The sequence below is a fragment of the Triticum aestivum genome, chromosome 4D (assembly GCF_018294505.1).
Source record: "Triticum aestivum cultivar Chinese Spring chromosome 4D, IWGSC CS RefSeq v2.1, whole genome shotgun sequence".
NCBI classification, from domain to species: Eukaryota; Viridiplantae; Streptophyta; class Magnoliopsida; order Poales; family Poaceae; genus Triticum; species Triticum aestivum.
This window is the reverse complement of record NC_057805.1, coordinates 109,107,281-109,179,369: the sequence shown is the minus strand read 5'-3', so window position 1 is coordinate 109,179,369 and position 72,089 is coordinate 109,107,281. Positions and strand designations below refer to the sequence as shown.

Here is a 72,089-nt window from a genome sequence, read left to right as displayed (position 1 = left end):
AGCTTGCTGCATCTATTATTAGACCGTCTATTTACTTGTATGAACCAATTTCAGATCAGTCCATCACTGAACAGACAGCAGTTGTTGTTGTTCCTCAACCCACTGATGGTGATGTCACATGTGTACCACGGCCTTCCGAACTGAACTCAGGTTAGTATAGAACATAATCAGTACTCTCTACTCTTCGGATAGCACTAAACTGACCCGTTGTGACCACTATCGGTTATTTTTACATCAAGCGGGCAGCCCGGCAACCTCATCAACGTTTGTGTCTCTCAGTTGTCTCACTGACGAGTTAGCCGCAACCGTAGCACAAAGTGTAAATGGTATTACAAGATTCGTGTTTCGTTGTGAACCGTATCTATCTTATAGAGGTTGTGTTGCAGATGTTCATTAACATACTAAGTACATTATCATTTTGGTTTGGTTTTGTTCCAGAGGCTCTAGATTTGACTCATATGTATGGAGGAAATCACGTAAACATCAATGCAACTCCTCAAGTTTACCACAATCCGGTTCAACATCCAAGCACATGACTACAGGATCTGTCGTGCGTGTCTGCAAACCATCTAAGAAAGTTATCTTGTCTGATAAAAAAGGGAGCAGATAAACGCCAAGAGGCGAGCTGCTTATCGGAGGAAAAAAGAGGAGGAAGCATAAAAAGTACAGCATGGAAGTCAACCTGACCTTTCAATATCTGGTATGATTGTTTGATTTTAAATCAAAACAACGTACATTCCTGCATTCACTACTCTCACACCTTCATGCATCTATTACTAGATGACAAGAAAGAGCTAATAAATGTGCGGAGGCGGGCAACGTATCTTAAGAACAAGGAAAATGCTGACATTAACAAGGAACAGATGAAAGCTCCGTTGGTAGATGGTTATCGAAGAAAATATGATGACGCCGCCGGCAAGCATCTCCATCAAAATATGCCTGCCGTTGACATGTCGGGTACGACTATTTCTATATTACAGGCCAAACGTCTATTGAATATACTCCCTTTATTCATAACAGTATGATTATTATCTGAGAATCCGTGAGTATGACACCTGCAACCATATTGCAGGTATGCAAAATGTTCCACGGAGCGCTCTCGGTGATATCACTAATGGGGTACAAGCTCACCCTATGCTCCTTGACGACAAAAATAGCCAGATCAAGGCTCAAGGGCGAGCTACCGTGAAGCACAAAGATGATAACCTTCCTGCCCTTACAATATCAGGTTAGAATGCTTTTTGATTCAGCTGCCTCTTGATAGTATATATATTCCTAATGTTTCTGGATACAAGTGTTTAATAAGTTATCTTGGAAAACAAGCTTATCAAACTCATTTTTTTATCGTCCTCTCGTTTGACTTTTGATTAGACATTAATACCTTGTGAAAATGGACGGAAGGAGTCAGCTGATATGACCTGCATAATATGCTGGTACCTTTTGTATCAATGATCAATTAATGCAGTACTGATTAGCGTTTTACACTGTTGTATAACCACCCGACCCAAATAGGTCCAGCTATACGTCATTGTCACAAGATGAGGCGGTATTGCCTCATACCAATACAATCAGTATAGCTGTCATTCATGATAACCAACTACCTAGGAAGCAGCGTGGTAAGCAACGCAGAACTTGCTTAACTCCTGATCAAATGGAGCAAACAAACGCACGGAGGCGAGCAACATATCAGAAACATCTAGAGCACGGAACTATCGATCTTGAAGAAAAAATACCACGCTGCGAGAATGGAGGGCATGCAGCAAAGAGAAAGGGGGGTTAAGTGCAAAAAGAAAGGCAACTTATGCGGCAAAGAAGCACACCCCATGCAAAGAATCCCTCGCACTCCCACGTCCAGACCTAGCAAACTTATCCCGCGCAACACCCCTCTCTCGGGCCGCCGAAGGTGATTCATCTGATGGCGACCCGACGACAATCATGACGAATTTCATTGTTGGTACCAATGGTATGATAATTCTATTGTCACCTTGTTGTGCTCATTCTCACCAACCCTCATCTGACATGACGTTGTCTATTGTCACATTCGCCATGGAGATAATGCAGACGAAATCGATGGGTTCCGAGACTGCATCACTGGCGATGAGACGACACCATCCGACTTTATGGATGAGGAGTACTACATGTTTCGCGACGAAGGTATGGTCAACTATAATCTATGAATTTGTGGGGCTTTATCATAATTATAGTTAGTAGTTAATAATGTTTTGAACATCATGTTTCAACAAATGCACGTAGGATACGATAATGACACCTTGGAGGATGAAGAGGAAGTGATCATGTCGTCTGCTATACCTAGCGAGGTTGATCCATTAGACTTTGTCTACACAAACATCCCAGACACGACTCACATCCTGAAGCTCGACGCAAACTGCAAACACTGCAAAGCAAAAAAAATTGTGTCTGAGACTGACGGCTTCTGCTGTCGCAATGGCCAGATCGAACTTAAACAACCTGAGCCAATCCCAGAGCTGATGAGGCTATGGTCAAGCATGGATGCAGATTCTAGACATTTTCGGGAAAACATACGCTTCTTCAACGGGCATTTCGCCTTCACAACCCTTGGCGTCAGCCTTGATGAGAACTACACAAACATGAAGTCTGGGGTGTACACATTCCGGGCACACGGCACCATCTACCACAATGTGCATTCGTTCGGGCCTAGCTCCCGTCCTGAGCATCTGCAGTTATACTTCTATGATGATGACCCAACCATCACTCATTGTAAGGCGGCCACCAAGCAATTAGACCAAGATGTCGTGAAGAAGTTAGTAGACATACTCAAAGAAAACCCGTACTCCCAGCAATTTAGGAGTTTGGGTGCACACAAGGACAACCTCGATGATTACAGGATAGACCTAAACACCGATAAAAGGCTTGACCAAAGAAGATATAACAGACCGTTGTCATCTGAGGTCGCTGCAATTTGGGTTGAGGGCAACGACCTAGCAAAAAGGTTTGACCGGAGGATAACACTTTGTGGTAATAACAATGAAAGGCACAGTATACGTGTGACCTCCGGAGCATATGACCCTTTGTCTTATCCCCTATTCTATCCAAGGGGAGAACTAGGTTGGCATCCGAAGCTACCTAAACGTAATGTTCCTTTGGAGGTTGTACTAAATCCTCAACTGGCCCATGATGATGATGAGGATGCAGGTATGCCGTCTGCGTCCCATTTTGCTAGAAATAATATTTTGTTTGTCGATTATATCCTCATTGTGATGGTACTCAATCATGTGCAGAGGGCAACAGTAGGTTGTGCGTCTCTGTCAGAGACTACTACTGTTACATGCTGCAGACACGGCCTGCGATCTTTAATCCCATACTGTGTGGAGCACGCCTCTTGCAGCAATGGGCCGTCGACATGTACGTCAAGATTGAAAGTTGTCGGTTAAGGTGGTACAGGAAGAACCAGACGCAGATTTGTGTCGACTTGTATAAAGGAGTTGTTGATGCGATCACACCGGGGGAGACACGAGCAAGCGTTGTTGGGGTAAGAATAGTTCTCCCTGGAACATACCCTGGTGGCGACCGCGACATGAAGAAGAGGCATATGGATGCCATGGCAATTGTACATACATACGGGAAGCCTGACATCTTCTTGACCATGACTTGCAATCCAAAATGGGAAGAGATAACGAATGAGTTGCTGCCTGGTCAGACGGCGCAAGACCGACCTGATATTGTGGCTCGCGTGTTCTTTGGCAAACTAGAGGCTATGAAGGACATGTTGTTCAAGAAGCACATCCTGGGTGTTGTTGTCGCATATGTATATGTTGTCGAGTTTCAAAAAAGGGGCCTCCCACACGCACATTTTCTGTTGATCATGGACTCAACATATAAGCTTATCATCCCCGAGCAGTATGACCGACTCATTTCCGCAGAGCTCCCAGACAAGCATAAGTATCTGGAATTGTATGCAATGGTAGTAAAACATATGATGCACGGACCATGCGGTGCTCTAAACCCGAAGAATGTTTGCATGCAAGAAAACGGATGCAAGTGCAGATACCCGCGGTCGTTCAATGAAAACACAGCACAGGGGAAGGACTCGTACCCAGTTTATCGACGTAGAGACGATGGTAGGCATGCTAAGGTCCGAGGGAAGATGTTGGACAACAGATGGGTTGTGCCTTATAACCCATACCTTCTGCGGATGTTCAATTGCCACATCAACGTTGAGGTCTCCTCGAGCATAAAGGCCGTCAAATATCTTTACAAGTACATTTACAAGGGCCATGATAAGGCTTCTTTCAGCATCGACCAGCCCGACGCCGATGGTAACATTGATGAGATCAAGAGATACGTTGACGCAAGGTGGATCACCCCTCCGGAGGCTATGTGGAGGATATTTGGCTTTCCACTTTGCGCCAACTACCCTCCTGTCTTGCAGTTGCCTCTTCATCTCCCGAATATGCACAGGGTCGCATTCAATGCCCAGGCTGACTTGAAAAATGTTGTCGCCTCAGAAAATATTTCAAAATCCATGTTAACGGAGTATTTCAAGGCTAACCAGGAACACCCTCGGGCTAGAAATATATTGTACAAGGATTTTCCCGGAAGCTTCACGTGGCAGAAGAAAAAGAAGTTTTGGAAGCCGCGGGTCGAGCGTTTTCAAATAGGTCGCATCGTGTCTGCCAATCCTGCCGAGGGGGACCGATACTATATGCGTGTGTTGCTAAACCATGTTACGGGCAAAACATCCTTTGACGACTTGCTCACCGTGGACGGCGTGCTATGTGGGAGCTTTAGAGAGGCTGCTGAAAGGTTGGGACTCATCGAGGCAGACAACACGCTCGATGACTGTCTTACTGAGGCTGAGCAGTGGGCGATGCCATGTTCTCTTAGGAGGCTCTTCGCAACCATCTTGGTGCACTGCGAGCCAGGCGACGTGCGTGGTTTATGGGATAGGCACCTCGAGCCTATGTCAGATGACTATCGTCGATCACGCACGTCCCCTGACGAGGTGGAGCAGATGGTGTTGCTAGACATTAGGGGTATGTTGCAGTCCATGGGTAAAGATATTGTTGATTTCACTCTTCCGAGCATAGATGATGCGTTTGACCCAACCGAGGGCGAGGCAAGAGAGGTCATCGAGGAAACAACCGTTGAGTTTGACATGGATGACACTAAGTTGGTATCTTCGCTGAACTTGGAGCAAAGGGCCGCATACGACGAGATACTAACGGCTGTTGAACGCGGTGATGGGAGTGTATTCTTTGTTGATGGCCCTGGAGGTACATGGAAGACCTTCCTATACAGGGCGATGCTTGCCAAGGTGAGGAGCCAAGGCAAGATTGGTATCGCTACCGCGACGTCGGGCGTCGCCGCTTCTATCATGCCTGGCGGCAGGACTGCCCACTCGAGGTTCAAGATCCCATTGAGTTGCGATGATGGAGCCTCGTGCAGCTTCACCAAGCAGAGTGGGACCGCCAAGCTCCTAAGGATGGCCTCATTGATAATATGGGACGAGGCCAGCATGACGAAGCGACAAGCGGTAGAGGCATTGGACAACAGCATGCGCGACATCATGGGAATACGTGACCGACCCTTTGGAGGAAAGACTGTTGTTTTTGGTGGGGACTTTCGGCAGGTGCTTCCGGTCGTCAGAAGGGGGTCGCGGGGCCAGATAATTGATGCAACCCTCCGAAGTTCTCATCTGTGGAAGTGTATGCGGCAGCTTCGGCTCATAATGACACGTGGTTTGCAGATTACTTGCTAAGGGTCGGCAATGGCACTGAGGATGTAGATGATCAAGGCAACATACTACTCCCTGAAGATATTTGTCTGCCGTCTACAGGCGAGGTTGACGACCTGGATAAACTTATTGACCACGTGTTTCCGAGTCTAGACGACAACATGTCTGATTCCAATTACATGACATCTCGAGCAATCCTTTCCACGACAAACGACAATGTCAACAAGATAAACATCCGCATGATAGACCGTTTTCATGGAGATGAAGTAATCTACCATAGCTTTGACATTGCAGAGGACGACCCATATGGCTACTACGCTCAGGAGTTTCTTAATGGATTGACTCCTAATGGTCTTCCTCCGCATGCACTCAAGCTAAAGTTGAACTGCCCTGTCATACTTCTAAGGAACATTGATCCAGCTAATGGACTGTGTAACGGCACTAGGCTTGTTGTAAGAGGTTTTGAGAGGAACACCATTGATGCAGAAATCGTGATTGGTCAACACGCTGGCAGGAGGGTCTTCCTTCCTCGAATACCTCTTTGCCCATCTGAAAATGACATGTTTCCGTTCAAGTTTAAGAGAAAGCAATTTCCTATAAGGCTTAGCTTTGCTATGACCATTAACAAGGCTCAAGGGCAGACCATACCGATAGTTGGTGTCTACCTACCCAATCCCGTGTTCTCTCATGGTCAGCTCTATGTTGCTTTGTCTCGAGCCACTGCAAAGAGAAACATAAAGATACTCATTCAGAAGGAGAAGCCAAAGGAGAAGGCCAACAAGCTAAAGGACAATCCAAAGAAGCGAAAAAGACCGACTGTGTCCTTACTGACCTCGATGAAGAACATCGTCTACAAGGAAGTCCTTACAGGCTGAAGTTCGGTCTTAATAGACTAGCAGGTTTAGTAATGACAGAGCATTTACTCTTGCGATGGTCAAGATATGCAGAATTTCCTTTCTTTTACATATATTTTTTTATTTGGTATTTTTATATTTGGATGTATACAACATCATCGCTGATATAGATTTTCTACAAGCGTACTTTTTCATGTGTAATATGTGATTCAGATATAGTGATTGGCAGGATAAAGACCTGGAACATCCAATGGAACTATTGTATTACGGCAAATTAACATATTTGTTCTTATTATTTTGGTATTTTGATAGTATGTTTGAATGTAAGTTTATGGACGTCCTTATGATCCTCTACAATCATCTGCTAGGTCAGAACTATAATATTTTGATTGGTCTGAATTATAAGACCAACACACGCAGGAGGGAAGTTTGTGCAGCTTGTGAATATATATTTTGCATATGTACTACAAATAAATAATAAAAAGCTAGCCTGCGTACATGCGAATAAGTTTATATGCCCGTGCGACTTTGAAAAAATGTGACAACTGACATGTCTGATTGCTGAAGTGTACAATATTTGGAAAAAAATTAGAATACTTGATACTTTCACGTATCTAAACTAATTATTTAACAGTTCAGTTCAGGTTACATATTATTTTCTTGCATTGGTTCATTTACCATCATGAATTTACTGTGCATCTGTAATAGTTCAGACCTAAAATATTTGTATGTATACACCATCATCGCTGATATAGATTTTCTACAAGCGTAATTTTTCTAACGAATGATGCCGCTGATGTGTTACTTCTGCTAATGCATAAACAGATAGTGCATGTGTGTAATACCGTTGCTGCTAATGCATACGCATAAATACACAAATTTATGTTGTTTCCTAGCTATGGGAGTGTGTACTTCTACTACTATTTCTCATATGTACGTTTGTATGTTATACAGATTGTTGTGATGAAAAAGAATAATAAATATGATCTTTTGCAATGCTGTGTTGGACTGAATGATTTGTAGTCCAATTATATTTTTTGATATACATAAGGTATTACACATGAAATGCAAGAAAGAGTTGTAAGCTGATCTCAATAGGTTTCTTTTTATTTATTTCCCTAATTCATGTTTATTTTTTGATGTTCTCTTTCCTGTTTGAACAAGGAAATGTAAGTAAATGTTACAGCTGGCACAAACTTGAATGAAGTGTTAATGCATTTGAAGAAAACAGTATTCAACATAGTTTTAAAAAAATCCCGTGTATAAGGAAATTTTAGAAGTGTTTTTGAAAAATGTACAATACGTGCATGTTAACTATTTTATTTGCTTCCTTTTAAAAAAATTCCTAATCGGTTTATCACACATGAAATCTTAAGACAGGTTATCTTTTTTGTCTTGTAATAATATAGTAGGTTCTACTCACCGAATCACAAAATTGATCCCATTAATTAATATTTGATTGTGACCAAATCGGTCGATTTGTTTACCGATTTCGTATTCAGAGCTTCCTAGAAACGCTTATATATAGATCAACCGTTCCAGCGACCTTACCAGACCTCTCCATCCTCCTCTCACATGGCGTCATCCAACAGTTCAATTCACATGCTTCGTTGGCAGGAAGAAGAAAGTGAAGATTTCGGTGAACTAGAAGATCATGACGGCGCTACGCCGATGCGTCCCTTTGGTAAGGGTACCACACCAAAGCCAAAAAGGCTTAGGATGCATAATCACGTTGAGCCTATTAACCTGCCTATTAGTAGTAGATATCCCGTTACGAAAGACGATAGGAAAGAAGGTTTGGGGGACGGTTGGGGTACTAGCAACGATCAAATTCTGCAGGCAACCAAGGAGAGCAACAAGCTGATGCAAACTCTCATAAAGAAGATGAATCAGTTGAAACATATGGTTGTGAAGCACATGCAAACATGCGACAAGAAGACGGAAATGCCTTGAAAGGAGCAATCATGAGGAGTTATACAATATTCTTTACAGCTTTTTATGTTTTATGTTTCAACGCTCCTTAAGAGCATTTTGCATTGTAATCGATTTGGAGTCAGACTATGAAAGTATGAATAAAGAACAGATATTGTTTCATGCTTGCTTTCTTACTCTCTGTTTTTGATCTTCCCTTTGAGCTTTGTCGCCGAACATGCTATTTTTTTCTTTTTCTTATATGAATACGCGGTACAAATGCTGTAATCCTTACTTCCATCGAAATATTCTTTTTATTACAAATGGCATTTACTGCGTTTGTGCTATATTAACTAACTTACGTCACAAAACGCACAGGCTTCTCAATTAAGCATGCTGGTTTTGAAAGTGCGGCTGTTACTACACTGTGCATACAGAATCAAATTAAAAAAGAGACGCTAATTAAAAAACAGATCGAAGTTAGCTTTTCACGCGCATACTCAATTGTGCATGCAACCGCGACCAACGAATCAAGCCATCAAAGACCGGCTGAACAAATTATTACTATTGCTAATAACTTCGATATAATTTTTTGTTACTATTTTAAAATGCCCGTAAAATAGTCGTTGCAAAGTAACACAACGACGTCTCATCACATGTTATAAAATCAAATATGTTGGGATTTAAAAAAACATATAGTATAATAAAAGCTGAGTAAATAATCGATTTTTGAAATTGATTACATGTTGGTAATTAATGGTAATATATTTAATCGACGAAATATTGGCGAATCCATGGTAATATATTAATTGCGTGACTACACTTACCTTAACGCACTATCACCTTAATTATTTTGATATATCCAATTATTGCATTCCTAACTAAAAATCTGAAGTCATCATTATATTCCCGCAGTTTGTTATATTGAATATAGCGGATTCACAGGCGAAAAGGAAACAATGATACTGGTGAGATAATTGACATGATTTCGATCAGATTAAGAATCTGAAATATCTATAAATAATTAATTGATTTAAAAAGTTTTAGCAATAAAATTTTTTGTTGCCAAAGAACTCTCATAACTTACTATTTATAATAGTTTCGATAGTAGAGGTTTTTTTTCGCTAGACAGCCACATGCAAATATTGAAAGAATTTTGATTTTCCCGCCTGTGGGCCCCTTGGACTATATATATAAATGCCACTACCCGTGCCCGTGCGCCCCTCTATCTTTCTTTAACACTTCATCCATTAGCTCCCTGACCATGGTGATACCATACAGCTCGAGGCCCTCGAGGAGGGTGATGGCGAATCCACCGGATCCCATCATGCCTCTGCCTACCATCCCTCCAATGAACAGGCAAGTGTACAGATCTTCATGCACGCTTATCTGACATCACCGTTTGTTTATCCCATCATTTCGTATTATTTTATGTAGGTACCTGAATTTTCAAAGTGTACAGATGGAACATATCTATCAAAGATGTTGGATAATTCGAGCTAAGGTGATGTGGAAGTCCCATATCAGGGTGCATGCAATGGGAAACCCATACTTTCGTTGCATACTTCTGGACCAGGAAGTATGAGATTAGTGATCACTAAATATAGCAACCTTTTTTAATGTATATACACATGTGTTCTAAAGTCTTGTTATCTGAATTTTTAAATATTTCTAGGGAACAAAGATTGAAGCAATTGCCTTCAGCAACCAAGCTTATCGATTCAACGCCATTCTGCAGACCGGGCTAACATATGACTTCAGTAGCGTCGGGATAAACCCCACGGAAATGCTAGATGGTCACTTTTGGTATCTATGCATGGAGTTTGTCATTGAACTAAATGCTATAACCATGGTTAGGACATCGGTGCACAGTATTGCATCGACAATCTGTCCACCATTTTTCCCACAACTTGGTGCCATATCATTGCTACGGGACAAAACCATTACCGGTGCAACATCTTTTAGTTTGTTTTTGCATATTTATCGTTTTAACATTTTGTCTCACCCAGACTTAATTTTTTCCAGATGTTCTTGGTATTCTTGTCTATGCTGGTAGGATACAACATAGGTGGGATTCAGTATATAGACGGCAGGTCCATTTTGTTGAGATAGGCATCATGAATTTTCGGTAAATTCCAATCAGTACTTAAGGTTTTATATGATTATTAATATTTGATAGTTGCCTACCATCAACATATCTTTATCATTCCAGACGGGAGATACTGTTTATACGCCTAAGTCAAGAGCATGTTGGTCGTCACTTGTACCACTTGCAGAGCACTGAAAATTTGTTCGAGAAAATTGCAGTTACGTACATACAGGTAAACCGGAGGGATAAGTGCATGGAGACTATGAGGGAGAGCACATTCTTGTTCTCCCCCAACATTAATGATGATGTTCATCATCTTCAAGGTAAGTTATATAAACTATTTCGATTTTTATGGCTTTTTGTTCTTTTCTGTATTACGATGTTATTAGTACTAACAAATTGTTTTTTCGTAGATATCCACGAAGCCTGCTTAATGACACTTGACGAAACACTATCATACGTCAATGCTGCAGTTGTAGCCAGGAAAAATGGACAGTAGATGACTTTGTTTTTCAACACGGCTCAATAAAAAGCTCGTTTCCCCCGGTCCTTTTATCTACATTTGGAATAATAATGTATTCACACAGAACAATCATTTCTGTTAAAGTGTGTTTTCTTTTTGCTTGTCAACTCTAAGTGTAGGCATTATGGCGGTATGTATTATTTGTACGCGTACTTAATTCGGGATATCTAGTTTTATACAAAGGTTGATTTTTTTTCGATTCGTTGAGATTGAACTGTAAATATGTCATGCCTTAGGAACGAAATATTCAACTATAAAAAAGGAGAAAGATCTGATACGCCCCCGTCACGTTTTTTTATAATTAGAAAGAATCATCTACGTCTTAAAAACGACTTGATATATTTGGCAGGCAATAAAAAGCATTAAAAATATATCCGTTTATATATATGCTGCATCGACATCCTAATTGCCAAGACACCTCAGTGAACGATCACTCACGCGTATCGATCAGCGATGGAGCCCATCATTGGAAACAATGCGCCGGCGATCCCTAGCTTTTGGCAATTGTTTATACACATATTTTAGCCTATTAGACTATTATTTAGATTACAATTGTGCCACACCCCTAGCTTTTGTACCGATGAACAGTTCTCACTGCCTAATTTTGCAATGCAAATTAAAATGCATGATTAGCATGTAGTGCTTTCCTGATCATTTTTTTCAGTGAATTATTTAAGTGAACAAATAAATTCATTAATATTTCATCGTTATTGTGCACGTCGTTAATTTTCTTTTGCTGTAGCTAATCTCGTATCGTATAACTTCATCCATACACGCACTGTTATACGATACGATGTATTCTTTATTCTTCAGAAATAATCACATTCCAGCTATAGAATAGTAAATAAACATATGAAGGTCATACGGCACGTACCTTGCATATATTATTTAATCCTGAAGTTGTCCTTGATCTTCCTCTCTCGCCGTTGCCTTAAATTCCAGCTAGCGAATAAACGCTGATTATTTTTTATCTGTTCGTGAATAGAGTAAAATAAATGATATATGCATGGTTTTTCTTATTGATCAGTACCCTACAGTACACAACTAGAACCACGTTAATAGTAGATATGTTAGTGTGCACGCCGTGAATGTTCTATTTTGATACATGCTAATCAATGATAAGTTCATGAAGCTTATGTGTAAGAACATAAGCATTTTGGAAAAAATGAGTACCACAAAAAAAATTAAGGCATGACAATTGACATCATCATGATCTAAAGTATGGATAGGACATTAAGGACAATCTAATTTTATAGCAAGTTTTGATTTCTGACTTCTTTTCTAATATATTATTAAAAGTTATGCGTTTGATGAAAAAAGGAAAGATATCTGCACCATACATAAGTATATATATGAAAAAAGCAAAGACATGTGCTACCCAGCCTTCCTCTGCATGGCCTACCATTTTATGTTAACATCCTGTAAAATCTGTCAATGCCTAATTTATTAACAGGTGTGATTTTGATGGAAAAAGGAAATAGATGTGCAGGGGACAGGTATATATGGTAGTGCTAGATTAAGCAATGATCTGCTAGCCAGTTGTCCTCCGCATGGCCTACCTATATATGTGAACCTCCTCCCCCTCCTTGCTCTTCTTTCGTCCATCACAACAGCCAGACCTGGAGGAGAAGTTCCCAAGGAGTACTCTGTGTAAGCAAGGAGCATCAAGAAGGCGAGTACCTCTAGGTATGAACAATTCTGGATCTTTATTTTCTCTAAAACTGTAATAGTTGTTATGTTTGCTTGAGGTGTACTATCAAAAGTATGTTTGGTTGAGGTATACTACAAAAATATTGATTGCCATCATAGCCTCATAGGAAAGGAAACTGCTTTTTGATAGAAGTAGCTTCTGATTTAATTCACTTATATTTTAAAAGGTGGACAGATACGTCAAACCTTTCCTATGCTAGCAACCAATATTGCTACTTAAAATTAATACCTCACTATGGTTCAGCTCCTCTGTAGTATTGGCTCGCCTCGTCGTTCTCGTTATGCACAGGTTTTGTTTGCCGAGGTGGCAGCAGCTCCATGGTGGCCTCCTCCGAGCTACTGTGCTCATCGACGCCCAAGAAAAAACCAAAAAAGAATCTGGCTATTTATACATGACGACAACAACAAATAATTATGAGGGTATACAAGACCACAACAGTAATTACCGTAGCATGCCTCTTTCTTGGTAATTAGTTGTTGAGAAGCCAAGTCAATTATGCTGCTCCCATTGCCAGCTTAGAAATAAAACAGCAAATTGCTCAAATATACAATACACTGGCAATGAATACAATACACATTGCACAACACATACTAACATGCAATACACAATACACTGTCAATCAATCAAGCAAGCAGGGTAATAAAACAAATGATATATAGTGCTCGCTGCATGCCGTCACCTACTAACATGCACGGATGCATTAGAAACTGAACTTTGTGCAATGTAGCAATCTACCTCTTCAAGTTGAAACTGATTGTTTACAGTAGATATTTGTATGGTGACAAGTGAAAAGCAAGATAGTTCAAGTGTCAATATGATAGCGTTAATATTTATTACTAGATCACAACCAACAACATAACTATGCACTTTGGAGACTGATATTATTTAGAAAGATATGGACAATAAACAACAGGATGCAGCAACAACCATACCAGTAGTCTTCCTTATGGCTCGGCACTCTTAACTTTGATCTCCATTAGTTTCTCAACAGGCTGTCTGCATATGGGGCATTTATTTGATTGGAACCTTAGAGCTTGTGCGCATTCACTGCACATACACTGTACAAGATAGGACCAATCAGATAACAATATTAAGTAATGTATAAGTGAGACCTGAGAAAACAAAAGTAGAACTACAGGCTACAATTAATTATCTTACCAAATGCCTGCAAGGAAATACAGCAGTGTCCCTTGGTCCTATCTTGCAGATAACACATTCTTTCCCCATGCCATCATCGTCAGCATCAGGAACATCAACGTTGGGGACTTGGTAACGAACTAGCAAATGCCCTGTGCGTTGCACCGGGTGTACAAAATGTAAATATATGCTTACACAGTTGAAAAAAACTACGAACAAAACAACATTGCAATCAGTCAAACAGCCATATTAGAACAAAAAATTCAAACAATTTTGGTTAAAAATATTTGTCAAACATCTAATACCTTTTAAGTTTGTAAATCCCGTACCATTCTTAGGAAACAAACACATGGATATGCTCTTACTTGATTTTCCACATGGCAAGTTGAAACAATTTTTGTTGTATCAAAAGTATTGGGATAAGATTTCCGATCAAAATTGATGAATGATTTCGGTTTAAATAGTTACAAAACAATGCAACTAGATCTCATTGTTGCATGCCTAAGGCTCAAACCCAAGAATAGCCATGCACCCATGGTGAAGAATAACCAGACAAATCATGAGCAAATTCATTCAAAAAGATTGGCTGCATGTACTCCATTTAGAATTCACAACCAAGAGTCAAGTCATGGGCGTAGGTAAGTTTCATAGCTTCATATATATTTCACTTAGCTAGAAAAATAGTAGGAAACTAAAAAATGAAATTAAATTGATGGTCATGGTTGGCTGTCAATTAGTGTCAGTGTTGGGAGACAACGATACAACTAACCAACGAGAAACGAACTTGCTACTTAAATTGCTTCCTGGTTAGAAGAATAGATCCCTTAGAGATTAAACAGAAGCTTTTAGAGAGGAAGACTCATCTTAGCACCGTCGTAGGTCCGGCCGATGACAGCGTTGGGGACTTGGTGACGAACTGGCAAAGCACGCCATGCCGCAGAGTTGGGGAGTCGTCGCTCCTTCCCGTGGCTGTGAGGCCGAGTCACGGCGCCTCGGCTCATCAGGAAAGAGGAACCACATCAAACCATGATCTAAAGGAAGAAGAGGAGGAGGAGAGGGGCGGGATCAAGAAGGGGGGCGACGTACCTGAGCTACTGGCGATGCAGATCGAGGAGGCGAACACCGCCGCGGATGCGAGGGGAACGGGACCGGACCGAGCACCCGCGCCCGTTTCATTGAGCTCGCTGCGTCCGTCCCCGTTGGTCGCGCCGCACACAGCTCGTCGGATCCCCTGGCCGCACAGGTAGGTGGTCGGTGGGCGGAGTCACACGGTCGACGCGCGCAACCATGCAGCGGGGGGAGTGGAGATGGCCGAGCTGCTGGTGGGGTGGAGAGGACCGGTGAGGCCGCCCCAATATCTGCCGCGGCATGGGATTGATCCGGCAGGCGGAGTCGCGCGGGCGCCGGCTCGTCGAGGCACGCGGCCATGCGGCGGGGGGAGGGGAGAGGGCCGAGCTGCTGGTGGGGGTGGAGAGGGCCGGTGAGGCCGCCCCGGGATTTGCCGCGGCATGGGATCCGGCGGTCGGCGAGCGGAGTCGCGCAGGCGCCGGCTCGTCGAGGCACGCGGCGGGGAAGGGGAGAGGGCAAGAGGAAATGAGTGAGTGGAGGGTAGTATGGTGAGTGAGTGGGGTTAGGGTTTGGATGCGGCGGGGGGAGGGGATAAGGCTAGGGTTGCCAGTGAGTGGGGTTATGTTTTGGGCCCAGTGTGGTGAGTGAGTGGGGTTAGGGTTTGGGCCCAGACGCCAGCGTGCCAGGTGGGCCGTCGAGCCGGCCCGTTAGGCAACTTTATAGTGCCTGGGCCATGGAGGCCACCACGCGTTCCTGGCCGGTAAGTGCCGGCCCATTTGTCCAGTTATAATGTAATCCCTCAGAAAAAATATAATGTGGATAAGATAATTTATTTTATAGTTATCTTTTTATGGGGCTAAGTTTGGGTGCAGGTTCCACCGTGCTGGGTAGCTAATTTGGGCCTTGTGTGCAAATTTTGCTCAACGATAGAAATGCTAGACTCGCATGTGTAGGATTTTAAAAGTATACATATCTCATAGAAACAATAAAAGTATATATATATTTATTAAATATGTTCATAAAAATAAATATTTTTTATATTTACCTTTCATATACTAAGGGTACCACAACAAAACTTGGTTGATGTATAAATAAATCTACTTGGTTGAAGAATGTTTGTTTGCATGTTTTTTTTTCTTTTGTTGGACAAATTTCCATGGCCTATATAAATAATTTAAATAATGTTCATATGACTACTCATTATATATGAACATTACAGTTTGTTGTTTTCCCCTAATTTTGTGTTAGTACAATTATTTAAATTATTTAATCAACATATTTTCCTAATAATGTCAATTATGTTTTTTATAGAGAAAATAGTGTGTTATTTTCACTACTATTTTTTCAGATATTATATATGATTATATTATGCAGTAGAAAACATCATTTATATTTCATCATATATATTTATCGTAGATACAAAGTGATTGGTTCCGACATATGCACTGATGTAACGATGACAGACCGCACTGAAACACCACGAGAAGATGTGCATATAGCTAACCTTCCTCTGTATGTATATTATACATGAAAACACGAAAGGTCTATTTTTATATTTTTGTTTTTTCAGAATATAGGAGACATGGATATGGACTTTGGAGATGCACGGAAAGAATCCATTGAGGGTTCAGATGCGATGTTACTGAAAGGGGACGAAAATTCACAACATAAAAATGTCGAAGAGGTTATATCTCATAACAAACCAAAAAAGGATGCTAATTTACATGTTATCCCACAAGGTATTTTTTAATATTACTATCAATCTTATTTTTGTGATATTGCCTTTTGTATTCAACTAATTTTGCTCAGTTTGATTGCTAAATTGGCTCATTTATTTATGAATTCGACAGACTATGTTTGTACCCCTAGGGATATTATAGTCATAGAATCAATCAAGTCTGCCCCCAAGAATACCCAGTTCGTGGACATTGGAGATGCCCTGTTATCAACCGACGATTTGGAATGCCTTATGAAAGATGATATGTTCTTACATGATGGTGTAAGAACAATTGCACAAACTTTATAATTAATAATATGAACAATATTTAATATCATAAAATGTACATATAATCTAAATGTTGGTTACAGGTGATAAATGCTTACATATATTGCATGCTTGCTCACGACCATCTACAAGACAGGGCTGGTGAAAAGGTACACATTGTTAGCACGTTTGTATCTGGCCAGATAAAAGAAGACGGAGAAAGAGACATAGGCCCATCAAAATATCACCGCATTGTGCATCATGTTAATACTTATCTACAGCAAGACATGGTTAGTTTTTGTCTCGTTATCCATGCATATAATTATGGATTGTTTTTTTAATTCATATGTATAATGATTTATTAATATTTATATCTAATTGCGACCGTGACTTGTATGATATTTACACCAGTTATTCATTCCGATTAACATGCCGGGCTACCCTTGGTATCTAGCAGTCGACAATGCCAAAAAACGTGAGATTCAAGTATTGGACTCACTTGGTTCTCGGGTCAAACGCAATGACCTTGCTACTACGGTAACTATCTATTATTTTTATTCATCTTAACATATGTTTTTGTTTGCCTTGATCCCTAATATTTCTTATATATAAAATAGTTACTAGGACTCGAGAAGCGTCTGAAACTTGTAGAGCATAGTCCGGATTTTATCAGAGGTCATAAGTGGCCCGATCTCAATGTTACAAAATGGACGGTAGTAGAGCAGTTTCATGAGGCAATACAAACCGATGGGTAAGCACTTGTTACAATGGTTTGTTCATTTGATTCATCTGTGTGATATTCTAAAGCATTATTTTATAATATTTTAGCGTATCATGTGGACTGTTTATGCTAAATTATAAGGAATACTGGACTTCACATGGACTGTCAGACCAGTTCACCCAGGTATTTCATTTTTATACATTATCTCGTTATTTTATCTCAAAATTTTATATAAATTGTTTTTATATATATTTTGTAGGAGGATATGAAACATTTTCGACAAAAAATAGCTGTCATTTTGCTCGATTCAGAGCTGAATAAGTTAAAAGGAGGTCCCATATACCATAAACCTGACGATGAAGAAACTTTAGCGAATTCTGATCTCGAGATCCTAGAGAATCCATCTGACGTAGTCAAAGACAAACGTCCTGCGCCAATCACTATTATACCCACGGACCAACGTGAATTACTTGCCGGCCTCTGCAACTACGTCATGTCGATCGATGATGCCGGGTGTTTGGAGTAAGTATCATGTATCAATATTTAATGTGCGGATGTATATTATTGTTCTTCTTACCGTCCAATTTTTAGGAAGGTATGGGTCCGGAGCTCGACACCCGAGCCAATGGGCTTAAGTCTTAAGAAACTTCAGTGCATACTTAACATGGAGCAGCCCATGGACAATGATTGCTTCAACACCGCCGTGCGTATGCTGGCATGTGACGAGGGAGTACTATTCACAGACCCTCCTGTACACTACATGGATCTACGATTTTGTGTAAATTATCATAACTCTTCATTCTATGTGTCATTAGTATCAACATGTTGAAACAATATTTCTTTTTTTGCTTAGTCCATGATGCTAGAGTCAACACGAGGTCAGAAGTTTTGCGAGAAAGAAACTATCCAGACGTTGGCAACATTATTTGATAGCTGGCCTGGGATGGACAACGACATCTCATCGTGCAACAAGGTAAGTAAAGTGTTTTGTCCATTGTTATCATGGTTTATTGTTGTTTCTAATAGCCCCACTTGTAGATTTATTTTCCCTATGCATCCATCGGCTGATACATCTTGTACGTCATCGACAAAGAGACACGTCGTCTATATATTATGGATCCTATTCAAACATCACAATCGTTAGAGGAAAAAAAGATGAGGCATGCACTGAAATTAAAAAGTTTTGCAAGGGATTTCAAAGAAGGACTCGAAATAAAGCTGCCTGGTTGGAATTATGATATATCTAAATGGCAACGTTTATTTCCGTTCGGTGTTCCAATGAGTATAGATGGGTAATGAATTCATAACAAAAACATTTACTTTTGTTATCACTATATTCTTTATATTATTACTGAATGATTGATTTCATGGCCTTTAAGGAAGAGATATCCTAGAAGGGGCTCAGTCCTTTTGAGCCAAGAGAAGTAGGTGGGGCATGTGCAAGCTATGAATAGTAGACGAGGAAGTGTTGAAATATATTGTCTTTCATGGTTCCTAAATGATAGGAGGTATGTGTAGTACCCGTATGGTTTCAAGTACCTAATTTCATGTGTAATTGTTTGCCAAAGAATTGCCCAATATCAAATATTGACAAATAATATGAAAAAAAAATGTTTTCATTTTTTTAGGCCCATGGCAACGCACGGCCACTCTACTAGTAATAATGGTTACTCACATCTAGGCCTGATCTCCGTAAGCAGCATACGCATACCCAGAAAAATAAAAAAAACAACGAAAAAACCACCCCCCAAAACCAGAGGAAACCCTCTCGTGTTCCCCCTACCCCCTTCCCCACTCCCCCTCTCCTCGCCGGCGGCAAATTCAAGCTCGGGAGGTCGCAACTCGGGTATTCACCTCTCCCCGCAAACCTCCGACCTGTAATCTGTCACCGCAATCCTCCAAATTCCTGATTACTTTCGAGATCCTTTTCCGATTGTTCTGCGCCCAGATTGTTTGAAGCGTAAATTTCTCTAGGGTTTCGGCGGGTCAGCGAAGGACCGGACCTGACACGGGGTTAGGCGGAATCTTCGTGATGGCGGGCACGAAGGCGGATGCGAAGGCGGAGACCAGCGGCGGCGGCTCTTTCAGCGAGAAGGGGCTTGCCGAGAAGCTAAATAAACTCAACAGCTCGGCGGCGAGCATCCAGAGTATCCTTGTTTCCATTGGTTAATTTCGTGCGCACCTGCATATGATAGCATAGCGTGCTCTTGTTACTTGGATTGATGTGGTATTGGGCAAGTGAAGCCCTAAATTACAATGTGGATGGGTAGGACTGACCCATGAGATCCCATTGGAAAGATTTGGCTTATCCACCTTGTTTCTGCCTCACAGGATGCTTATTGTCAGTAGTTTGCTTGTGACCTGGTTCACACGAGTAGTCTGCTTTTGTGGTTAAGCTAGTGACGCATAGAATATAAATACATAATTGCATTCTGACATACTTTCCGGAGCTTGTGGATTGTTCTCTTGGTTGATATATTTCTCGCACTTCTATGAGGAAAATTAGTGTTGTTTTTGCTGCATTTTAGATGCATAATATGAGTCTGGCAAAGTATTGATTTTGATTTGTTTTGTGCCATATTGACTTTGCATCACAATTTAAGTTTGTAATGTACTTGCGTTCTGACTGTCGATGCTTGGTTTCCTTGCTTTTCTGAGAGTCATAGCACAAAGTTGTTTCCATTATCTTTTGAGGGCATTACCCTTAGGGAATGGCAGATGATATGATGGCAAGAACCGTTAGGACTATGTATTACAGCACAATACTATCTTATCGTTTGTCTGGGCCTCTGGTAGTTGGGATATAATTTTTCTCATGCTCAATTCAGCGAATTTTGAGCATTTTGTTTGGAGGAAGAGTGAGCAGAACAAATTATATCACATCCTCTTTTACAGAACGAAACGAAGACATGTGTTTTTTACTTTTTAACTACGAAATTATTTTCTTCTGACTGTTGCTGTTGGGGTATTTGTATGTCTATACTCATACTCCCTCCGTCCCAAAATTCTTGTCTTAGATTTATCTAGATACGGATGTATCTAATACTAAAACGTGACTTGGTACATCCGTATTTAGACAAATCTAAGACAAGAATTTTGGGACGGAGGGAGTATATTTTTGTGACTTTGTTAGTTTGAATGATCATCGTGGGGTCACTATTCTGATGGTATTTCTTTTATTGATCACCAATGTTGCATTTGCAGAGCAACTTAACTTTCGGACATCGTGACACTATCCTCATATTGAGCATTTAACCAGTTAGTTAGACAATATCACGCACTATCATCCCTTGAATTAACCACAAGTGACAACTACTGCTACAAGGGGAACTTAATGTGTTCTACGAAAGACATAAACATTCATCATGTGGATGCCTTCCTATATTTTACCATGAAAATGGTAGCTTACATGTCTTTCTTGACGTCTTTGTGCTTACATCTTATGGGAGGAAGTGTAGCCCTGAAAATTGTATGATACACTACATCATCTCAAACTTGTAACCAAATCTTGCGGAACTAATAAAACAACTAAGTTTGCTAAGTTATTGTAAATCCCTACTTTTCTGTGTATGTTGCTTTTTTTTTTTTGGGTCTGTGTGGGTGACCGGGTGTGGGTGTGTGTGTGTGTCCTAATTCTGCTTCTAGGTATGTAGTGCTCAAGAACATTAATTATCAAAGTAGAATAAGATGACTGGAAGCGTTAGGCCATTTTCTAATGGGAATCTACATTGGTTGGTCTGTTATCCAGATTAGAATGGGACCTATGTAGTTTGTGACCAGCTAATTACCTACCTGTTCTGGTTTGCTATGTTTTTCATATGTGTACTTCTCCAAAGTATTGTGTTCCATTACTGTTCTGTGCACATCATATGGCGGTTACATTTGATTAATTGAAAGTACACCTCTTTTCGAACCGATATTTTTTTACTGGTAACTGTCATTATTTTCTGGGTGTGGATAATTTTCATTTTATCACGCTCTAATCAGTTTTGTGGTTTATTTAACGTTTGTACTTTTGATCAATCCTGTTTTTCTAGAGTATCAAATATTCAGATGACAGCTATAGATTTAAATTTGAGAATTTCTGCAGCATACCTTTTCCCCTTTCAATCTATATTGCAGTAGCTGTCTTTTGTATTCCTGAACTCTTAAGTAGCACTTTCACATTGGTGTGTTTTTCACCGGAAGAGAGCTAGAAGAATCGTCGACACATGGGAGAAGCAGTTTAATAATGCAACAAAGGATAAGAAAGTGTCATTCCTGTATCTATCAAATGACATCCTGCAAAATAGCAAACGCAAGGGTGGAGAATTTGTGAATGAGTTTTGGAAGGTTCTTCCTGGATCACTTAAAGATGTTCATGATAATGGGGGAGAACATGGAAAGAAAGTGGTCGCAAGATTAGTAAGTTTTCTTTGTTTCATCATCACTCGCGTCGTTCCAAGTTATAAGGCGTATTTTGAGTTAGCACAAGGATCAATGAGGTTATGAAACTAAGAAAAAGAGTGCAGAAAACTACCGACTATCCAAGTATCCATACATAAATACATCTGAAATCATCAAAGTACTAGTAGGTGAGAGTACTTCTTATAAATGCAAGTGGGCTAAGATGTCATAACTATGGAGAAACAAGACAAAAACACCAGTAAATTCGCATGCACAAATTATATCATTGAACGAGATCGAACCTTTTATACGCCTTATAAAAGAAACAATGTGAGTACACGTTTGGTTTGTACTTTAGTGCTTTGTGCCTTTTCGCAAAACATTGTAGGGATCTAAATCTGTTAGTGCTATCACAATACTAACGCACCATATAATTGATCTATCATTCTTAGTTGATTTAGCAAACTATTGGACGCATATAATTTTGCTATAACAACCACAAAGTCTTTAAGCCCAAACAAGTTGGGGTAGGCTACAGTTGAAACCATAAAGATCTCGAAACCTAGTCATGGTTTTGGAAACGTGGATAGCTAACTAACAGGCACCCTTGTCCATGGCTAGTTCTTTGGTGATATTCCATGTCTCTCTTCACGGACTCCTCCCATGTCAGTTTGGTCTACCCCGGCCTCTCTTGCCATCATCATCATGCTTTAATCTTCCCAAACCATCTTAGACGATGTTGGACAAGCTTCTCAGTTGATGCTACCCCAACTCTATCACACATATCATCATTTCAAACTCCATCCTTTCTTGTGTGTCCACACCTAACTGTTGGACATGTCACCTTTTAGCTTTCGTGGCACTCGTCACAGAGGACGCCAGAAGCTTGGCCCGTTTCATCCATCCGGTTTTGATTTGATGGTTCACATCTTCATCATATCACCATCCTTCTGCAACATTGATCCCAAATTCGAAAGGTGTCCTTGTGAGGTACCACCTGGCCATCAAGGCTAACCTCATCGTGCCTAGTAGCACTGAAGCTGCACCTCATGTACTCAGTTTTAGGTCTACTAAGCCTAGAAGTAGCTAACTAGCTATTAACCCCTGTCTGACTATCATCGACTAGCACCACACCTTCTGCAAAGAGCATACACCATGGGATATCTCCTTGCATATCCCTTGTGACCTCATCCATCACCAAAGTAAAAAGATAAGGGCTCAAAGCTGACCCTTGGTGCGATCCAATTTTAATTGGATAGTCATCAGTGTCGCCATCACTTGTTTGAACACTTGTCATGACATTACTGTACATGTCCGTGATGAGGGTAATGTACTATGTTCTGATTTTGTGTTTCTCCAAGGCCCACCAAAAGACATTCCATCTTTTGCTACCTGTATATCTCCATAAGTTGTCGTACCAAGAAAATAACTTCCATGGTGAACCTCCCAGGCATGAAACCAAATTGATTAGCTGTCATTCTTCTTAAGCGGTGCTCAATGACTCTCTCCCATAGCTTCATTGTATTGCTCATCAGCTTAATTCCACGGTAATTAGTACAACTTTCAGTATCCCCTTTATTCTTGAAGATTGGTACTGATATACTCCGCCTCCATGTTTGGGGCATCTTGTTTGACCGAAAATGAGGTTCAAAAACTTAGTTAGCCGTACTATCACTATGTCTCCAAGGCGTTTCACACCTCAATGGGGAGACAATTAGGGCCCATCTCCTTGGCTCCTTTAATCCTTTTTACATCCTTGACCTCGGACTCATGGATTCATCGTAGAAAACATCTATTGGTATCATCAAAGGAGTTGTCCAGCTCAATGGCAGAGCTCTCATTCTCTCGACAGAACATTTTGTCGAAGTACTAACCATCTATTCTTGATCTCCTCATCCTTCATCGGAAGTTGATCTGTTCCATCCTTGATGCCTTTGACTTGGTTGACATCCCTCGATGGCAGAGTCCTCATTCTCTATACTGAACAATTTGTCAAAGTACTCTAGCCATCTATTCTTGATCTCCTCATCCCTCACCAGAAGTCGATCTGTTCCATCCTTGATGCATTTGACTTGGTTGACATCCCTCGTCTTCCTCTCTGCGATCTTGGCTATCTTATAGATTTCCCTTTTGCCTCCCTCGTGTTTAAATGCTAGTAGAGGTCGCCATAAGCCTGACCCTTGCTTCACTCATAGCTCGCTTATCCCGCTGGACACATGCCTGAAAGCGGAAGTCAGCCACCACAAGCTTTTGTCGAGGGACAACACTCTCCAGGTATCACCTTACAATCTAGGCAAGCACGCGTATTTAATCTTCTCGAGAGGATGAAATCGATCGGGTTAGAGTATTGACCACTACCGAAAGTCACAGATGGAATTCTCTCTTCTTAAAATGGGTGTTAGCTATGATCAAGTTGTAGGCTAAAGCAAAGCTTAAGACATCCTCTTCTTGACATCCTGTCGATCTTGGAGGATCTCCACCTAGCCTTTATTGGCCCGGACCCTGTAAATCCTAGGCCTTGCCCCATATATAAGCGAGGCATGGGGCTAGATCATCTGATCTTGATACACCTACGTGGTCCTTAGTGATTTCAACATTGTACACCTCACCATAGCTCTCATAGGAGGCTGCCACCACCAATACAATCAAGCCAGAGTAGGGTTTTACCTCCACCGTGAGGGCTTGGCACGAGCTGCTCTTAACCGAGGTCGAAATCCGGCTCCTCTTCTTGCGCCTGCGGTTTCCTTTGCGCCGTGAGCACTTAGAATCGTCTCTTCGCCTGGGGGAATCGGCCCTGTCCGAGTTCCTGGCAGATGTGCACTTTCAAGCAGTGCGCATGTTCTCGCTGGTCGCATAGTCGTTTGGCGATGTCCATGAGCTCGCTCATGGTCTTGATCCTTGATCTGGCCATCTTATGCCTGTGGTGCTCTTCCTACACGTCGAGCTTGAAAGCTTGGACGACCTACTCGTCAGAGACCTCTTCCAGAGGGTTCCTCTTGAGCCACCGTGATATGTACTGGTGGATCGTCTCTTTGTCTTCTTGGATGCGATTTTTGAGGTCATAGGGGCTGCCTGACCTCTGTAAGTGCCCTCGAAGTTGGCCATGAATGCATCCTCAAAGTCTTGCCACTCATAGATTGAGTTGGCTGGTAGGCTGTTCAGCTAGGCCCTCGTCGTGCCAGCGAGGCAGAGGACGTAGCGAAGCTGTTTAGCTCATCGCCGTCGGCCATGTTAACGGCTGTGAGGTAGTCGGCCATCCAGTGATCTGGCTTGGCATTGCATGTATACTTGTGAATATTCCGCACCTGGAATTTGTTCAGTAATGGATGCTCGAGGACCTCATAGGTGAATCATCAAGCATGGTGGGCTGATGGATGCAGCTAAAAGGCAAGCCGAGCTGAGCACCTCAGGGTTCCCTCTGTATTGGTGTGCTTTGTTGGTGCAGAGAGCTAGGATGGTATCCCACCCGTCCGGTTGTCGCCCTAGCCGGTCATGGATCATGATAGGTCGAACGGGGTGACGGTCGGCTTTCGCTCGAAGCGGTGTCAACCTCCGGGCCTCTGCACGATCCTCGGGCTGACACCTGGCCAGGTTCGAGCTTGTAGTTGCGAGTGTGGTTGGGCCACGAAGAACTGGCATCAATGCGTAGCTCGGAGGTGGTCGCCAGTCGGTTGCGCGATTGGCTGGCCATGCCATGCTGAACCACCGTCGCCTTGAGCATGGCTTTGGCGCGGTTGAACTGTTCAACCATCGGGTGATCTAGCTTGAGCTGGATGTTGTTAGCCAGATTTGCAACCGCCATGAGGTCGCGATAGACCATCGCGTCGTCGGGCTCCCCGTTCAAGTTAGAGGTATGAGCCTCTCGGGCTTGATTTGGCAAGATCGCGGTCTCGGTGGCTGCTATGCGATTCGGTCGCTGATTTCAATTGAGCTCTATGGTGGTTGCGCACCTGTCCTGTCTGGCAGCGAGGTGGTCGCACTCCCTCCGTACGCGGAGTTGTGCCTGCGCAAGGGCCTTGCGTTGGGTTTCCAAGGCCTTCGCTTTCGCGCCTTCGTCGGGGATCGGCGTGTGCAAAGCCGCTAGCTCGTCTCCTGCCGCCTCGGGGTCGACCTTGTCCTCGCCGGCACCATGAATAAGATGTTCCACTCCATGCCAAGTTCAAATGATTTCCTTTGTTCGTTTTTATCACTAAATTTGATCCCCAAAGGTAGGTGACGCACTCGTTCACTCCTTGCAGCGCGCCAGTACCCCTGCAGCTTGATTGCGACGACAACACCACCGTCCTCTCCCAGTTTGTCGTCGTCCCCTGGCCGGCCTCCTCGTGTAAGGCTCCATCTTCCCGCTGCTCCGGCGACACAAAACCGGTGTCTCCACGGACTCGGGGGCCTCAGCGACGGTCATGGGCGAAGCCATCTCCGGGGCGGGAGTTGGGCTTCGTATACCTCATAGCGGGGGATGTCTGGCCAGTCGACTTCACCCATAGGACGATAGGAGCCGCCTCAATCACTCCTTCCACTGGGTCGTTTTCGAGTTAGTCGTTGGACCGGCCTCGAACGTTCTTGCTGGCATCGAGCCCATGATCGGCTCTGTACCCTTCGTCGTCTCCATCGGGTTTACATTCGGCTCCAGATCCACCACGTCCTTGAGAGGCGGCATGGTGCGCAATGGTGGCAACTCCAAGACTTGGCCCTCCACGCCCGGTGTCATGGCCGGGGGAGTAGAGGAAGTGCGTCGATGAGCCCGTCTCAGCCGGCCTGGTGAAAATGTGCGGTGGGATTCGGCTGGTCGGCTCCCCTTCACTCAAGCTCCTGGGCGGCCTGCTGGCAAATTGCTTTTGATGAGGACGAGACCGGGTCCAACCTACAACTTTCCAAACTTATGAAAAAAGAATAAAGCTCGGCAACTTACTTGCCCAACGACAACTCCTTGATGACGCACATCTTCTTCCTTGGCAGTGGCGCGATGGTGGAGGAGCTCGGCATTGCTTCGCTCCGCTAGTGCGTGTCTAGATTCGCAAATCAAACATCTCCGAGTTGTGGCTCCTCTTTGAGGTCTGCTGGAATATCAACGAGCCATCGTTGTCATCGGCTTCCTTGTCGCCCGCCTAGCTCCCATTCGGATCGCCGGATTTGTCATCGACCTCATCCTTGCCATCGTTGTCATCGGCTTCCTCGTCGCCCGCCTAGCTCCCATTTGGATCGCCGGATTTGTCATCGACCTCATCCTTGCCATCCTTGCTGATCTGGCTCCCCTCCGGATCGATGGCGGAATCTACCGGTCTCCTTGGCACGGACGACACAAGGAAAAAAAAAGAAGCGGAGTCGGATTTGAGTACTTACATTGGAAGGCGGATGCGTGCGGGAGTACGGCTCAACTCGGACGACTGTTGAAATGTCCTTCACCTTCGCGTTCACCATGAAAGGAGCCATCTTCTTGAGTGTAAATTGGTCGTAGGGCTTCGCCATCGACTGGGTTGCATCGTGTGGGCCCTCATACTCACACATGGGGTGCACCCATGCCTGAAGGGGTTGGATGCGCCTCTCCACCAAGTCACCAGGATTCGCTCCTCGGTGAGCCTGCCACATTTTAGGCGCATCACCTCCTGATGAAGCACTTCCACTTCAGGTGACTCGTCATTGGCTGAACCCAGGCCCCAAGATTGATGCCAAATAGGGGGCTTATCCAACTACGGAGGCAACCCCATCTGTCTGCCATGAGCCGACACGTCGGGGCAATGAAACCACCCCGATGCTACTTTCTTCACGGAGTTGGGCAGCTCGAGCTTGAAGTAGGATCTAGGCTTCAGCTGAATGCCAGCTACGCTGCAGTTCTTTTGCACCTTGACCTGGAAATACTTTTGCCCAGGTCGAAATGGGGCCGGGTCCCCAGGAAACACTCACACATCGCAATGGAAGAGGCGATGTGGAGGATCAGGTTAGGCCTGACGTGATGAAGTTGGACGCTGTAGAAGAAAAGAAGCCCACAGAAGAAAGCGTGAAGCGCCAGGGATAAGTCTCGTAGGACGGATGGCGTAAGAAGCACGCGCTCGTTCGGTTGCGGCGCCGGCTTGACCTCCTCTGGCACTGCACGCCAATGGACCACCACCTGCTTCGGGAAGAAGCCATGGGTAATGAGTTTCTCCAGCTGGTCCCATGTCACCAACGAGGGGATCTATTTCCCCTTAGTGGCGTTGGCTTTGGGAGGGTTCTTGCCTCGGACGCCATCTTTTCTCAGATTCGCCTCAACGAACACAATTAGGCGTAACAGGTTTGCCCGAGAGTTAGGGAAGGGAAAGAAGATCTGCGCGTGGAGCTCTGTCTACGATGGCGGGGCAAGCACGCGAGGAAGATGAAGATTGGCGAGCGCAAGGAAAGTGTCCGCTTGTCGTTGCGCCCCCTGCATTATGTAGCCCCAAGGGAAACCCAAACGGTGCCTCGTGCGCAGGACGTGTTGCCATGTTTTCGTTGTGAAACCGCCCGTCACGCCCACGGGCCGAGCGAATTGCGAGACGCGATGATGGCGGTACAAGAATCTAGGATCCTGCTGTGCCATCCCCTCTCATTCAATGCGTCGGACGACGAGACCTGACTTCGCCGGGGCTCGCGCCACGCGCTTGACCAGCGCTTGACCAGACCGGACCGATTCAAGTCAAGCATATTCAATGGGTCTTCACTCGGGGACCGGGCTGAACCAGGCCTGGCCCCGGTCAGACATACGTTGCCATGACCTCACCCAAGATTCGCGACGCTTCGCGGCACCACCAGAGTTGGCCTTCTGATGTTGGCCCCTTGCGTCATCACCAGAGTTGGCCTTCTGATGTTGGCCCCTTGCGTCATCATGATAAGGCAAGGGATTCTCTCCGCACCCGGCAGAGCTAACTGCTCTAGCCCATTAGTTTGCGGTGCCGGATCTGTTTTCTGTTCCAGGAATTCTCAGTAGTACCTCAAGACCTCTCCAAACAGTACAAGACGGCGTTCTCAGTTCAGTTTCTACTTGGACGCAGTCGAGCTCATGACACACTCGGGGGCTACTCACGGTGCCATCCCAGGACCCACTACTCTGCTGTCGGCCTCATCAGGACACATCTATCTACTTGGTGCCCAAGGAATCTTGGAGGATCTCCACCCGGTCATAACCGACCTGGAGCCTTGTAAACCCTAGGCCTTGTCCCCTAAGTGAGGCCTAGGGCTAGATCATAGATTATCTAATCTCGGTGCACCTACGTGATCCTTAGCGATCTCTCCATTGTACACTACACCATAGCTCTTATACGAGGCTACCACCATCAATACAATCAAGCAGGATTAGGGTTTTACCTGCACCGTGAGGGCCTGAACTTGGGTAACTAACTCGTGAGACTATTCTAGCCTTACGGCTACGCGTGACATCCCATCGAGATTACTGCCGGTATTATGATCCGACAATTCATGCTGCCATAACCAAAGCCACCATGCACCCCTTCAAAACCTTTGTTAGATGTACCCACGTGGCCATTGAGGTCTCCTTCTATGACGAGCTTCTCGCCGATACGTACACTCCTAACCATGTCCTTTAGGTCTCCCCAAAACTCCCTCTTGGTGCTGCTCTCATTGTGGCCTACTTGAGGGGCATACACCCTGATAACATTGAAAACTAAGTCCTCAATGACCGTTTGACCAAGATAAATGTGTCCCCCCTTGCCTCTTGACGTCTACCACTCCATACTTGACTCTTGTTGATCAAGGCACGTACTCCATTTTTGTTTGTAGTGTCCCCGTGTACCACAGCTTGAAGCCGGTATCCTCCACCTCTTTCGTCTTCCGCCCCTTCCATTTGGTTTCTTGGACACAGGATATCAACACCTCTCCTCACCGCTGTATCAACTAACTCCCATATCTCGTCAGGGAGACAGGGACCCTATGTTCTAGCTACCTAAGCAGATCCTACTTGGCTCGGCTAGCTTCCTTACCCTTCGCATTCGTTGAGTCAACTGCGATGACCCTTGCTCATTTTTCATTGCACACAGTCGATGATGTAGCGCACCACCACTTATCACCGTCTCCAGATCAAGATACGGCGCGCCACAAGTGGGTGACAGCCTGGCCCTTGCCCATCTAATACCACACCTAGGTTCAGATATGCCGCGTTGCTAAGGGTCATGCCCCAACGATTTTCTTTTGGGTTTCATCTCCATAAGAGTGGCTGAGTTTTGACATTGGCTCGCCAAGTCTATCACAACCCTCCTTTACCTGGGCTTGGGATCAGCTATGTTTAGACTACATAGGTGGAGTTACGCATATTCTGTTGCTGCTCTAGGTTATTCGGCTATCCAATTCTTGCCCTGTTATATTATTCTCCAGATTCCAGATATTTTTGTCGATGTCTTTTGAAGGTATGGTCATACATTCATGCACAGCGTGCATTTACATTACATGTACAGAGATTGAGGGATGAACCGTACAAGAGTAGGTACCAATTAGGAAAGTGAACGTACCTGTAGACTGTTGTTTTCTATCTTTACCTTTTTTTTCCAAAAGTCACTGGTTTAGCAATTGCATTATTATGTTTCTCTCCAAAAGGACTGCTGGTCTTGGTAGTGAGCAACCAGAAGCAGCGACTTAAGTTTTTCTTCCACTCTCATTCCTTAGGCATGCAAATATTTGCATGGCTGCTCTCCTTAGGTTGCCTTACCGCCTTAAGAACAATGCCCTGTAGTAAATAGTAAATACTAGCGGTATGAATCTGCCTGATTATAGTCATCATCTGCACTGATAAGAACCACATTGTATTATGAGTTTTTGCCAATTGATGCAGGAGTACACATGGTGAATCTATGATTCACTTTACTGTTTGATCGTAAAGGCCAAAATCCAAAAAATAAAGTGTAATCTTGTTTCTATAAACTACAGATAGGGATTTGGGATGAGCGGAAGGTTTTTGGAACCCGTATTGAGAGCCTAAAAGTTGACATCCTTGGTGAGAAACCTCCTACATTGGATAACAACGATAATGGTTCAAATCCTAGCCCTAATCCCTCTTCAGATCCCAAAGCTGCTCGGAAGGATTCCAGTACATATATAAAAGTATGTTCCCACTTCTTGTCTGTGTCATTCTCCCTATGGGTTTCATAAATTGGAATGAATTTGGGAAAGCTCTCCTTGTTTGCCTTTTGCTGTAGGAACTGACTGTTTCCGGGATGCCTGAAAAGATTGCGACTGCGTATCAGTCTGTAGTTGATCAGTATTTTGATGAGGACGCAGCTTTAAACAAATGTAGGATTACTGTTAATGTTTTGGAGAAGATGGACAAAGATGTAGATAATGCTTGTACCCATGGTAAGGATTTTGCTTGCTTCACTACTTCTATAATGTTATAGACATCTGCAACTTCCTCTGTAGAATGTTTGGCACTATTCTCCTTTCTTAGCCTGTGTTGTGTCATGGTTGTTCAAAAACTATTTTACATCCAGTTCCATGATGTACTATAAGTATTTGGGTGGTAGTGTTAAGGAAACTAGAGATACCGGGAATGATTTGCAATATATTTTAAATATAAGAGTTGGCAGTACACAACGTGAATATTGGAGTAATAATTTGAGAACTAAAACTGTAACTATACATGATTTATTGTGTTTGATCATTATATAGTTAAAATATTTATAAATATAAATAACATAATACTCCCTCCGATCCATAGTAATAATATGACAATTAATATGGATCGGAAGGAGTAGAATGGAAATTCTCCTGCATGTTTGCATGTTGAGGTGGATTTTTTCCTATGCATGGTTGCATGTTGAGGTGGCCTTTTCCTATGCATATTACAAGTTGAGGTGGCATGCTTGCATGTTGAGAGAAAGAGGTTGCATGTTTGCATGTTGAGGTGGATTTCTTGCTATGCATGGTTGCATGTTGAGGTGGACCTTTTCCCATGCATGTTATGTTACATGGTGAGGTGGCATGCCTGCATGTTGAGAGAAATAGGTTAGTGGGGGCTAGCTATTTAGATATAGAAGATAGAAGATGCCATTGAAGAATCCTTCTGTTTTTGAATGTGAACACTGTCATACTGGTACATGGTACTATTGTTTCTAGAACATAATCTTTCAGTCAAGCTAAACAATAGTACCCAATTTGTCTTTGAAATGGAGAAAATTATAATGATCTAACTCCTCTGAGCTCAAGTAATGGTACAAGATTAGACCAATATCTTAAACACAACAGTAATTCAACTTGCAAATGATTTCTCTGTTCACTAACTATGACTTGTTACTTTGTTAGGTAGATGCTATGGGATTTACTGCATATCTTCATCTGATTCATACATGTTATATGAGTTATGGTGTTGTACTTGTGTGTGTGCGAGCACGCACACTTTTGTTTTTGTTTCTTGGGGATTGTTGTAACTTTCAAAATATTAATAGCATGCTCCAATGTGCATGTCATGTTTGCTGTGATGTTTGCATAACATTCTAGACTAAGTGGTTATAAAATGCATTAAGCACTCCATGGTGACAGAAAATCGATTGATAGAGAATCATTTGATTATGCACTGTAATTGTTTATAAACGTGATTGTATCATGGTTTAGACACAATGCGCGGAAGAAAACAGTTTTCTTCATGCACAACATCTGTTCTTTTAAAGTGGCGGTTCATGTGTCGCTATTGCTTTTGGTATAGCACATCTGGCTGCTTAGTACATTGTTTTACATGAGCTAATTCCCCTTTGGTGTCAACTGCGACACAATTATAGTTCTGTACACCGGTATCAATTTTTTTTTTCTTGAGGTTTAGAGTGAAAGATACTAGTATAATGGAAGGTTTCCTATTAATTGCTCCTGGCTGTGGAGCTTTTGGTCTTGCTCACTTGTTATAATCTGAAGCCTGAAGTAAAGTAATGGATATGAAAATATATAATGCTCTGACATTGCAAGACTTACATTTATTCTCTTGGTCATAATCGGTAAGAATATGTAGTGATAATAATTGATTCATTCTTTCCCTAGGTATTCCTCAAGCATCATCATTGGTTTCTGACCTTCAAGAGCAGGAAGCAGTCCTCAAGAAGTGCATCGAGCAACTTGAAAGTGTCGACACAGCTAGGATAAACCTGATTAATCAACTAAAAGTAGCTCTCAGTGAACAGGTCTTCAGCACCTTTTTCTTCTTCCAAATGTTTTACCCTGATAGCATCATATTGTCTTGCTTACAATAGGAAAAACCCTTAGCAAAGTGGATGCTTCTACTATCTCAGCTACTGAGTGTGCATTGTTAACTGTGCGCATTCTCTCACCTCTGTTACAATAAAGTATGGCGGGGGAATGTACACAAATCTCAGGGCATATATCAATAGTTGCGGTAGTGGAAGAACCCATTCATACAAGCACAAAATCCTTCTTTGGCTTGCAATTTACAGAGCTTTTATTTTTTTTTGTTATATAACAGGAAGGAAAGTCGGAGCTTCTTCGCACTCAGTTGCAAGTAAGGATTTTTCTCTGATATCATCTTACATGTTATTGTCATATTCATTACGACGTTGTTATTCCTGCAAAATCATGTAGAAAGCCAAATCTGCTGATTTTTGTTACTGATTAAAAGTAATTTGTTTGGTTAAACTCCAAGATTGTGTTGTGCGTTTTCTTGGATCGGTTAGCTTCCTTGTTATGAACCTATGATACATGTTTGCCTTGTGCTAGCTGTTCTGTCTATGTTGCGTAGATCTGGGTACCATTCTTGAAGCTTGATGATATCTATGATGCCCCATGGCAGGCAAGGCATAGGTAGAGTTTTTCTTGGTCATTGGCATCTCTTGGTGAAGTTGTGTCTGCATGTTCAAGATGAATGTTGGATGAAAAAAGAACATGCCATGTAAAAACGTGCTGATACGTATCACATGAATGCATTGCTCAAGCTCTCTAATAGGATGTGAAGTAACTGAAGTACTTGTGGTATAATTCAGCTTGGATTAAAGGTAGTAGGCCAACCATGGTCTGCTTGGCTAGTGAGCACACAGGTCCAGCGACCAGTTTAGCATCCCACCTTCAAGCACTCTTCTGTCTCTTATTTACTCCTGTTACCATCCCTGGGGTCCACTTTACCCCACCCCCCAGCCCCCCTGAATTTGTCCTAGAGTTCAGATTATAACCTTGAACTTTGATTTGGTTCAGAATACCTCCCTCAAACTCTCAAAACTGTCTAAAACACACCCCTCCCATGAATTGGCTGGTTCAAACCCGGTTTTGCATTTCGTGTGTCTGGGGCACGAAATCCCAGCTCTGTAAATTTGCACTACCGCCCGTTCCACTCCGCTGTTTTCAGATCCTGGAGCCTGACTGTTCGTGCGCTCAGTTGCAGAGTTGGGTTACTATGATGTACTCCCTCCGTTCCAGAATATAAGGTGTATTGGTTTCCAGAATATAAGTATCTTGATATATCTGCTTCGAGAGAATTCAGTTGTACAACACCTTGGGTAGTCTGATATTTATAAGGTTGTGTCCGTCTACGGTGCCCCAGTCGAGGTAGCCATTGCATTTATCTGTGCGATTGTATGTGCTGATTGAATGATGTGACCATGGTTGATGGCCCCATGCATATATGTGTTGTTACCAATTGCAGCTTCTTATGAAGCTAATAAGCTTGTATCAGAAAGTTCAGTGGAGAACCTAGACCAATACTAATACTAATAATACTACCTCCGTCCGGGTTTAAAGGTCTGGCTAGCCATGAAGCGTCGTCCACTTTTACATGGCCTTAGCAGCCTTGGTACTTGCATGCATAGTTTAGTGCTGTTCTTTCATTGGTCGCATGCAGAGGGAGGGAGGGAGGGTGGGTGCAATGCTATTGCATCTGAAGAAGTATAACAGTAAAACAAATAGTGAAAACCCAAAAATCCGTGTCTTGAGAGTGTTTGTAGCATGGAGTCTTCAAAGACCTGTTGAGAGGAAGACAACACATCTGTTTGTGCGAGGTTGACCTAGTTTCCTGTTGTTCGGTCTGATTTGACCCTTCACCCAAAAAAGGTAAAAAAAAATTATAGAATGTCGTCATCGGGCACGGTTCCCTCTCTCGTTGTCCGGTGATTCTTGATGGTGGTGCACCTTCCATCGGTGCTGTGTGCTCATCCACTAGTTCCTCTTTTCTGCTGCTCCTTGTCGTCATCTCACCTGCATGGCCTCCTCCGCAGCCTCTCTTGCAAACATGATGGCTCATGCATCATTGTCTGTTGTGTTCTTCCTAGCTTCTAGCTTTCTATTTTCCTCTGCGTCCACCAAGTCCGTTACTCTTCTGTGTTTCTCATGCCATGTGGGTCCACCAAACCATTCTATGGCAGCTTTCTTCTCTGGTCCTAGTCCTTTCTATACAACTTTTGTGGCCTTTCTTGTCCTTGTTGTCTTCTATAGGGATTTCATGGCCTCCTTCTGCATCGTCGTCGATCTATGTCCATTTTCTTCCTGCCGAGCTTCTTTCGCCGCCGGTTTGCTACGATTTCTTGCACAATGATGATTCATCCTCTTGACGTGCCATCTTCTTTTGACAACCCATCTTCTCCTGATACTTAAATTGCATCTTCGCCTATGTTGCCACACGCGATGAAGACGGTCGCCAGAGAGAGAGAGAGAGAGCCGCTGGTGGTGAGTCGCGAATCCTAGAAGGGCGGCGGCAGATCGAGCTCCCCGGCGAGAACGCAACCACGTGAGGTGGAATGCGGGCGACAATGATGGCCTGGGCAGGAGATGCACTAGAGGATGACGGTACTCAAGAAGATCGACCTGGATGCACCGAGTGCAGCGGGGTGACGGGGACCCTGGCGGCATGGGAGGCCCCTGGTGGCAGTCGTCGGTCAATCTTGGAGACAACAGCCGAGGCGCCACGGCATGGAAGACAGTGGCGGTGGCATCCTGGTTGAAGACGGATGCGGCGTCCTTGGAGCAAGGGGAGTTGGTTTGCACAAAGGTGAGCAGTGGTGAGTGGAGACGTGCAGATGGCGGGGTGAGTGGAGACGTGCAAATGGCGGGCGGGCGGCGGAGCGCCGTGAGCAGCAAGATGGTGGCTGGCCTGTGGGTCGACGGGGAACAACATCACCACTGGCGGTTGATGTAGGAGACGGAGAGTGGTGGACATCGTGGGAGTGAGCGCTTTGATCGGGAAGATTGGCTTGATGTAGGGTGCCGGCGAGTTACTGGATGATAGATAACCGGTGATGCTCGATTGTGGAGGCAGCGAATAGGAACGAGGAAGATGAATGGCCAGGGCCGGTCCAATCAGCGAATAAGATAGGCATGATCCTGGTCATGAGCTTTCGTTCGTAGCTTCGATCTAGATGGGATTGGGACAAGAGCTTCTAGCGGAAGATAGGGAATCAATCTAGACAAAACAACAACAACAACAAAGCCTTTAGTCCCAAACAAGTTGGGGTAGGCTAGAGGTGAAACCCATAAGATCTCGCAACCAACTCATGGCTCTGGCACATGGATAGCAAGCTTCCATGCACCCCTGTCCATAGCTAGCTCTTTGGTGATACTCCAATCCTTCAGGTCTCTCTTAACGGACTCCTCCCATGTCAAATTCGGTCTACCCCGCCCTCTCTTGACATTCTCCGCACGCTTTAGCTGTCCGCTATGCACTGGAGCTTCTGGAGGCTTGCACTGAATATGCCCAAACCATCTCAGACGATGTTGGACAAGCTTCTCTTCAGTTGGTGCTACCCCAACTCTATCTCGTATATCATCATTCCGGACTCGATCCTTCCTCGTGTGGCCACACATCCATCTCAACATACGCATCTCCGCCACACCTAACTGTTGAACATGTCGCCTTTTAGTCGGCCAACACTCAGCGCCATACAACATTGCGGGTCGAACCACCGTCCTGAAGAACTTGCCTTTTAGCTTTTCTGGCACTCTCTTTTCACAGAGAATGCCAGAAGCTTGGCGCCACTTCATCCATCCGGCTTTGATTCGATGGTTCACATCTTCATCAATACCCCCATCCTCCTACAGCATTGACCCCAAATATCGTAAGGTGTCCTTCTGAGGTACCACCTGGCCATCAAGGCTAACCTCCTCCTCCTCACACCTAGTAGTACTGAAACCGCACATCATGTACTCGGTTTTAGTTCTACTAAGCCTAAACCCTTTTGATTCCAAGGTTTGTCTCCATAGCTCTAACTTCCTATTATCCCCGTCCGACTATCGTCAACTAGCACCACATCATCCGCAAAGAGCATACACCATGGGATATCTCCTTGTATATCCCTCGTGACCTCATCCATCACCAATGCAGAAAGATAAGGGCTCAAAGCTGACCCCTGATGCAGTCCTATCTTAATTGGGAAGTCATCAATGTCGACATCACTTGTACGAACACTTGTCACAACATTATCGTACATGTCCTTGATGAGGGTAATGTACTTTGCTGGGACTTTGTGTTTCTCCAAGGCCCACCACATGACATTCCGCGGTATCTTATCATAGGCCTTCTCCAAGTCAATGAACACCATATGCAAGTCCTTCTTTTGCTCCCTATATCTCTCCATAAGTTGTCGTACCAGGAAAATGGCTTCCATGGTCGACCTCCCAGGCATGAAAACTGATTTTTGGTCACGCTTGTCATTCTTCTTAAGCGGTGCTCAATGACTCTCTCCCATAGCTTCATTGTATGGCTCATCAGCTTATTCCACGGTAATTAGTACAACTCTGAACATCCCCCTTGTTCTTGAAGATTGGTACTAATATACTCCGTCTCCATTCTTCTGGCATCTTGTTTGCCCGATAAATGAGGTTGAAAAGCTTGGTTAGCCATACTATCGCTATGTCCCCGAGACCTTTCCACACCTCAATGGGGATACAATCAGGGCCCATCGCCTTGCCTCCTTTCATCCTTTTTAAAGCCTCCTTGACCTCAAACTCCTAGATTCGCCGCACAAAACGCATGCTGGTCTCGTCAAAGGAATCGTCCAGTTCAATGGTAGAACTCTCATTCTCATTGAACAGCTTATTGAAGTACTCCCGCCATCTATGCTTAATCTCCTCGTCCTTCACCAAGAGTTGGCCTGCTCCGTCCTTGGTGCATTTGACTTGGCCAATATGCCTCATCTTCCTCTCTCGAATCTTGGCCATCTTATAGATGTCCCTTTCGCCTTCCTTCGTGCCTAACCGTTGGTAGAGGTCCTCATATGCCCGTCCCCTTGCTTCACTAACAGCTCGCTTTGCGGCCTTCTTCGCCATCTTGTACTTCTCTATGTTGTCTGCACTCCTATCCAGGTATAGGCGTGTGAAGCAATCTTTCTTCTCTTTAATCGCCTTCTGGACATCATCAGTCCACCACCAGGTATCCTTATCTTCGCTTCTCCTTCCCTTGGACACTCCAAACTCCTCCGAGGCCACCTTACGAATGCAAGTCGCCATCTTCATTCACACATTGTCCGCATCCCCTCCTTCCTCCCCAGGGCCCTCCTTAATGACCTTCTCCTTGAACGCTTGAGCTACCTCCCCCTTGAGCTTCCACCACTACATTCTAGCGACTTTGGCACGCTTATCCCGCTGGACACGAATCCGAAAGCGGAAGTCAGCAACCACCAGTTTATGCTGGGGTACAACACTCTCTCCAGGTATCACCTTACATTCTAGGCACGCACGCCTATCTTCTCTTCTCGAGAGGATGAAATCAATCTGGCTAGAGTGTTGGCCACTACTAAAACGAGCGGGAGGACGAGTTGCAGCGTCCAAAAAAATCTCTAAACCTGGGCTTATGATACCATTTTAAATGAGTAACTTAGATTTATTGCATTGCCCAAGGGGCGAATATTACAAGGGACTTGGAGTACAAGTAAGGACATCTAAACTAATACGAATACGCAAGGCCCTAGACCTATAATACTAATAATAATACTCCTTAACAGAGGTCAGGGATAGGTTTGGTTAGATGTATATATAGGGCAATGGCCCACGTAGATGTCAGTTCAAACATATGTTATTTGCAAACTTAAGCTAAAAGTTTCAAACAGTTATTATACTTATATGTAGCATCTTTTCCTGTTAATGTGTTGCTCGATTTTTCTATGGAGGCACAATTGATTCTATTTAACACTGCTAGCTATCTTTATCACTGTCTTTTCTGCCTATGTAGCACTGTAGCATTTTAGCAGTTATTCGTGGGTGATCTATTATGGCTAATCCTTTAATTTATTGACAAACAGGTTGCTCGAGCAGAGGCTGAACATGCCATGCAACTCAGACAACGTCTTGGTGGTGCTCCTGTTATAAATTGTCCAGGATCTAGTTCTGGTCCACCTATGATTACATTTCCATCAGAGCAATTAACTGCTGCGATGCAGAATTCAGAAGCAAGTCCAATATCTCCTCAGTTTCAGCCGGTGCATCCAGCAACCTCACCTCCCACCATGACCGTTGCTATGGGTGATGAGCCCAAGATAACAGCAGCAGCTATGGCAGATAAGCTTGCATCTTTGTCATCTGGCCAGCAAGTGCTGTCCTCCATTTTCTCATCCCTTGCCGCTGAACAAGCTGCTTCCATAAATGGTGGTTCGTCTTCTGGAGAACTCTCTGCAGGGCCTCCCGGCTTTGACAGACCAAAGAGGCCTAGACTTGAGCAGCAGGCTAGTGATACGGGGGCTGCCCCTTTCTTTGGCCAATTACCACAAGTGCAACAACAGATTGGAGCAGCACCTACTTCTCTTGGAAGCACACAGTCACCAGCACAGGCTAACCAAGTACCAGGTTCATTTGCACCACCTCCATTACAACCTATGGTACCGCAACTTATGCAGCAGTTTAGTCAAAATACTGGAGGTCCTGGAGGAATGTTCGGAATGATACCCTTTGGGATGATGGCTGGCTCTTTGCCACCTCCACTTCCATTGTTGCCGGCAGGTTTTGCAATGCCAAATGGACCACCCCCTCCACCTCCTCTGCCACCCATTCAGCAGCAGCAGCAGCAGTCTCCACAGGCACCACAGCAATCTCCAACATCAACTGGATTCTTCCCAACTTCAAGCACTGTGTTCTTCCCTCCAGTTCAGGTGCAGCAATCTCCATCCGTCCAACGGCAATGATGTTATATTACAAATGTCGGGGTATAAAGGCAGCACCTTGTGCTATCTTTGTACATTAACAATAATCCCCGAGTATTATCCGGTTAGGTTACAGGTCCTGTAGGAGAAACAGGATCACTGGCTACGAAAATAGGCGTACGGCTTGTGTGATGTATAACTGTTCCTTTTGGTCTGAGAAGTTTGCTCGATACTTTCTGACCATATGAAGTAGTTAGACTTTTCTTTGCATAACACGTTAATTAGCTCAGAGACAAACAAATGGGTGATACTGTTGCTTAAATTGTTGTTGCCCAATGATATTAACATTTTAGGGCTCCTCAGTCGTAGAACTTACCGATAGATGGGATCTGAAGTGTAACTATTTTTCATATACTCATATTGTTGTTCACGTTTATTTGTTATTAATATTTTGTAATGTCCGTCCTGCTGTTTTTTTTCCTTCTTCATTTGATTACTTGTGGACTCATTGGTGTTGCTGCTAGTTTAGAGCATGAAGGATGTTTGATTTAACTGTGGTGAAGGTTACACGCAACTCATTGTGTCAATGAAGTGGGGCTCGCCGGAAATCTAATGGGACACAAGAAATTCGGATTTGAGGTAGTACAGGTCAGATGAATTATGGACAGATGATCTATCCGGGGTCACATCAGTACTGGAGCAAACTTTCTCCTCTCGAAAATTGATACACACTAATTATTTCCTGGCACTAGATTACACATGCCCTAAAATAGGTTAGTCTTGAATAATCTCTACAAGTGAGAGTGTTATCTGCAAAAGATATTACATGCTACAGCTACAGCTGATCAAAGAGAGAAGGGAGGAAGGAAGGAAGGAAGGAGATTCAGTTCCCCCGACTAATTATGATTTTTGTTTGAGCCGCTCTTGGGGAATTTCCTCATGCTGGCGTCGAACCCCACCTCCACCGGCTTGCCGTTCGCCGCCGCCGGAAGAGGACCGCCCTTGACGTGGAACTCGTTGGTCTCCATGCCCACGGCCGTGGTGGGCTTAGGTTGTGCGGCCAGCAACAATCTCCTTGCTGCAGGACCGCGGCGACCCTGCTGCCACAGCCACGGCGATGCTGTCGCGTCCGGAGACACGGCGGCTGTTGTCGTCGACGGCGTGAGCAAGAGGAGATGGAGCAGCAGCATGGAGGCGAGGAGGCAGGAGACGACGGCGAGGACATTCCGGCGGCAGCCTGCAGCCTGCAGCTTAGTAGTATTCATGGCGGCGCTAGCCGTACGCTCGATCAAACCGTAAGGTTGGAGGGCTTGGAGTGGGGAGGAGTTGAAGAGTTGGAGCTGTAGTGTTGTCTTCTACGGCGCGCGTATATAATGCGTGGAGGCCAGCAGCATGCGTATGCGTTGCTCAAGTGCACGCAGTTTCCACTGGTGGATCGGAGGGAGTGCGTGGGAACATGGAGTGAACATGTGACGCCACGTCTTATACTAGTCGGGGATGGAGCAAAAGGGAGTCACGGAGCATATGGGGCGAGCTGTGGGAACGTGTCACCCCGAGATCTGGATCCATTTCCTCCAGCCCAGCCAGCTGATTCATCCACATTACGAATTCTGTAGAAACTAACACTACCGTTACATAGAATATATGTGCAGCGCCCCGGTTTTCCAGTACGTTGCCACTTTACATGCATCGAGTTTACACTGGCGAATATCACGGGAGGGCGTTGTTCGTTCGTTCGGACTTGGCGCCAAGGCCGACCATGTGATGCTTATCTTTGACTAATATCCACCGCCGTCCGGCCGAAATACCTACGCTCTTCCTCTTCTTCCGAGTTGATCTTTTTGACTGGTTTCATGTGATCAGATGGAACATTCATCTTCCATTTTCTATGGCACGCAGAGCATAATATCAAACTAGCGTGACGATGCATCCTACAGATTCAGATCGGCTGGGGTAGCTAGCAAAGTGCTTATATAAGTATAGGTGTGGTAGATCGCGGAGGGGTACGGCCAACCGGTTAGTTACAAACGTATCATACACGGATGCACTGTTCCTTGCATCTGTAACCGCAGCAGCTGTATGGTCTGGACTCATCAAACTAGTATTATCTCAAGAAACATTTTCTTCTTCTTCTTTTTTTCAAAATATCTCAAGAAACAATGGGGGAAAAAACATAGTGTATTCATCAAGTTTGGAAAGTTGATTCATCTCAACACATGGTGCTACAGTTAATCTACTTCTATATATGTTAATTGAACTGCCAGTTAATTGAAAAATGTGACGATCCTAATGGGTACACAATGCAGTGCCTATAAAATGGCAGTGATCTGATCTCCACATGGAACAAGGTTGGCCATGGACCATCTGCCTCCTCCTCAGTCCGCAGATTTGACCAGCTAATTAAGCCGAGTTAATCAACCAGCATTTTCCTTGCATCGCTTCTCTCCAATCATTGCCACCTTGTTGGCCTCTTCTCTTGGAGTTGGAGACTTATTTGGATGGATCTATGTTTCACATGCAACTGGTCAAGGACTCAAGGGGCTAGTCCCTCCACGGATTTGACTAGCCATTGGCTAAGTTAAACTGCCCTGGTGTTCCCTTTCCATGGCCAAGTTGCATCCAGACATTGTCTTGGCCTTTTTCTCTTGGACCACTGTGAAACATGGCATATGGAACATGGGGCATTGGGTTTAAATATATAATATGATACTTAGAATTGTTAGGAGCGGCCGGAGAGCTAGGTGTTATTGTTTGCATTTCTCAAGTCTTTTTAGGTGGCCGCAGACTAGAGGGGGCATCTCAAGTGAAGACAAGGAGTAATTGATAAAAAACTACCACATTTCACGTAAGCGTCCCACAGAACTACCACTTTTTGAAAACCGGCCAAAAACTCCAGTTTATCGCTGATTTCGTGACAAAAAACTATCACATCGCGTTGATGACCGTTTCAAGCGTTTTAAACGTCTTTTTGACAGATCGGGCCCACCTGTCAGGACGGAGGCCGCGCTAACGGCTAACGGCGCTCGCCTGGCGCCCGTTAGCCGCGCGCGTCGGTCGGCCCGGTCGGACCAGGACTAACCTGGCCGACCGGCTGGCTCGTCGTCCCCCACCACCTCACTCCCCCCCCCCCCGAGCTCACTAACCTAGCCGTCTTCATTCATGGCGGCGGCGGATCCAAACTCCGGCGCCGAATCGCTTGGAGGAGCGCCCCCCGACGTGCTGGGCGGCGGGGGTGCCGTCTTCGTTGAGGTTGATAACTGGCTAGGCAGCAGTAGCTTTCTCCTCGAAAACCAATCCCAGCCTCAACCTGAGCCGTCCCAGACGATTGTGAGGCGGCGTGTAGCAGCGTCGAAGAGAAGAGGCGCAGCTCGAGGCCGGCGCAAGCTTCCTTGTCCTGCTGGCGGCGCGAGGTATGGCAAGCTTCCTTGTCCTGCTGTCCGATCTGTAATTGTTTTTCTGAAATGATTTGTTTTGTTAGGAATCACGATATATAGGATAGTTGCATAGTTAGCTTTACATTAGAACCATGTTTGAGCACAACAGGAATTGAAATCTGCTGAGAACATTAACAATTTGTTTTGCTGTGACTGAATCCAAAATGTCAAAAATAGAAAATTTGAACTGTCAGACACTAAATATTGTGCAGACCATTTAATTATAAATTTTCCAATTTGTGGTGCAGTATTGATGACCCCAAGTGGGAAATTTGGTTCCATTTCTTAGCCAGAGAATCTGTGGTTAGAGGAATTTACCAGTCAGATATATCATTTTTGACTATGGTTTCTCTCATTCAGAGTGAGGGCTACTCATCTGATGATTATATGTACTGTGTTGTCGATGAGGAGAAAGGAATAGAAGGTATGGAGCATCTTGGTTCTGAACATGATGTGCAGCAGATGTTGATTCACTTTGAGAAGGAGAAGAGTGTGAACATACGAGTTGTCAGAGCAGATGAGCCATGTAATGCAGATGAAAATAGAGATAGTTATTTTGCTGAACATTGCATTAACACTCAACAAAGTTGCACAAAGTTGGTGGATGCAGTCATTGACAGAAAGGATGAGCTTAAGAAAAGTAGTCTGCAGATGGAAGATGACTTTAACCATTTTGAAGGTGACACTGATGTGTCTGAATTTCTTTCTGATGATGTGCAGTCAGGTTCAGATGACAACAATGTGCAATCACATCCAGGTTCCCCCTCTGAAGAAGAAGCTGCAGAAGTAGATACATCAGTGGTCCAGAAACTTAAGCCAGTTAGAAACCCTAGTCCAACCATTAGATCCCACCAAGAGGTTCAGAAAGAGGTAAAACCAGACTGGTTTCCTGAAGAGATGAATTTTGTTTTCCTGGTGATGTTGGCATTAGTGATGAAGAAGAAGAGCCTGAAGGAGCTTTCAAACTAGCAAGTGGCAGGAAGAGAGTGTTGAAGAAGTCAAAGGATAGGGTATGGTTCAATGAGAAGCTTCCAGATCCACATGAACAGTTTTGTAAGGGATTGTGCTTCACCACTGTTTATGAGTTCAGAGATGCACTTAGGGATTTTCACATCAGGACTCTGAGGAATTTCCAGTATCACAGAAATGCCCCTGATAGGATTATTGTTTGGTGCTCAGAGAGAGCCCATGGATGTGATTTTCATATCAGTGCATCTAAGATAGCTCATGAAAAAACTTTCTGCATCAAGAAGTGTGATATGCTGCATACTTGTGGAGCATGTGCAGAGACCACAAAGGTTACTACAAAGTGGTTGTCCAAATCAGTACAACCAGCATTGAGAGAAGACATTAGATCTCCTGTGGATGCATTAATAAAGAAGACTAAGACTAAATTCTCAGTTGATGTTTCAAGAAGTGTTGCCTATAGGGCAAGGAGGAAGGCTGTTGGTGTGGTGCAGGGTGACCACAAGCAGCAGTACTTGAGGCTGAGGGATTATCTTCAAGCTGTTCTTGATACAAACCCTGGGAGCAGGTGTATTGTAACAACATTTGTTGACCCAGAAAACCCTGCACCCACTCCTAGATTCAAGTACATGTTCTACTGTTTGGCAGCTTCAAAGGAAGGGTTTCTTAATGGTTGTAGACCATTTATAGGTAAATATTTCCTGATTGTGTTGTACATATTTGTGTGTCAATTTTCTTCTGTAGCTAATGTGTGACTCCATCCAGGGCTTGATGGATGTTTCATCAAGTTAACCACTGGACAACAAATTCTTGCTGCCACAGGAAGGGATGGCAACAACAACATCTACCCTATAGCTTTTGGTGTGGTTGACAAGGAAGATGGAGACAGTTGGACTTGGTTTTTAACTCAGTTGAGATGCTGCATTGGTAGTGGCAACAAATTTGGAACATACACAATAATATCTGACAGGCAAAAGGTTAGAAACTAAATCATTGATCATAGTTGCTATAGTAATTCACTGAATTATGTGAGTGTGTTCATATGTAGATCTATTTTGTGAATGTACAGGGATTACTTAAGGCAATAAATGAAGTGTTCCCTGATTCACCTCAAAGATTCTGTCTTAGGCACATATATGCCAACTTCCAATCAGCTGGTTACAGAAGCAAAGAACTAAAGAAGTGTGTTGACAAGGCTAGCTACTCTTATACTAGACATGGGCATGAATTAGGGATGGCAGAGCTGAAAGCACAGTGTGAGGATGCTTGGAAATGGCTTAAAAATATAGAAGTCTCTGCTTGGGCTAGGTATGCTATGGACCATACTTGCAAAACAGATCTAGTTGTGAACAACCTTAGTGAAGTCTTCAACAAGATGATACTTGATGTTAGATCCAAACCAATAAGGACAATGTTTGAAGGGATCAGGACAAAGCAGATGATCAAGAGGCAACAGACTAGGGAGAAGTTACAGACTTGCAGGTGGACAATCACACCAAATTACTCAGAGATTCTAGAGGAGAATAAAAAATATGCCAAGTACTGCCAGGCTGACAGAGCTGGTGAAACAATTTGGCAAGTAACAAGCAAAGAAAAGCAATATTGTGTGGACATGGCAACCTGCACATGTGACTGCAAGAGATGGAACATGACAGGTGTACCTTGCAGTCATGGCATATCTGCAATGACCAAGCAAAAGCTGCATCCTGAGGACTATGTGTCTGAATTCTTCAAGAAGCCATTGTACATGGAGACATACAAAGCAATTATTTACCCTGTCCCTGGTCCAGATTGCTGGCCTGATACAAACACTCAAGACATTCATCCTCCTGTGTTTAAAGAAAAGGCAGGCAAAAAGCAGACAGCAAGGAGGAAGGGAGAGTTTGAGGTTCCAGCTCCAAGAGACACAAGTAGGATGGGCACTATCACATGTGGAAACTGTGGTTTGGAAGGACACAGGTATACAACATGCAACAAGACTCTGAAGCCTAGTCTTCAGATGAGGAAAAACAAACACCAGGTAATTATCAAGCTTGGAAAAAATCTCAGACATTTCTGAATGAGTACACTTTTAGAAATAAAAGTTATGTTTGACATGCAGGAAAACAGGGCAGTTTACTCTGATATACCTGCTGCAAGAACCACATCAGTCCCTGTTGCAAGAGGTAGAAGAGGAGCACAAGCTTCATGTAGGCCTGCTACATCTCAACCAGGTCCTTCTACTTCTGCACCAGGCCCTACACCAAGAGCTAAAAGAGGTAGGACTGCAGGTGGAGGGAGGACTCATGGATTCACTGCACCAAGAGCTGCAACCACTTCAGATACTCAAGTTGGGACCAAGAGGAAGAGGACTCCAAGCTCAAAATTGGCAGGCTACTTCTACTGCAGTGGTAACTACTGAAACCTATCATCTCAAAATTGGGAGGTTTTATGTGCACTTTCTGAATTTGTTTAGCACTTTCTGAATTTGTTGTGCACCTTTCTGAACCTGTCGTGCACTTTCTAAACCTGTCGTGCACTTTTTGACTTGTTGCACTATCTAACTGTCGTGCACTATCTGAACCTGTCGTGCACTTTCTGAAACTGTTGTGGACTTTGTGCATTTGTTTGAAAGCGTTTTTTCACATAACTGTGGAAATGGGCCTCAGACTGGGCTCTCATATTGGACCACAGTCCACAAGCCTGCGTAGGTGTCTATAAAAAGACCCTAACCTGTCCTTTCCCGTACCACTAAAACCCTAGCCGCCAGCATCACTACAACCCTACCCTAGCCACAAAGATGGATCCAAGCATAGGAGAGGTTGTCGACGACCAGGAAGAGAGTTCTAGAGCAGCAAGAAGGGCCGCAAGAGCAGAACGGAGGGGTCGTAGGGCTCAGGCACGCAAGCAATGCCAGAGGTTGGCTGCAACGATTATGGCAGCCCGCAACTCCCTCGACGTGATGCAGTTCAAGGAGGTGTTCCCAGATGGAACAATCATCACCGATGAATTGATCATTTGGTGGGCTAAAGATAGGGAAACCTTCCATCGCTACCAAGTCACAAGGGCTAGGTGGAGCAGAATCCTTGATTCTGCGTCTTGAAACAGTTCAAGGTTAAGTTCTTCAATGTTATCTGAATTCTCCAAGTCTCTAGTTCTATTATGTATGAGATGATGTGTCTGAAATTTCTCTAAATGTATGCGCACTTGTATGCGTGGATTTCTCTGAATTTCTCTGAATTTTCCGAATTTGTGCTCTGAATGTATGCGCACCTGTAGATTTTCTGAATTTTCTGCATTGTGCTCTGAATGTATGTCAATTTCTATGATTTTTCTCTAGAATCAGTACCTCAGTCACCACGAAATCAGTATCTGAATGCACAACTTTCACCTAACATCACTTAACCAGCACAAGTTTCAGCACACAATAACTACTGCACAACTACCACCCTGTCAAATACTGCTGCACAAGTTTTACTTCTCCACTGCCTCACTCCACCTCTCTTTAACTACCCCCTCTTTCTTCAGCTACTCTACTCACATCACCACAACTTCACCTCGCTCAACACCACTGCACTCACCACTTCCTGCTCCAACCATGCCTGCTTCTTCCTCTTCTTCGGACCCATGGCTCAACCCATTCCCAACTGGAAAGGTATGGGTTGCCATGCTTTATGGTTCAGCGCGCGGCGACGACGACCTCTTCGTGGACTACATGAAGGTCGCCACAAGGTACACCAGCGTTCAAGAGCTAGTGTATGGAGCAGATGAAGTGAGAAAGAAGGCGATGAGTGAGCAGAAGCAACGCATGGACCAGCAATATGGAAACCGAGGTAAGGGGATCCTGCCCATAGATATACTGCTATGGGCAATGAAAGAGGCGGGCTCCGCCGATGCTGGGCATAGGCAGCGGTGGGCAGACCACCACTACGTCGCTCCAGCACAATCTACGGCTGAAGCAAACGCAAACAAGCACCAAGACGAGGACGACGACATCCAGATCATCGCACCACCAGCACTGCAGGCTCGCCGCCGCCCTCCTCCCATCATCTTCATCGATGAAGAAGAAACAGGAGGTGCAGATGCTGCCAAATCCTCCACCGAAGTGAAGCAGGAGGTACGACGCTCAGGCCGTTTAGCAGGGCAGGCGCCTAACTGAAACTGAATGTGAAACTATTTAGTTTCACATTCAGTTTCGTCAGTCTTATTCAGTGTTGGCTAGTTTCAGTTATCCTCAGACTATTTGGTGCTATCTATCTATGTAATGCTATCTATGTTGCATCCCGAGACAATATGTGTTATCTATGCTACCTCCTATGTAATGCAAGTTTCAGTTTCATTTTCATTTCAGTTTCAGTGTTGTTTGGTGTTACTAGATTCAAGTGTAAGTATTAGCAACAACTACCTAGCAGCAACAAATTGCAGATGTAGATATAACAACATCTGGATAATATGGTTCAGGGGGCATTACAAATAGGATTATCTTAGAGCATTACAGATCAGGGGCATTACAGCACCCAACAACACAACCAAAATGATCTGAAACCATAGGCAGTTAATAGGGAGTTCATATTAATACTAAGATGCATATCTGCATAAGATTCTAGTACTAGGTTATATATATAGGCCTCATATTCACTTACCAACCCTAGGTACCACTTCACTCCTCCATGACAACTTCTTTGATCTTGTCTAGCTTTTCTTTGCACCCATGACCTGCCTTCAAGAGCTCAGCAATGATATGCTCCAGCTTCTTCTTCTCTTCTTTAAGGAGGTCTCTCTCAACTTGTATCTCCTTCATGGCTTTCCTGGTGTTTTGAATGATATCAGCTTGACTCTGCAGGATGCACCTCTGTTCTTTCTTGAGCTTAAGCTTCTCCATTTGAATCTCAATCTTTGCCTGCTCCTCAAGCTGATGCTTCTTCTCCTTAAGTTCATTGATTGCCTGGCTTGTGTAATCCATGTCATGGGATTTCTGCCCATCCTGGTAATCAAACAGCTTGGATACATCATCCACAAGCTGACTGTACTGATTGCCAAGAGAATCCAGCTCCTTCTTCAGTTTCTCAACCTCTATCTCATGAGCCTCTTTGTCTTGGACTCTACCAAGGTTCTCTTCATGATACATATCCCATAGCTTGGTTAAGCACCTTTGCAAAATTACAGGCCAAGGGGCATCTACCCACTCTAAAACACCACAGTTCACACCATCCTGAAAATTCAGTTAAATTTGAAGTGAGCTTTATTCTTCATTAACAAACATATTCACAATAACAAATCATAAACAGTACTCATATATGTAGCTACACTACACTAGCTCTTGGTTCCATTGCTCTTTGCTGCTATTTGCTATAAGTACATAATTTAGACAGAGCACTGCTCTTATAATTAAGCAAAAATGAGAAAAGCAGCAGCATTATTCAGAAAAGCACAAAATGAATCAATCACAACCATGACAACTTGGTTCATTACCTCAGTTGCACATCCTACGAATCTCCTGCCAGTGTCAGTGCCTTCAAATGCCACAAATTTGCCAGCCCTCTCCCTGTGCAGGATGCACCTACGGTCAGATTCAGTCACAAGCCCAGAAAAGCTTGGATCTATCACAGTGTCTGGAGTTTGCTGCAGCAGGAAACACATATATATCAACTACAACTCGCATACATGAACTTAAATGGAGAAATCCCTATCCTTCTTCAAACCCTAACCCTAACCTTAGTAGAGGAGAGGAGAGGAGAGATTGAGCTGACTTACAAAATACTCCATCTGCATGCTACTGAACTCGCTCATGTACTCGTCATCGTCAGAGGTCTCGTTGCTGTTGGGCCACGACGGCATGGTCGCGGCGTCGCCGGAGTTCGAGAAGAAGAAGAGGAGCAGTGGAGAGCAGAGGAGCAGAGTGAGTGAGCGAGTGAGCTCGGGGGGAGGGGGGAGAGTGAGGTGGTGGGGGACGACGAGCCAGCCGGTCGGCCAGGTTAGTCCTGGTCCGACCGGGCCGACCGACGCGCGCGGCTAACGGGCGCCAGGCGAGCGTCGTTAGCCGTTAGCGCGGCCTCCGTCCTGACAGGTGGGCCCGATCTGTCAGAAAGACGTTTAAAACGCTTGAAACGGTCATCAACGCGATGTGATAGTTTTTTGTCACGAAATCAGCGATAAACTGGAGTTTTTGGTCAGTTTTCAAAAAGTGGTAGTTCTGTGGGACGCTTACGTGAAATGTGGTAGTTTTTTGTTAATTACTCTGAAGACAAGTATATGTCCTCTCTTTCGAATTTCATTTCCTCTGGGAGAATTATGAATTCGCATTGAACTCCTCTATGACATTGCTGCTTTACTGACCTACTAAAAAAACAACGGAGGTTGTTAGGCCAAGGATATGTAAGACAGGAAGAGTTCCCGCCTCCCGCCTGTGCTGGAGATTGCGTCCTTCTGCCAGTTAGATCGTGGTGTGGGCGTGTAGAATTCATGAGTCTATTGTACAACTAGGAGCTAATAGAAATTAAAGCATAAAAGGGGATGCAGCTCAAATGGTAGAGCGCTCGCTTTGCATGCGAGAGGCACGGGGTTCGATCCCCCGCATCTCCAACATATTTTCTTCTCTTTTTCTCATGATGAATGAAAAAACATCACCATTTTACAGTTTTCTTTTATCTTACTTGTTGTATAAGGGGAGAAAAGAAGGTGCATTTGGTGTATATATTTTGGATAGCCGCCAGGATGTGGATTCGTACAAATTTCCACATTCCTTCACAGTTTCCTTTTTGTGTCGCAGAAACACACCACTCGAGAGGACAGAGGAGGCAGCCAAGGGCCTATGATCTTGCAGCCATCAACATTGAGGTGCCACTCCTACTATCTTTGACATCAGCTGTTTGCCTGGTACCAGCACAAACAAATATATCTGGTTACCTTCTGCCGTGACGTGATGGCCTGAGGTTTGATATAATGCTGAGTTTATTGTTTCGCAAGGTAACACGGCACACATTTAGCTTTTTATGTATCAAGGCAGAGCCGGTTAAAAGCTTGGTTTAGCGTTTTGTTGTATTGTTGGTTATAAAGGCTTCATTAATTTAAAACCGTGAGCCATCCTCTTTTCTAAAAAAGATTGCCAAGGGAAGTGACCTTTATACTACTTGGTTGACAGGGGCATTGGCTCCTGTTTTATGAAATGATTCAAAAATCGTATTTCCAAGTTTCAAAGAAATTCAGAAAAAGAACTGCGAAAACTTAATACTATCTTTGACATTAGCTGTTTGCCTGGTACCAGCACAAACAAATATATCTGGTTACCTTCCGCCGTGATGTCATGGCCTGAGGTTCGATATAATGCTGAGTTTATTGTTTCGCAAGGTAACACGGCACACATTTAGCTTTTTATGTATCAAGGCAGAGCCGGTTAAAAGCTTGGTTTAGCGTTTTGTTGTACTGTTGGTTATAAGGGCTTCATTAATTTAAAACCGTGAGCCATCCTCTTTTCTAAAAAAGATTGCCAAGGGAAGTGACCTTTATACTACTTGGTTGACAGGGGCATTGGCTCCTGTTTTATGAAATGATTCAAAAATCGTATTTCCAAGTTTCAAAGAAATTCAGAAAAAGAACTGCGAAAACTTAATACTATCTTTGACATTAGCTGTTTGCCTGGTACCAGCACAAACAAATATATCTGGTTACCTTCCGCCGTGATGTCATGGCCTGAGGTTCGATATAATGCTGAGTTTATTGTTTCGCAAGGTAACGCGGCATACATTTAGCTTTTTATGTATCAAGGCAGAGCCGGTTAAAAGCTTGGTTTAGCGTTTTGTTGTACTGTTGGTTATAAGGGCTTCATTAATTTAAAACCGTGAGCCATCCTCTTTTCTAAAAAAGATTGCCAAGGGAAGTGACCTTTATACTACTTGGTTGACAGGGGCATTGGCTCCTGTTTTATGAAATGATTCAAAAATCGTATTTCCAAGTTTCAAAGAAATTCAGAAAAAGAACTGCGAAAACTTAATACTATCTTTGACATCAGCTGTTTGCCTGGTACCAGCACAAACAAATATATCTGGTTACCTTCCGCCGTGACGTGATGGCCTGAGGTTCGATATAATGCTGAGTTTATTGTTTCGCAAGGTAACGCGGCACACATTTAGCTTTTTATGTATCAAGGCAGAGCCGGTTAAAAGCTTGATTTAGCGTTTTGTTGTACTGTTGGTTATAAGGGCTTCATTAATTTAAAACCGTGAGCCATCCTCTTTTCTAAAAAAGATTGCCAAGGGAAGTGACCTTTATACTACTTGGTTGACAGGGGCATTGGCTCCTGTTTTATGAAATGATTCAAAAATCGTATTTCCAAGTTTCAAAGAAATTCAGAAAAAGAACTGCGAAAACTTAATACTATCTTTGACATCAGCTGTTTGCCTGGTACCAGCACAAACAAATATATCTGGTTACCTTCCGCCGTGACGTGATGGCCTGAGGTTCGATATAATGCTGAGTTTATTGTTTCGCAAGGTAACGCGGCACACATTTAGCTTTTTATGTATCAAGGCAGAGCCGGTTAAAAGCTTGATTTAGCGTTTTGTTGTACTGTTAGTTATAAGGGCTTCATTAATTTAAAACCGTGAGCCATCCTCTTTTCTAAAAAAGATTGCCAAGGGAAGTGACCTTTATACTACTTGGTTGACAGGGGGATTGGCTCCTGTTTTATGAAATGATTCAAAAATCGTATTTCCAAGTTTCAAAGAAATTCAGAAAAAGAACTGCGAAAACTTAATACTATCTTTGACATCAGCTGTTTGCCTGGTACCAGCACAAACAAATATATCTGGTTACCTTCCGCCGTGACGTGATGGCCCAAGGTTCGATATAATGCTGAGTTTATTGTTTTGCAAGGTAACGCGGCACACATTTAGCTTTTTATGTATCAAGGCAGAGCCGGTTAAAAGCTTGATTTAGCGTTTTGTTGTACTGTTGGTTATAAGGGCTTCATTAATTTAAAACCGTGAGCCATCCTCTTTTCTAAAAAAGATTGCCAAGGGAAGTGACCTTTATACTACTTGGTTGACAGGGGCATTGGCTCCTGTTTTATGAAATGATTCAAAAATCGTATTTCCAAGTTTCAAAGAAATTCAGAAAAAGAACTGCGAAAACTTAATACATATTCACGATGGATATGTGAATTTTCGTTCAAAATATGATTTGCAAGCTGCACAAAATAAAAAATTCCCGGCCCAACAATAAAAAAGATTGGCTCATTTTCATGTACATTTTTGTTTTTTTGTCTACATCGCGCGTGAAAGTATATTGTTATGAAAATTTTCTTGAACGTGTTATATGTGTATTTGTATATGTACAAAAAAAATACGATTTTTTTGGCGTTGTGGAATTCTTTTTTTTAAGTCTATGCCCGTTGGGCATTTCCGTTATACTACCTCCATTCCTAAATTTAAACTGCCCCAAATTTCATACAAATATTACATGTTCCCAGAATAAAACACTCCTGCAGATAACTATTGTAACAGAAACACTTGCATGTGTATCTTTTGCTACACAAACACTTACAAAGCGCTTGATGCCAAAGCCTATAGGAGCAAGTATCTTTTCAAGGTATCGCATATGAACCGAATATGTGATGGCCAGTAATCTTTACATGGCGGCCCATCTTGAACAACAATAAAAGAATGAGCAGCATATTTGGCAACCTTCCCCCTTTCGGGTAAAGACCAAATAATGCTATCTCCTTAACATTCTGAACGATGGCAGATTCTGAACGCGTGAAACGCCTCCAATTGTAAGCTCTTGCTCTAACTGGCCTAGTGTGGACTTCAGAACCTCCTGATAGTAAGATGAAAGAAAGGTCACCGATTGAACAATGGTAAAGGAATAAGAAACCATTAGCATGCACATAACGCATCTTGTATAAAGAGCTCACATTGAATTCCATATAACTAGCTCTCCTTGCAAGCCACTGAGCATCGAGCATCTGAAAAGCTAGGCAGAAAAGGTTATCGAAAGCCATCTCGTCATCTTCAAGTAGTTGAGCAAAGCCAACTCTTGCTTTTGAGCTCCTCCTATTTTCTGCAAAGAAGCAAACAAAAAAAAAATGCTGCAGTTTCTTCACAGGTTGATCTGCTTAAGGAACCAGACTACACATGCAATCAAGGGAGAGTAGATTTAAATGAAGATAAAGCATTTTGACCAGTTATTGCATTCACTTCACCTGATTGTAAATCCAGCATTTGAGCTAACATATAAGATATATTTACGCCAGCTACTGCAAAAGGATATTCCCATTCAGCTCTCTCACCATCTGCCTTGTGTAATAGCCGATGAAAGGAATCCTGCATGTTAAGCAGGTATTCAGCATTTAACCAGATTGAAATACCAACTAACAGTGGATTTATAAGGAGTAAGTGCCCATGATGAACAGAAACATACTGGGTAATTTCTTGCAAAATATATTAGATTTTCCAAGGACATGAATCCCCCAGACCTGCAAGCATCGGATAGCTCATGAGAACAGTCATCTCAGTTCAAGTGACGTTGAAAGAGAAAAACAGCAGATAGCTTCTTAAAATATGAATAGTTGAAAAAATGAACCTAAAATCTGTTGCTGGGTCAGAGTTCTGCCAGCCCATTTCCTTCCATAGATCTGATTTCAGAGGAGGAAGTTCTCGGTTAGGATAAGCCAATCTCCAAAGTTCTTTTAGTGCATCCTATAATGGGAGAAGTGGCATGCCGTTCATGAATATAAGCATATTAACATATTAATGATTTAAACTAGCATTGACTTGCTCAAGAGCAGAAAAAACGCCACATAAACTAGATAAAAGATGAGAACCTGGTGCTTGACAGCGGAACAATCAAATGGCACATTTAATCTTTGTCTCAAGAATTTTAATCTCTCCTCCTATAAAGTAAATTAAAACTGTCAAAAACATAATAACATGTCAAAAGAAATTAAACAAATGTAAACACTGATATAACAATAATGTTGGTGGCATTGCTTTCCTGAAGGAGGTAGAAATTAAGCACACAAGTCAATATCCAAATGATAAAGCACACATGCAGAAAATAGCAACAAATGTTCCATCAATATGCCAACATTTTGTTCATGAACGTAAATGCGGAATTAAGTAAGAATATTTTCTGTTGTTCACACCCGAAAAGATATTTAGACGAGGGGCAAATTAAACGTTGTGGGGTTCATGAAACAACCAAGTCCTCCAAGAACTTAAGATGTTATAGGCAGGATGGGAAATTGTACCCCAGTTTTCAGCCAAAGGTATCAAATATCTCTAAGAATGTGCATCAAATTACAGGTGGCGCACTGGCGCTTAACACACTCCTACTTCATAAATTTGCACTAACAATAAAACCTTTCCGTGTTCCATATACAGCATTTGAAACAAAGAACACAAAATCTGCAGGTGCCACAATACCTGTAATGGACTGAGGTGAATTAGCATTGTCTGTGCATTTTGTGAACTTTGGGGAGCACAGGAGCAACCAAAGAACCTTGCTAGAAACGAACCAAACTCCGAAATAGCATTTACTGCAAAGAAAAGCAAATCTTCAGAGCACTAAAAGCCTACAAGGAGGTAACGACAATAGCAAGCACAACATATTATTCAGACAGGTATATCGGCGTATTTTATGCATAAATGAGGTGTCAAAAGAAAATTACGCACAAATGATTTCAGCTTAATTAAAATCCTCACTAGCTTATCAGAACCTACACAGTCAATGTTGCAAAAGGGAAGATCATGAAACAAGCATATGTTTTGAAGAATAGGGTACATTAGATTCAAGTGATAGTGAGATGATTGTTTATTCTCAGGTAACGTAATAAATACAACATGTGGCCTTTCTGGATCAAAGCTAGTGACAATTACCTATCTTTCTTGCAGACTGAGTAATAAAAGTAGATACAATATGCACCCAATGAAGGCACTCGCGTGATTTCCCATCCCAGAAATCCGGTATAGGCTCATACCCCTTCAAGAAACGCAGAATCAATGACATTAGAAAAACGCAGAAAACAAAAACGCTGTCAATAACCTCAATTCAAGCGATTCAGGGGCCGCTACTAACCTCCGATTTATTCCCCTGGGCACTATTTCCTAGAAGAGGTGCTGTGACAGATTCCGGCATTGTTGTTTCCATATGTCTCTCTCTTTCTTTCTCGGCAGGCCTCCTCCTTATAGCTTTCGAGGCCATTCTACTACTCAGATGATTGCGAAAGGCATGGTACCTGCTAGACAAGTATAGAACAGTGTGATTCACTCCACTCCATCCAGAAGGAGATAAACAAAACCTAGAATTCAATTACATCAAGCAATAATATCCAGTGACAACAGCTTCAGACCTCTCATTTGGTCCAACACGCACGACCTAATCAACAAAGCTAGGGAGCTAGCCAAAATCAGCTCCTGGTTGTCGCCGAGGAGACGGCTAATGGGACAAACTCTACAAGGTTACGAGTTCCGCATCTACTTGGGGGGTGAGCGGTCGCAGATAAGATCGAAGAGGACGAACTGCAGCTAGAGGGAGGGAGACGCTGCACCGCAGCGCGTGGGTTGTGGGGTCTGCTTACCCCGCGAGCGAAGAGTGTTGTCTGGTAGGGGCGATCGAGATCCGCTCTGATTTTCCTTGTGCGGGGAGGGACGGGGTGACGACGGCGCCGGGGTCGGAGAGGCGAGTCCTCCTGGCTGCCCTGCGCGCCGGCGATCTGGACAGGATAGGACCCTGATTTTCTTTTTTGCGTTAGGGGTGTTTCTGACAAAAATGTCATTTGACCTTGGAAAAACAAAAATACTAATTCAGTGCATAAAAGGCCACATGGTCAGATTCACATGGTCACCTGTTCGCGCCACCACGCCGATCATCTCCCCCCTTATAGCCGTCCACCGACTTTCTTGACGCAAACAGGAGGGCTTTACGAGCATTCTGACCACTGCTATGTAGTAAGACACTAGACCCATCTAAAACCTCTTCCACACTTTTTCACATACGAAATGGTTGTGTTTGCATAAATGATCGCGACCAGGGGAAAGGATGGTTAGCCCACTTCAATGTGGCGCAGCAACTGGGGTTGATTTCTCGGGACGATGCGTCCACATTGAAGTGACGTTGCCCATCTTGTCACGTCAGTCAGCATCGTCCTCTCGTCTGATCACATTGCATGCCATCAATGTCAGTCGTTGCGGCTCTGGGCTAGCCTGAATGCAACATGGGAAGCGGCGCGTCCGTTTGAGGTAACGCGCGGGAGAGGGTTTTGGATGAGTCCGGGGTGTCGGACGCGTGGGTGGCAGCGATCGGATTCCCGCAAAGGCTCCTTGTTTTGCTTTCGATTTGTGGAAGAAATGACGTTCGGACCGGTGCACAGACGGATGAGATACCACGTTGGATGGCAAAATACATCTAAGACGCCGGTCCGAACATATGCTTGCGATATAAGGGTCATCATTGGGGATGCCCTTACACGGTTGTGCATATCCATTCATTGCCTATATGAATGTGGACACATAAAAATGTCACACCATTAGATCATTCGTTGCTGTTCGGAAGAAGATTCAGATCTAAAAGTTCAACGCAAGTAAAAAGCACCTCATATGTAATAAAAATTACATTGAGGTCTCTAAAGCACGGAAAGACTACTATCGTCGTCGGAACGAGCCGCTGACGCGCCGATGTCGCCGTTCTCCTATCAGAGCCGGCGTGACCTTGTCAGTGCCAGCCAGGAAGTCTTCATGTACGTGACCCTAAAGACCATCGCCCTGGAGTTGTATTCGTCGTTGTCAAATCTTTGAATAGTAGATCTTAAGCATACTGGTCTAGCATCGGGATCCCCGTCCCAGCCACTGGCCGCCGGAGCAACATGCAGAGGGGTGGTGAATCCATGGGTTAGTCGCTGAAGCCTGGAGGGAGAGTTTACCCTAGCCCCCACGGGAAGGGGAGAAAACGTTTGGAGTAAAAGTTTGACAAAGTTTTGAGAGTACACCTAGAATGAAAAAATACACAAGTAACTGGAAAAAAATCAAACGGGGATCTTAAGTTAAAATTTAAGTTTGACCAAGTTTATAAAAAAGAGTTCTGATGTCCACAATACAAAATTCAATGCGACTTAAATTCAGACCAAAATCACTTGTGACAATAGTGTGCAAATTACAAACCCTTTCGTGTTGCTTTTTTGCGGTGAGTCTTCACGTTGTTCTTACAAAACAATGCAAACAATGCCTGTGGGTTGCTACGGGGTGTAAAAATTCTAATATGTTAACTCATGATTACATGCCCATGTTATATGTTTATGTAAATAAATGCCTATCAAATCTTGCCCACGTGATGCAGTTTGTTAAGTAAATTAAGGTGATTGATTAGCATACGAGGATGTGTCGACAAAGTGCGTGGTTGGACAAAAAAGCAGTTGAATGAAAAAAATGATGGAGAAATGTGATGGGAGGAAAAAATAAACGATTGACAGAGCGTTATGCCGACAGAAAAAAAAACACTTTTTTTAAGTAGTAGAAATTTCTTAGTTAAGCTGATTTGTGCACCTAAGGGCATCTTCAACATGCTGATTGTATGCAAGTCTTATTGGTAAAAATGTTACCAATATGAAATGAGAAAATAAATGTGATTACTTTTTATTTTACTTTGAAGCTTGTGCAATAGTTGTTGGTTAATCTACATACAATTTTGATCTCTCTACTCATTTATTACATGGCACATCATTACTTTGTCATAGGTGGTAAGTACCAACATCTATGTTACAACTGCGAACCAAATCAGTGATTGAATTCTTAGAAGGGCAATGATATCACCATCCATCAGAGTTCAAATCCAATACTTACTTGACACTAGTGCTCGTATTTTTCTGGATTTATCTAGGCCTTTCGCTGACGTGCGTTCAGTGTTCAGTGAGAGTAGACGTCCCCGTTGACTATGAAGACACCTGTGTCGACTTAGTCTCACGCAGTCACTCATAGATGTAGAATGTGTGTGCGTGCGTTCATAGCTATTGGAGGTTTAAGATGCCGTAAGGCATCATGCACTTGCATGGTGGGTACTACACGACGAACCTGCGACTTGTGCAACGGCCATGCGTTGCTTGATGTTATGTTTGTTCAGCTTTGAAGATTAGGTTTTCATAAAACACCTAAAATGCATAAATCAATAGAAAATGAGAAAAGCATAAAGAAAAACTACCCTTCCCTTCTCATAAAACAGACCCTCAAGTTTTACAAAGGTCAAAATTCTGTAAGTTTAACCAAGTTCCTAAAAAAGGTTCACAATAGCATATCAACATCAATCAATCCCTCAACTATTCCATTATTGATTTTCCGTCAAGCAATACACAAAGTATCCAATATACCTCTAAAAACAAGATGCATTAAAAATGGGGCCGACATGGAAAAAGCTCGATTGGAATTGCATGTTTGTGGTATCACTACCATTATTTTATCCATAAGACTGGGTTACGTTAATATTAAAAAAGTACATAACATTTATTTAAAGCAAATGAACATTTTCTTTTCTCAGGATGAATGTCTTTTTGAGATATATGAACATTCCTTTTTTCATATTTAGGTGCATCTATTTTGAAACACATGGACAACTCTTTTCAAACACGGGAACATTCTTTTTTGCAACATATACATTTTTTCTACCGTTAATTAAGCTTATTTATAAATTCAGTATAAAGTTTATAGCAGCAGTAACAGTTCAGAAATCAGAAAATGAGGTTTTTGTTTTTTCTCGAGGTTATAGTTTAAAGCTAGGGTTCCTCTGCCTCCCGCCGGCGCCGGCGCCGATCTGCCCCGTCTCCCGTGGCCTTAGGGCCATGGGGGCGGAGTGGATCCCGGCCCTTGCTGGTGGGAGGGCTCCGTTTTTAGATTTTTTTTTAGGTTTGTTAGGGTTTGTATCCTACTTAGGAAGGCGAGACGACGGCGACTCCCTGAAGATGGAATAAAGGTCTTCCCGCCTAGCCCCCGTTCCGGTGATGTGTCTAGCATCGTCGGTGGGCGTGTGGAGGTGTGTCTCCGGTGGATCTATCTTTGATGGATTTGCTCGGATCTGTTCGTCGTTCGTCTTTGTTCGTGTGTCTTCAGGTTGGATTCTTCTTATCTACACTCTTCATCGGCGGCGGTTGCTGTTTTGGTGCGTTGGTTCTATAGAGCCTTAGTACGACGACTTCCCGATTGTCTACTACAACAAAGTTTGCCCGGCTTCGATGAGGGAGGGGCGATGACAGCGGCGCGCCTTCGGCCCGCTTCAGTGCTTGTAGTCGTCGTTAGGTGGTCTACGGATCTGGATGTAATTTTTATTATTTCTAGTGTTCGTTGTACTATCATGATTGAAGATGAATAGATCAGAAGTTTATCCCGAAATAAAATTACTCCTATAATTTTTTTGGCTGTATATTTTACTCCCTCCGCCCGGAAATACTCGTCGGAGAAATGCATGTATCGAGATGTATTTTAGTTCTAAATACATTCATTTTTATGCATTTCTCCGACAAGTATTTTCGGACGGAGGGAGTACTATGCAATCCATGGTGAAAGTTTACAGCGCGCTAGGGAAGAAAAACGAAAAAGCGCGAATTATACAGACAGCAAAAAAATCGCGGCAGTAAAACAGTAGGCAAGCGGGGAAACAGCGCGCACAAAGTAAGAGAGCGTCAGTGCTGGGCCTAAATGGGCTGTCTTGTACGAAAGCGCGGAGGGGGGCACACGCACGCGTGAACCTTCCGCAGCTCCAAATTATTTAGTCCCACCTCGCGAGCTGCCGAGAAGAGACTCTGGCGGGATCACTATAAGAGGAGCGTGGGGTGGCAGCGTTAATCCTCACCCGTCCCTGCGGGGGGTGAGAGGCGACCCGTCGATGATCGAACAGTGACTGACGTGTCGCGCCGACACCCGTGAACCGAACACAACACGAATGTGCGAGCGATGTCCCGCTCCTACTTCGGGCGGGCTCGCGCGCCAATTTTTGGAAGGCCCTGTCAAGCGGGGCCTACTTGACAGTAATCTAATAATCTGTTCGATCGCCTTTTCCCAGCTTCCGGCCGCACTACTCTCCTTGCGTCGCCATCGTCTCCCTCTCCCTGACCATGGGCCTGACGGCCCGGAGATGTTGCCGGAGGGAAGCTGCTCAGCTCAGCTCCACGTCGCCGACCACTGAGGGCTTGTTCAGTCAATACTCTTGGGCGCTTGTTCGGTTAATCCTCTCCGCGTGAGGATTGGGACGCATTTTGTTTTTCAAGTGGTTTAAATCCCCTTCAATCCTCTTGCATCCACACTCAATCGAACAAGGCGAGTACTCAATCGAACAAACAAGGCGCGCCGGCGCACCGGCCCAAATTTGCCAAGCGTTCGATACAATCTTTTTTTAACCGTCTGATTCTCTCTCCTGAAAAGTCGCGTATGAAGAAAACAAAAAAAACAGTCGTAAAGCACATGCCGGATCTCGCACCAGGGTGGGTCTCATCTGCTAGCCCGTGAGACCTGGTCTCATAATTTTTTTCCGCGGCAGCCTGTGCTTGTCGTTGGATTCCCATGCTTGCTTGCCACCTGTGCCACCACGCTGGCCGCCCGTGCTAGCCGGCCGCTCCTGCCTCCGCTCGCCATGGCTGCAGCCTGCAGATCGAACATGGACGGGTTCTAGCGCACGGGCACCATGATTTGTAGCATCCTCGGTGTTCCCTCATCTCCGGCTCGCCGCCATTGTCGACTTGGCCGCCATGTCCAGCAAAAATAATATAAAAACAACAAAATTTGTGGTGCTCGGTTGAAGCATAAAAAATAGTCGGTTCCAGCACAATTAGATGATGGTTCCAGCAAAAAGATTCTCAGCAGCATAAAACTGTGGCTAGCCAACACTCGTCCCTCGCCGGTGCTACCTCCCCTCGCCCCTGCTGATTCAATGGCGACGGCGCCATGGCTCACAGCCAACAGCGGTAGTAGCAAATTTATGTGCTGGTTCCAGCAAAACCAAAAACAGCGGAAGCAAAATTGGGCAATGTTCTAGCAAAAATCGAAACACCGGTAGTAGCAAAAATTAAAGCTGGTTCCAGCAAACCAAAACGCTATTTGAAGCAAAAATGCAAAATTGGGCGTTCTTTCCAGCAAAGCAAAAGCGGCAGTTGTAGCAAAAATTAGGGTTGGCTCCAGCAAACCAAAACACGGGGTGTAGCAAATTGCAAAATTTGGCGTCGGTACCCGCAAAACCAAAACGCCCGATGGTAGCAAAAATTGGGGCTGTCTCCAGCAAACCAAAGCACTGGTTGTAGCAAAATACAAATTTTGGCGTCGGTACCAGCAAAACCAAAACGTCGATGGTAGCAAAAATTTGTGCTGGTTCCAGCAAACCAAAAAACGGTGGTAGCAAAAATGTAAAATTGGGCCAAACCAAAAATATTGCTGGTAGCAAAAACTAGGCACTCGTCCCAGCATCTGGCTGCCGCAAATGAGGCACTCACCGGTCGTGGTCACCCACCGTCGCAGCTCGCAGCAAACACCGGTTCATAGCACTGTGTGGTTGCACATCAACAAACGTGTGGGTTCAATCTTGTGTGGCCCATGGAGGATTGTAGCAGGAAGGAGAGAAAGCAACACGAAGAAGCTCGAGCTCGAGGTATCCATGGTGGTTTTCTGAAGGGAGTGGAGAACCAACTCGTTGGAATTATGGGGATGAAGAATTGGTTTGCCGAGGGCAGTGGAGAACCAATTGTTGGACTTGCCAGGGAGAAAAATGAGGGGGCGACGGGGGCGGAGCAGGGCGAGGGAGCGGAAGGCAGGTGTCCATGGCTGTACAGAAAAATCAGGAAGGAGGGGTCAGGAGTTGTCAACAGGTGTGTTTGGATGAGGAGAAGATAAGGTCTGCATAGAGGAAAAGGGAGGGCGGTGCGTGGGACTTGTTGTAAGCGTCAAGCGGTATGTAGCGAGCGCTGCATGTGAGAGGCGACCGGTGCTGCGTTCGGCCGGTGCGCCGTTTTCAAACGTTTCCTATCGAACAAGGCGTCTTCACCTCATCTATCTTCCTTGCCCCTTTCATTGTTATCCTCGGTCAGTCCATTTGGTTCAAAATTGGGTTGCAAAAAGGTCAAGTTTCCGTTCTCAAAAAAGAAAAGAAAAAGAAAGGTCAAGTTTCTTTAAAAATCTCTCGTATTGATTCTTTTGAACTTTCTTACAAAGACTTCCCGATTTACACTTATTTCTTGTGCTTAGTTATAAGCTGTTTCTTTTTTCTAAGGGAAATTTATAAGTTGTTTTTTTTTGAGGGAAATTTATAAGTTGTTTCTGATTTTTTTTAGGTGCTCTGTTTTCCAGGCGAGCAAAACATCTTTAGCAATATTATTATGTTGTGAACTAGAGAAAGATAGTGGTGCTGTAATTTTTGAGGCAGTGCATCTCCATTGCTAATTTCAATATAACCACGAGACAAGTTTAGGGCATCTTCAACGACAATCCGTAATTTTTCTCCCGCATTTGTCCGCGGATACGAATGTGGGAGGCAGTCATCCATTCGTAGCCACATATATTTTAAAGTCTTTTTCAACAAACCAGATTGTTGAGTATATTGATTATTAGGAAAAACGAGATAGACTAGGATTTGTTCCTGACTTGTCTTGGTACTTCAAGTTGGCCAACACTCTAGCCAGATTGATTTCATCCTCTCGAGAAGAGAAGATAGACGTGCGTGCCTAGACTGTAAGGTGATACCTGAAGAGAGTGTTGTACCCAGCATAAGCTGGTGGTTGCTGACTTCCGCTTTTGGATTCGTGTCCAGCGGGATAAGCGTGTAAAAGTCGCTAGAACGAAGTGCTGGAAGCTAAAGGGGGAGGTAGCTCAGGCGTTCAAGGAGAGGGTCATTAAGGAGGTCCCTTGGGAGGAAGGAGGGGATGCGGACAATGTGTGGATGAAGATGGCGACTTGCATTCGTAAGGTGGCCTCGGAGGAGTTTGGAGTGTCCAGGGGAAGGAGAAGCGAAGATAAGGATACTTGGTGGTGGAATGATGATGTCCAGAAGGCGATTAAAGAGAAGAAAGATTTCTTCAGACGCCTATACCTGGATAGGAGTGCAGGCAACATAGAGAAGTACAAGATGTCGAAGAAGGCCGCAAAGCGAGCTGTTAGTGAAGCAAGGGGTCGGGCATATGAGGACCTCTACCAACGATTAGGCACGAATGAAGGCGAAAGGGACATCTATAAGATGGCCAAGATCCGAGAGAGGAAGACGATGGATATTGGCCAAGTCAAATGCATCAAGGACGGAGCATGCCAACTCTTGGTGAAGGACGAGGAGATTAAGCATAGATAGCGGGAGTACTTCGACAAGCTGTTCAATGGGGAGGATGAGAGTTCTACCATTGAACTGGACGACTCCTTTGATGAGACCAGCATGTGTTTTGTGCGGTGAATCCAGGAGTCTGAGGTCAAGAAGGCTTTAAAAAGGATGAAAGGAGGCAAGGCGATGGGCCCTGATTGCATCCCCATTGAGGTGTGGGAAGGTCTCGGGGACATAGCGATAGTATGGCTAACCAAGCTTTTCAACCTCATTTTTCGGGCAAACAAGATGCCAGAAGAATGGAGATGGAGTATATTAGTACCAATCTTCAAGAACAAGGGGGATGTTTAGAGTTGTACTAATTACCGTGGAATTAAGCTGATGAGCCATACAATGAAGCTATGGGAGAGAGTCATTGAGCACCGCTTAAGAAGAATGACAAGCGTGACCACAAATCAGTTTGGTTTCATGCCTGGAAGGTCAACCATGGAAGCCATTTTCTTGGTACAACAACTTATGGAGAGATATAGGGATCAAAAGAAGGACTTGCATATGGTGTTCATTGACTTGGAGAAGGCCTATGATAAGATACCGCAGAATGTCATGTGGTGGGCCTTGGAGAAACACAAAGTCCTAGCAAAGTACATTACCCTCATCAAGGACATGTACGATAATGTTGTGACAAGTGTTCGAACAAGTGATGTCGACACTGATGACTTCCCAATTAAGATAGGACTGCATCAGGGGTCAGCTTTGAGCCCTTATCTTTCTGCTTGGGTGATGGATGAGGTCACAAGGGATATACAAGGAGATATCCCATGGTGTATGCTCTTTGCGAATGATGTGGTGCTAGTTGACGATAGTCGGACGGGAGTAAATAGGAAGTTAGAGTTATGGAGACAAACCTTGGAATCGAAAGGGTTTAGGCTTAGTAAAATTAAAACTGAGTACATGATGTGCGGTTTCAGTACTACTAGGTGTGAGGAGGAGGAGGTTAGCCTTGATGGCCAGGTGGTACCTCAGAAGGACACCTTTAGGTATTTGGGGTCAATGCTGCAGGAGGATGGGGGTATTGATGAAGATGTGAACCATCGAATCAAAGCCGGATGGATGAAGTGGCGCCAAGCTTCTGGCATTCTATGTGATAAGAGAGTGCCACAAAAGCTAAAAGGCAAGTTCTACAGGATGGCGGTTTGACCCGCAATGCTGTATAACGCTGAGTGTTGGCCGAATAAAAGGCAACATGTTCAACAGTTAGGTGTGGCCGAGATGCGTATGTTGAGATGGATGTGTTCCCACACGAGGAAGAATCGAGTCCGGAATGATGATATACGAGATAGAATTGGGGTAGCACCAATTGAAGAGAAGCTTGTCCAACATCGTTTGAGATGGTTTGGGCATATTCAGCGCAGGCCTCTAGAAGCTCCAGTGCATAGCGAACGGCTAAAGCGTGTGGAGAATGTCAAGGGAGGGCGGGGTAGACCGAATTTGACATGGTAGAAGTCCCTTAAGAGAGACCTGAAGGATTGGAGTATCACCAAAGAGCTAGCTATGGACACAGGTGCGTAGAAGCTTGATATTCATGTGCCAGAGCCATGAGTTGGTTGCGAGATCTTATGGGTTTCACCTCTAGCCTACCCCAACTTATTTGGGACTAAATGCTTTGTTATATATATATATGCCCACGAGGCTCAAGCAATAAAAATCCATTCCTCCAATCTCTCTCTATCCCTTCTAACATGGTATGAGCCTAACCGATCCAACCCTAGCCGCCGCCCGTCGCTTCCGCCCCGCGTGCCGTCCCCGGGACGGTTGGCCGTCATGACCGCCCCCGAGGGCCGCGCCGCCCGTACCTAGGGTTCGTCCGTCGGTCGTGTTGACCGGCTGCCCTAGAGAGTCTTTTTTCCGATCTCTTGATCCAGGGTTTTTCTCTCTCCCGCTGGTCATCTTGATCGGCATTTTCTTTTTGGTTTTCTGATCTAAGATCGTTTTGCGTCGTCCACCGCCGTCGTCGACCCCCGTGCCTCTACTCCGACATCGGCGTCGACTATACACCGACCGCTTCATCATCAACCACATGGCTGCTGGAAATATGCCCTAGAGGCAATAATAAATTGGTTATTATTATATTTCCTTGTTCATGATAATCGTTTATTATCCATGCTAGAATTGTATTGATAGGAAACTCAGATACATGTGTGGATACATAGACAACACCATGTCCCTAGTAAGCCTCTAGTTGACTAGCTCGTTGATCAATAGATGGTTACGGTTTCTTGACCATGGACATTGGATGTCGTTGATAACGGGATCACATCATTAGGAGAATGATGTGATGGACAAGACCCAATCCTAAGCCTAGCACAAGATCGTGTAGTTCGTTTGCTAAGAGCTTTTCTAATGTCAAGTATCATTTCCTTAGACCATGAGATTGTGCAACTCCTGGATACCATAGGAATGCTTTGGGTGTACCAAACGTCACAACATAACTGGGTGGCTATAAAGGTGCACTACAGGTATCTCCGAAAGTGTCTGTTGGGTTGGCACGAATCGAGACTGGGATTTGTCACTCCGTGTAAACGGAGAGGTATCTCTGGGCCCACTCGGTAGGACATCATCATATGTGCACAATGTGACCAAGGAGTTGATCACGGGATGATGTGTTACGGAACGAGTAAAGAGACTTGCCGGTAACGAGATTGAACAAGGTATCGGGATACAGACGATCGAATCTCGGGCAAGTACTATACCGGTAGACAAAGGGAATTGTATACGGGATTGATTGAATCCTCGACATCATGGTTCATCCGATGAGATCATCGAGGAGCATGTGGGAGCCAACATGGGTATCCAGATCCCGCTGTTGGCTATTGACCGGAGAGTCGTCTCGGTCATGTCTGCGTGTCTCCCGAACCCGTAGGGTCTACACACTTAAGGTTCGGTGACGCTAGGGTTGTAGAGATATTAGTATGTGGTAACCCGAAAGTTGTTCGGAGTCCCGGATGAGATCCCGGACGTCACGAGGAGTTCCGGAATGGTCCGGAGGTAAAGATTTAAATATGGGAAGTCTTGTTTTGGTCGCCGGAAAGGTTTCGCGCATTATCGGTATTGTACCGGGAGTGCCGAAAGGGGTCCGGGGGTCCACCAAGGGGTCCACATGCCCCGGGGGGCCACATGGGCTGTGGGGTGTGCGCCTTGGCCTATATGGGCCAAGGGAACCAGCCCCAAGAGGCCCATGCGCCAAGAGATAAGATAAAGGAGAGTCCTAAAGGGGGAAGGCACCTCCTAGGTGCCTTGGGGAGGATGGACTCCTCCCTGGCCGCACCCTTCCTTGGAGGAAGGGCCAAGGCTGCGCCCCCTCTCCCTTGGCCCTATATATAGTGGGGGGAAGGGAGGGCAGCAAAACCTAAGCCCTGGCGCCTCCCTCTCCCTCCCGTGACACATCTCCGTCCTACAAGGCGCTTGGCGAAGCCCTGTTGGAATCCCGCTACTTCCACCACCACACCGTCGTGCTGTTGGATCTCCATCAACCTCTCCTTCCCCCTTGCTGGATCAAGAAGGAGGAGACATCGCTGCTCCGTACGTGTGTTGAACGCGGAGGTGCCGTTCGTTCGGCGCTAGGATCATCGGTGATTTGGATCACGACGAGTACGACTCCATCAACCCCGTTCTCTTGAACGCTTTCGCTCGCGATCTACAAGGGTATGTAGATGCACTCCTTCCCTCTCGTTGCTAGTAAACTCCATAGATTGATCTTGGTGATGCGTAGAAAATTTTGAATTTTTGCTACGTTCCCCAACAGTGGTATCAGAGCTAGGTCTATGCGTAGTTTCTATGCACGAGTAGAACACAAAGTAGTTGTGGGCGTCGATGTTGTCAATTTACTTGCCGTTACTAGTCTTATCTTGATTCGGCGGCATCGTGGGATGAAGCGGCCCGGACCGACCTTACACGTACACTTACGTGAGACAGGTTCCACCGACTGACATGCACTAGTTGCATAAGGTGGCTAGCGGGTGTCTGTCTCTCCCACTTTAGTCGGATCGGATTCGATGAAAAGGGTCCTTATGAAGGGTAAATAGAAATTGGCATATCACGTTGTGGCTTTTGCGTAGGTAAGAAACGTTCTTGCTAGAAACCCATAGCAGCCACGTAAAACATGCAACAACAATTAGAGGACGTCTAACTTGTTTTTGCAGGGTATGCTATGTGATGTGATATGGCCAAAAGGATGTGATGAATGATATATGTGATGTATGAGATTGATCATGTTCTTGTAATAGGAATCACGACTTGCATGTCGATGAGTATGACAACCGGCAGGAGCCATAGGAGTTGTCTTAATTTATTGTATGACCTGCGTGTCAATGAAAACGCCATGTAATTACTTTACTTTATTGCTAACCGTTAGCCATAGTAGTAGAAGTAATAGTTGGCGAGACAACTTCATGAAGACACAATGATGGAGATCATGGTGTCATGCCGGTGACGAAGGTGATCATGCCGCGCCTCGAAGATGGAGATCAAAGGCGCAGGATGATATTGGCCATATCACGTCACTTTATGATTTGCATGTGATGTTTATCATGTTTACATCTTATTTGCTTAGAACGACGGTAGCATAAATAAGATGATCCCTCACTAAAATTTCAAGAGACGTGTTCCCCCTAACTGTGCACCGTTGCGAAGGTTCGTTGTTTCGAAGCACCACATGATGATCGGGTGTGATAGATTCTAACGTTCGAATACAACGGGTGTTGACGAGCCTAGCATGTACAGACATGGCCTCGGAACACATGCGAAACACTTAGGTTGACTTGACGAGCCTAGCATGTACAGACATGGCCTCGGAACACAAGAGATCGAAAGGTCGAACATGAGTAGTATAGTAGATGCGATCAACATGGAGATGTTCACCGATGATGACTAGTCCGTCTCACGTGATGATCGGACACGGCCTAGTTTGACTCGGATCATGTATCACTTAGATGACTAGAGGGATGTCTATCTGAGTGGGAGTTCATTAAATAATCAGATGAACTTAATTATCATGAACATAGTCAAAAGGTCTTTGCAAATTATGTCATAGCTTGCTTAGTTCTACTGTTTAAGATATGTTCCTAGAGAAAATTTAGTTGAAAGTTGATAGTAGCAATTATGCGGACTGGGTCCATAAACTGAGGATTGTCCTCATTGCTGCACAGAAGGCTTATGTCCTTAATGCACCGCTCGGTGTGCTGAACCTCAACGTCGTCTGTAGATGTTGCGAAACATCTGACATACACGTTTTGATGACTACGTGATAGTTCAGTGCGTAATGCTAACGGTTTAGAATTGTGGCACCAAAGACGTTTTTGAAACGTCGCAGAACATATGAGATGTTCCGAAGACTGAAATTGGGATTTCAGACTAGTGCCCACGTCAAGAGGTATGAGACCTCTGACAAGTTTCTTAAGCCTGCAGACTAAGGGAGAAAAGCTCAATCGTTGAGCATGTGCTCAGATTGTCTGAGTACTACAATCACTTGAATCGAGTGGGAGTTAATCTTCCAGATGAGATAGTGATGGTTCTCCATAGTCACTGCCACCAAGCTATTAGAGCTTCGTGATGAACTATAACATATCAGGGATAGACATGATGATCCTTGAGCAACTCGCGATGTTTGACACCGCGAAAGTAGAAATCAAGAAGGAGCATCAATTGTTGATGGTTAGTAAAACCACTAGTTTCAAGAAGGGCAAGGGCAAAAGGGATACTTCATGAAACAGCAAATCATTTGCTGCTCTAGTGAAGAATCCCAAGGTTGAACCCAAACCCGAGACTAAGTGCTTTTGTAATGAGGGGAGCGGTCACTGAAGCAGAACTACCCTAGATACTTGGTAGATGAGAAGGCAGGCAAGGTCAACAGAAGTATATTGGATATACATTATATGAATGTGTACTTTACTAGTACTCCTAGCAGCACCAGGGTATTAGATACCGGTTCGGTTGCTGAGTGTTAGTAACTCGAAATAAAAGCTGCGGAATAAATGGAGACTAGCTAAAGGTGAGATGACGATGTGTGTTGGAAGTGTTTCCAAGGTTGATGTGATCAAGCATTGCATGCTCCCTCTACCATCGAGATTGGTGTTTGCGTTGAGCATAAACATGATTGGATTATGTTTATCGCAATACGGTTATTCATTTAAGGAGAATAATGGTTACTCTGTTTATTTGAATAATACCTTCAATGGTCTTGCACCTAAAATGAATCTCGATCGCAGTGATACACATGTTCGTGCCAAAAGATATAAAATAGTAATGATAGTACCACATACTTGTGGCACTGCCATTTGAGTCATATTGGTATAGAACACATGAAGAAGCTCCATGTAGATGGATCTTTGGACTCAGTCGTTTTTGAAAAGATTGAGACATGCGAACCATGTCTATTGGTATATATGCATGAAGAAACTCCATGCAGATGGATCGTTTGGACTCACTTGATTTTGAATCACTTGAGACATGCAAATCATACCACATGGGCAAGATGACTGAAAGGCCTCGTTTTCAGTAAGATGGAACAAGAGAGCAACTTATTGGAAGTAATACATTTTGATGTATGCAGTCCAATGAGTGCTGAGGCATGCAGTGGATATCGTTATGTTCTTACTTCACAGATGATTTGAGTAGATGCTGAGTGTATTTACTTGATGAAACACAAGTCTGAATTATTGAAAGGTTCAAGTAATTTCAGAGTGAAGTTGAAGATCGTCGTGACAAGAGGATAAAATGTCTGTGATATGATCATAGAGATGAGTATCTGAGTTACGAGTTTGGCACACAATTAAGACATTGTGGAAAGTGTTTCACAATTAATACCGCCTGGAACACCACAGTGTGATGGTGTGTCCGAACATCATAACTGCACCCTATTGGATATGGTGCATGCCATGATGTCTCTTATCGAATTACCACTATCGTTTATGGGTTAGGCATTAGAGATAACCGCATTCACTTTAAAAGGGGCACCACGCAATTCCGTTGAGACGACACCGTTTAGAGAAACCTAAGTTGTCATTTCTTAAAAGTTTGGGGCTGCGATGCTTATGTGAAAAAGTTTCAAGCTGATAAGCTCGAACCCAAAGTGGATAAATGCATCTTCATAGAATACCCAAAACAGTTGGGTATACCTCCTATTTCAGATCTGGAAGCAAAAGTAATTGCTTCTAGAAACAAGTCCTTTCTCGAGGAAAAGTTTCTCTCGAAAGAATTGAGTGGGAGGATGGTGGAGACTTGATAAGGTTATTGAACCGTCACTTCAACTAGTGTGTAGCAGGGCACAGGAAGTTGTT

General features: G+C 44.0%; 2 protein-coding genes, 1 long non-coding RNA gene and 1 other non-coding gene across 7 annotated transcripts; 3 read left to right on the top strand and 1 right to left on the bottom strand.

Annotated features, from left to right (window-relative positions):
• Positions 1-491: 491 nt before the first annotated feature.
• LOC123096543 (uncharacterized) lies at positions 492-1,211 on the top strand. Its single transcript, XR_006446652.1, has 3 exons — positions 492-700; positions 781-957; positions 1,073-1,211. It is a non-coding gene; the product is annotated as an uncharacterized lncRNA (long non-coding RNA).
• An 18,213-nt stretch (positions 1,212-19,424) lies between these two features.
• On the top strand, positions 19,425-40,572 carry LOC123096542 (regulation of nuclear pre-mRNA domain-containing protein 2). 2 transcript variants are annotated; one of them, XM_044518302.1, is made up of 8 exons: positions 19,425-19,560; positions 19,689-19,861; positions 21,871-22,118; positions 30,990-31,163; positions 31,259-31,415; positions 33,087-33,226; positions 33,526-33,561; positions 39,278-40,572. In XM_044518302.1, exons 2-8 carry the CDS (start codon positions 19,747-19,749, stop codon positions 40,151-40,153), a joined length of 1,746 nt encoding a protein of 581 aa, XP_044374237.1. In that variant the 5' UTR covers positions 19,425-19,560; positions 19,689-19,746; the 3' UTR covers positions 40,154-40,572. The 2 variants fall into 2 exon arrangements, with proteins under 2 accessions (XP_044374237.1, XP_044374236.1); XM_044518301.1 differs by having other exon boundaries at positions 19,429-19,560; positions 19,663-19,861.
• Positions 40,573-50,999: 10,427 nt separating this feature from the next.
• TRNAA-UGC (transfer RNA alanine (anticodon UGC)) lies at positions 51,000-51,072 on the top strand. Its single transcript has one exon. It is a non-coding gene; the product is annotated as a tRNA-Ala (tRNA).
• Positions 51,073-53,947: 2,875 nt separating this feature from the next.
• LOC123096541 (ELMO domain-containing protein A) lies at positions 53,948-57,303 on the bottom strand. 3 transcript variants are annotated; one of them, XM_044518298.1, is made up of 10 exons: positions 57,065-57,303; positions 56,563-56,722; positions 56,364-56,466; positions 55,911-56,023; positions 55,310-55,378; positions 55,069-55,184; positions 54,907-54,961; positions 54,689-54,809; positions 54,401-54,546; positions 53,948-54,303 (listed from the first exon to the last, which is right to left on the bottom strand). In XM_044518298.1, the coding sequence occupies exons 2-10, from the start codon at positions 56,686-56,688 to the stop codon at positions 54,202-54,204; spliced, it is 951 nt and encodes a 316-aa protein (XP_044374233.1). In that variant the 5' UTR covers positions 56,689-56,722; positions 57,065-57,303; the 3' UTR covers positions 53,948-54,201. The 3 variants fall into 3 exon arrangements, with proteins under 3 accessions (XP_044374233.1, XP_044374235.1, XP_044374234.1); XM_044518300.1 differs by having other exon boundaries at positions 54,776-54,809; positions 57,065-57,287; XM_044518299.1 differs by having other exon boundaries at positions 56,563-56,725; positions 57,065-57,274.
• Positions 57,304-72,089: the final 14,786 nt, after the last annotated feature.

Bases quoted from the DNA above. Each gene is read 5' to 3' on its own strand.
- LOC123096542 (XM_044518302.1), top strand. From the start codon at position 19,747: ATGGCGGGCACGAAGGCGGATGCGAAGGCGGAGACCAGCGGCGGCGGC. The intron at 22,119-30,989 runs GTAAGTTTTCTT...TATAAACTACAG, and splicing joins AGAAAGTGGTCGCAAGATTA to ATAGGGATTTGGGATGAGCG. The intron at 31,416-33,086 runs GTAAGGATTTTG...TTCTTTCCCTAG, and splicing joins AGATAATGCTTGTACCCATG to GTATTCCTCAAGCATCATCA.
- LOC123096541 (XM_044518298.1), bottom strand. From the start codon at position 56,688: ATGGCCTCGAAAGCTATAAGGAGGAGGCCTGCCGAGAAAGAAAGAGAG. The intron at 54,962-55,068 runs GTTCATTTTTTC...CGATGCTTGCAG, and splicing joins GACCCAGCAACAGATTTTAG to GTCTGGGGGATTCATGTCCT. The intron at 54,547-54,688 runs GTGAAGTGAATG...GCTTCTTTGCAG, and splicing joins AATGCTGGATTTACAATCAG to AAAATAGGAGGAGCTCAAAA.